This window comes from Oncorhynchus clarkii, chromosome 20, assembly GCF_045791955.1.
Source record: "Oncorhynchus clarkii lewisi isolate Uvic-CL-2024 chromosome 20, UVic_Ocla_1.0, whole genome shotgun sequence".
Lineage (NCBI taxonomy): Eukaryota > Metazoa > Chordata > Actinopteri > Salmoniformes > Salmonidae > Oncorhynchus > Oncorhynchus clarkii.
In genome coordinates, this window is record NC_092166.1 from 76,447,561 (window position 1) to 76,519,649 (window position 72,089).

Sequence of the window (72,089 nt, forward strand, 5' to 3'; positions counted from 1 at the left end):
TGACTCTATCCTCTCTCCCATCCATTCCCTGCTAGGGATGCGGTTGCCATGGCAACTGCTGAGTCACTGCCAGCTCTCTGCTTTCAGCTGTCGGCCTCTGATGTGATTCTTTCAGTGAGGGGGGCAGCAAGGGCCTCGGTCTCCACCCTGTCTGCTTCATGAGCATATTGATCAGAAAACTCCACCATGTGCATGTGTTGCAGTTGAGCGTAAAGATCCATCACTGCGGGTGTCGGAGCCAGAGGATCCTGGGGGAGCTCTACAGGCCAAACGGGAGCGTTTCGGATGGGCAACATCCCCACCTCAGTGAAGCACTGCCTGAGCTATGAACAACTCATCCAGGATTATCCGTGGCTAGGATGCCGGCAGCAGGAGGAGAAGATAAGATGGGAGGGTGCAGGTTGGGAACATGTGAAAGGACAGAGAGGGGGCATCACCCTGGGATGCAGAAACAGGCACTACACTAACTGGCGTCACACCGCAAACACTCTATTTCAAAATAAATTCAAATGTCGTGATAAGAGCACAATATATGAAAGAATTGTTATGCCTACTGTTTAACGTTGACTTGCGGTCTAAAAGCAGGATCCTGTTCCTCCCAACGATTTATATATACACTAGATGAATTATAGGGACGCCTTGTGTCTCCATCTTGGCACTCCCCCACATTGTAGAAAATATTTTGGAAGCTATAGAAATGCATTTATTAATGTATTTTATTCTATTACAGACACCTTAATACATACTTTTAAATTATATTATGTGAGCTAAAAAAAAATATTTAATCCTTAAAGTATAATTTTGAGTGATTACTAATGTTACTGTCCTCACTACAATAACAAAAATACTTAAATACATGGAATGTTGTGCTTGAAATATCTCATTTAAATATTGTAGAATTTAATTAATTCGTTCCTCCCCCACCATCTATCTTAAGTAAGTCTGCGTATTGGCAGATAGAGAGAGTACATCAAGTGAACACCCTTCTATCTTCCTCTCAACTTTTCCCACTACAACTGTTAGATTAGTTAGTCAGGTATAATATAAAAAAATATGTATTATATGTTATATAAAATATATATATTATCAACTGTAAAATCGACAGTAGATATTATTAGAAACTCTGAACTGACACATTTTACACGTGTCATGCATTATTAAAATGCCAGCAGTGATCTGAAGATCAAAGTGTTCTGCCCCTAAAAAACAACGAATCCCTTTGAAAATGGCCTATGAGGCGTCCTTGTGAATCAGAATAATTTATTCTAGTGTCAAAATTGATTACAAAGTGTAATAGCATAATTTTGGTCTTAAAGTCAGTCTCGTCTAAAATGGAGTTTGGAACCTAAGTGTGTCACAACAAATAAATGAAGTTTGGGTTTGGATTACAATTATGTCAACAAATCATGCTACCCTTTTCCAAGCTCCACAAGCAAATCGCCCCTCAGCCTCCCTTTATTGAATGGGGCTCCCGTTGTTTCATCGCCCCCAACCAACACGTTCAAAGGATCATGCTTTTCCAGAAGGCTGCACAGCCAAAAGACGATGGTTTGCATGCCCTGCCGAAGGACCCTATCATGCGCAATAGGTGGTTGGATTTCATTGCTCTCCAGTGGTGGTGAGTATACTGGTAGCTAGACCATAGACTGCTGGTTATGTATATTTTGATAATCATTATCACTATCATCGCTAGCTAGCTACCTATTTACCTAACTAGATATCTGGCTAATGTTAGCCTACCTCAATACAACTTGGACTTGGCTTGGAAACACAAACACAAATATGGTTGTCATGATTGTGATTTCACCAGATTGACTTTAGATGTAGTAAACTTTAGTCAGATAACTAAGATTAAGACACAACCATATTTTAGCTAGCTAACGTTAGCATTGCTAGCTATTTTTGACAAACTTCGCTAGTGACAGTCCTCTAGAGTAAATTTGACAACATCATAATATGGCAAAGTTGTTTCCAATGAAATATTTGCCTACTTTAGCGTTGCCATCGTATTTCCATGCCACTCTCATTTAGTTTAATGTAGACTAAATTGTCACAGCCTCCGAGGTGCAACCCATGTCTAGGGCACAAATACAGTACATTTTGGATGAAACGATGATGGTACTAGGTAACCATGTCTGTCTACAACAGTGCACTAACTAGCAGCAGCAAACTAAACCCTGGGCCATAGCAAAACATGTCACAGTTGGATGCATATTGTAACGGCGTCACCGGCCTGAATCTAATCTGGAGCCAATCAGTCTACATCTGTCAAGCATAGAATTAGCTACCAAACGAGATTGTTATTTCTCTATCTATGTTTTATAATTGAGGGATGATGACAATCGTTGACCCTTTTTTTCTGTTAGACAAAGTGCACAGTTGGTCATGAACGGATGCCAGGACCAACAAGAAAGAGCAAAGGTGGGTACCATAACATGTCCAGCAATGGGAGTGCAATGTTTTAGCGACCTCCAACAATTATTTAATTCACTGTTCTCTTGCTATTTTCACAGCTTCTCAGGAAAGACCTCAGAATAAAAGTGTCATGCGACACAAGTACTCGTGTGATAAGGAGGACCGAGCAGGTTGAGAGCTTCAAGTTCCTTGGTGTCCACATCACCAACAAACTAGAATGGTCCAAACACAACAAGACAGTCGTGAAGAGGGCACGACAAAGCCTATTCCCCCTCAGGAAACTAAAAAGATTTGGCATGGGTCCTGAGATCCTCAAAAGGTTCTACAGCTGGATCATGACTGGTTGCATCACTGCCTGGTACGGCAATTGCTCAGCCTCCGACCGCAAGGCACTACAGAGGGTAGTGCGTACGGCCCAGCACATCACTGGGGCTAAGCTGCCTGCCATCCAGGACCTCTACACCAGGCGGTGTCAGAGGAAGGCCCTAAAAATTGTCAAAGACCCCAGCCACCCCAGTCATAGACTGTTCTCTCTACTACCGCATGGCAAGCGGTACCGGAGTGCCAAGTCTAGGACAAAAAGGCTTCTCAACAGTTTTTACCCCCAAGCCATAAGACTCCTGAACAGGTAATCAAATGGCTACCTGGACTATTTGCATTCCTCTGATGACACAGATGACTTCATCAAAAAAGACAAGTAATGTGTGTTATGTAAAAAGTTGTATTCAAAAACACTTGATAAAATAGTAGGCTAATTCCCCAGCAAGCAGATACAACTAGTAGAATCATTTTGGTTGTGAAGTGCATTAGCAAATAGCTTTCATATATGTCATTTAACCTGTCACAGGTTGTCCTGTCACAGGCCATACCAGTCAACACCACCTCAACACCACCACTCAACACCATAAAATTTGATTTGATTTGACCTCATAAGACTGCCTGCTGCACTTGTTCGAGAGATGTCCAGTTTGCAGCCGGACATGGGGGCCCTCATCAGCATAATTCAGACATGCCCCTCGCTGTGAGTATTCCTATGAATGGAACAGTCAGTCACATGTTGGCAAGTATCCAACCAGCAACCTTAACCTGTCAGCGGCAACAGCTTTCACCAGCTCATAATTTGTACTAATACAGAAGGTAACACACTTCATTACTTTGATCCATCATTTGATAACCCAATTTTGAAACTAAATGTAAACTGACATTATTTGATGCTATTTTCTACTTCTTAGATGCATATAATGTCCAGGGCATAACCTAGCCTGGTGGAATCAGCCTGATCGCTGTGTTCACCATTCTATTTCACTTCACATTTTGTGAGGTTGGTTCCACCAGGCTGATCATAACCCCCATTAATAATGTAATCAGTACTCTGTGTGTGTGTGTGTGTGAGACTGACCAGTATATTTTAAGAGGGGGCAGGAGCTAATCTACGCTGCCATGTCTATCAATGGGGCTCTGGCAATGACCTTACCTCTTGCCTGCCCACCAATGGTCGTCGATGGGGAGAACAGAATTAGGTAGGTTTAGTGTGACCTCTTCAAACTTCAACATAGTACCTGTTTGTGTGTCAGACATTACCTATCCAAATTGGCATTGGTAATAGAACAGTGACTATGTGTGTATGTGTTCACAGAAACATGTATGGAGCCAGCACATGGAGACTTGCAAAATGATGTGATGAAGTCCAGACCGACAGACGCACTTGATACTGATGTCCTTGAATGTAGAGAGACCTGGAACTCATCATAAAATGTTTACTAGACACAACTTTTACTTGTATTGTCTTTTTTTATTATTGAATGGAATGGTATCAGTCAGTATGAGGAGGAAGAAACCCTGTGTATTCTGCACCAGGATCAGGGAACTCCTGTTGTAGACGGGACACCACACAGGGAGGTATGACCACTGACATGTTTACCAAGGTGGCCCCATTACCACAAGATAAAATGCCAATAGGCACAGTGTCTATCGTCTGGGAACGACAATGAAAGGTGCACATCGTTATATTAGCAGAACACTGATTCTATGGTATTGTGTAAAGGGTTGTTTATTCTACATGGACCAGTTAGTACATTTTAAAGATATCAAAACACTTTGTTTATAACATCTACATAAATTCAAGAATTGCACTCTTCTCATATTATTCTGTAGGCTGACCTATTCAAAGCTTCCTCAAGCATCTCACCCTACAGTTGTAGTTGAGTCTGTAGTTGAGTTACAGCCTGTAGTTGAGTTCAACCTGCAGGATGTTTGTTTGTTTTGTGATTAGTGGGGAGAAACAGCTGCTGGCAAAGTTCTGACAGATGGGTGTGTCTTGGTGGTGGCAAGGACACACCCGAGAAACACTCACATCAAACCACACCCCCAAGCCAACTCGCGTTCAGCTTCTGTCATGGCTGCCAGCATTTCATAAGGAGCAAGCCAAAAAACGAGGCCAAATCAGCAGGTGTAATTCCCTTTTAAGGTTGTAACACATTATTGGACAGGAGAAACCGTTAAATGGGAAAATAGCGCTTTGGAGTTTGTGACAACAGATGTAACATTTGTTTATTGTTATCAATATCTAACATGACTCTTTTCATTTTCAGTGCACTTTAACACGTGAATATCCAGAGTATGTTAAAATGATTGAAGTTGGACCAAGAGACGGACTTCAAAATGAAAAGGTATATCTTTTCATGAGTCACACATCTGAATACACACACACACACACACACACACACACACACACACACACACACACACACACACACACACACACACACACACACACCATCCATAATCATTAAATAAGTCATGTACTGTGAGGGAAAAAAGTATTTGATCCCCTGCTGATTTTGTACGTTTTCCCACTGACAAAGAAATTATCTGTCTATAATTTTAATGGTAGGTTTATTTGAACAGTGAGAGACAGAATAACAACAAAAAAAATCCAGAAAAACTTATGTCAAAAATGTTACGCATTTATTTGCATTTTAATGAGGGAAATAAGTATTTGACCCCTCTGCAAAACATGACTTAGTACTTGGTGGCAAAACCCTTGTTGGCAATCACATAGGTCAGACGTTTCTTGTAGTTGGCCACCAGGTTTGCACACATCTCAGGAGGGATTTTGTCCCACTCCTCTTTGCAGATCTTCTCCAAGTCATTAAGGTTTCGAGGCTGACGTTTGGCAACTCAAACCTTCAGCTCCCTCCACAGATTTTCTATGGGATTAAGGTCTGGAGACTGGCTAGGCCACTCCAGGACCTTAATGTGCTTCTTCTTGAGCCACTCCATTGTTGCCTTGGCTGTGTGTTTTGGGTCATTGTCATGCTGGAATACCCATCCACGACCTATTTTCAATGCCCTGGCTGAGGGAAGGAGGTTCTCACCCAAGATTTGATGGTACATGGCCCTGTCCATCGTCCCTTTGATGCGGTGAAGTTGTCCTGTCCCCTAGCAGAAAAACACCCCCAAAGCATAATGTTTCCACCTCCTGTGTTTGACGGTGGGGATGGTATTCTTGGGGTCATAGGCAGCATTCCTCCTCCTCCAAACACGGTGAGTTGAGTTGATGCCAAAGAGCTCCATTTTGGTCTCATCTGACCACAACACTTTCACCCAGTTGTCCTCTGAATCATTCAGATGTTCATTGGCAAACTTCAGACGGGCACGTATATGTGCTTTCTTGAGCAGGGGTACCTTGCGGGCGCTGCAGGATTTCAGCACTTCACGGCGTAGTGTGTTACCAATTGTTTTCTTAGTGACTATGGTCCCAGCTGCCTTGAGATCATTGACAAGATCCTCCCGTGTAGTTCTGGGCTGATTCCTCACCGTTCTCATGATCATTGCAACTCCACAAGGTGAGATCTTGCATGGAGCCCCAGGCCGAGGGAGATTGACAGTTCTTTTGTGTTTCTTCAACAATCGCACCAACTGTTGTCACCTTCTCACCAAGCTGCTTGGCGATGGTCTTGTTGCCCATTCCAGCCTTGTGTAGGTCTACAATCTTGTCCCTGACATCCTTGGAGAGCTCTTTGGTCTTGGCCATGGTGGAGAGTTTGGAATCTGATTGATTGCTTCTGTGGACAGGTGTCTTTTATACAGGTAACAAGCTGAGATTAGGAGCACTCCCTTTAAGAGTGTGCTCCTAATCTCAGCTCGTTACCTGTATAATAGACACCTGTGATCCAGAAATCTTTCTGATTGAGAGCGGGTCAAATACAGTGCCTTGCGAAAGTATTCGGCCCCCTTGAACTTTGCGACCTTTTGCCACATTTCAGGCTTCAAACATAAAGATAGAAAACTGTATTTTTTTGTGAAGAATCAACAACAAGTGGGACACAATCATGAAGTGGAACGACATTTATTGGATATTTCAAACTTTTTTAACAAATCAAAAACTGAAAAATTGGGCGTGCAAAATTATTCAGCCCCTTTACTTTCAGTGCAGCAAACTCTCTCCAGAAGTTCAGTGAGGATCTCTGAATGATCCAATGTTGACCTAAATGACTAATGATGAAAAATACAATCCACCTGTGTGTAATCAAGTCTCCGTATAAATGCACCTGCACTGTGATAGTCTCAGAGGTCCGTTAAAAGCGCAGAGAGCATCATGAAGAACAAGGAACACACCAGGCAGGTCCGAGATACTGCTGTGAAGAAGTTTAAAGCCGGATTTGGATACAAAAAGATTTCCCAAGCTTTAAACATCCCAAGGAGCACTGTGCAAGCGATAATATTGAAATGGAAGGAGTATCAGACCACTGCAAATCTACCAAGACCTGGCCGTCCCTCTAAACGTTCAGCTCATACAAGGAGAAGACTGATCAGAGATGCAGCCAAGAGGCCCATGATCACTCTGGATGAACTGCAGAGAGCTACAGCTGAGGTGGGAGACTCTGTCCATAGGACAACAATCAGTCGTATATTGCACAAATCTGGCCTTTATGGAAGAGTGGCAAGAAGAAAGCCATTTCTTAAAGATATCCATAAAAAGTGCCGTTTAAAGTTTGCCACAAGCCACCTGGGAGACGCACCAAACATGTGGAAGAAGGTGCTCTGGTCAGATGAAACCAAAATTGAACTTTTTGGCAACAATGCAAAACGTTATGTTTGGCGTAAAAGCAACACAGCTCATCACCCTGAACACACCATACCCACTGTCAAACATGGTGGTGGCAGCATCATGGTTTGGGCCTGCTTTTCTTCAGCAGGGACAGGGAAGATGGTTAAAATTGATGGGAAGATGGATGGAGCCAAATACAGGACCATTCTGGAAGAAAGCCTGATGGAGTCTGCAAAAGACCTGAGACTGGGACGAAGATTTGTCTTCCAACAAGACAATGATCCAAAACATAAAGCAAAATCTACAATGGAATGGTTCAAAAATAAACATATCCAGGTGTTAGAATGGCCAAGTCAAAGTCCAGACCTGAATCCAATCGAGAATCTGTGGAAAGAACTGAAAACTGCTGTTCACAAATGCTCTCCATCCAACCTCACTGAGCTCGAGCTGTTTTGCAAGGAGGAATGGGAAAAAATGTCAGTCTCTCGATGTGCAAAACTGATAGAGACATATCCCAAGCGACTTACAGCTGTAATCGCAGCAAAAGGTGGCGCTACAAAGTATTAACTTAAGGAGGCTGAATAATTTTGCACGGCCAATTTTTCCGTTTTTGATTTGTTAAAAAAGTTTGAAATATCCAATAAATGTCGTTCCACTTCATGATTGTGTCCCAATTGTTGTTGATTCTTCACAAAAAAATACAGTTTTATATCTTTATGTTTGAAGCCTGAAATGTGGCAAAAGGTCGCAAAGTTCAAGGGGGCCGAATACTTTTGCAAGGCACTGTACTTATTTCCCTCATTAAAATGCACATCAATTTATAACATTTTCGACATGCGTTTTTCTGGATTTTGTTGTTATTCTGTCTCTCACTGTTAAAATAAAACTTCCATTCAAATTATAGACTGATCATTTCTTTGTCAGTGGGCAAATGTACAAAATCAGCAAGGGATCGAATACTTTTGTCCCTCACTGTACAGTGCATTCGGAAAGTATTCAGACCCCTTGACTTTTCTGTATTTCGTTATGTTACAGCCTTATTCTAAAATCTATTAAATAAAATGTTTTCCTCATCAATCTACACACAATACCCCATAATGACGAAGTAAAAACAGGTTTAAAAAAATAAAAAACAGAAATAACTCATTTATGTAAGTATTCAGACTCTTTGCTATACGACTCGAAATTGAGCTCGGGTGCATCCTGTTTCCATTGATCATCCTTGAGATGTTTCTACAACTTGATTGGAGTCCACCTGTGGTTAATTCAATTGATTGGATATGATTTGAAAATGCGCACACCTGTCTATTTCAGGTTGACAGTGCACAGTTGACAGTGCATGTCAGAGCAAAAACCAAGCCATGAGGTCCAAGGAATTGTCCGTAGAGCTCCAATACAGGATTTTGTCAACTCACATTTCTGCAACATTTAAGGTCCCCGAGAACACAGTGCCCTCCATCCTTCTTAAATGGAAGACATTTGGAATCTCCAAGACTCATCCTAGAGCTGGCCGCTCGGCCAAACTGAGCAATCGGGGGAGAAGGGCCTTGGTCAGGGAGGTGACCAAGTATCCCATGGTCATTCTGACAGAGCTCCAGAGTTCCTCTGTGGAGATGGGAGAACCTTCCAGAAGGACAACCATATCTGCAGCCAGACAGAAGCCACTCCTCAGTAAATGGCACATGACAGCCCACTTGGAGTTTGCCAAAAGGTACCTGTAGGTCTCATCCTAGAAACAAGATTCTCTAGTCTGATGAAACCAAGATTGAACTCTTTGGCCTGAATGCCAAGCGTCATGCCTGGAGGAAACCTGGCACCGTCCCTACAGGGAAGGATGGTGGTGGCAGCATCATGCTGTGGGGATGTTTTTAAGTGGCAGGGACTGGGAGACTAGTCAGGATCGAGGGAAAGATAAAAGGAGCAAAGTACAGAGAGATCCTTGATGAAAACCTGCTCAGGACCTCAGACTGGGGTGAAGGTTCACCTTCCAACAGGACAATGACCCTAAGCACACAGCCAAGACGTCCCGAAGCCACTCCTGCGTTAAGTCTCTGAATGTCCTTGAGTTGCCCAGCCAGAGCCCGGACATGAAACCGATCTAACATCTCTGGAAAGACCTGAAAAAGCTGTGCAGCTATGCTCCCTATCCAACCTGACAGAGCTTGAGAGGCTCTGCAGAGGAGAATGGCAGAAACTCCCCAAATACAGGTGTGCCAAGCTTGTAGCGTCGTACCCAAGAAGACTTGAGGCTGTCATCACTGCCGAAGGTGCTTCAAAAACGTACCAAGTCGGAACCATTTCCTGGAAAACAACCAAATGGAGACCGTCTGAATACTCAGTTTTGTATTTTTTATAAAGTAGCAAAAACGTATACAAAACAGTTTTTGCTTTGACCTGGGGTATTGTGTTTAGATTGATGAGAAAAAACAACTATTGAATACATTTTAGAAAAGGTTGTAACGTAACAAAATGTGGAAAAAGTCATGCGGTCTGAATACTTTCCAAATGCACTGTACATTTTTGCAAATTATTTATGTTCACTGCACATTACACCTTTACAAACCCAATATGGTATCTAAGACCTGGAAGCTTGCTTCTTTTGTGTTAGCCCACTTTTGTATTATGTAACTATCCTTTTGATTGATTCCTGGTTGATTTGATGATCCCCTTAAACGTATGGATTATTTTTCTGTGATTACCCATGACATGTGTTTCGCATTTTCTCCTCAAAACATTTATTGATCAAATGAACACCAACTGCCCTTGAAATCTATGGAAACATGACATGACTTTACCAGATGGCTCATATGTTGTATATATTCAAGTCTGCTGTAGCTGTACAAATTGACATGATGACAAAGTCAAACTCAGGGGGTACTACACGCTGTAATTGTAGGAAGGACTGTATGTTTGGAAGAAGTGGACCCAGCAGGTGAGTGCCGTAAATTACTTTGGTTGCAAAGACATTGCAGCTGAATTGCCCAGATGTCCACTCCGCACATACCTCCAATCTTGACAAGGGATCAGAATCAGATCCAGAAAGAGACGGTCTCCATTTCATTGTTTTCCAGGAAATGGTTCCGACAAGAGTCAAAATCCAGCTGATAAACATGCTCTCGGAAACAGGCCTGCCTGTGATCGAGGCCACCAGCTTTGTGTCTTCAAAGTGGGTACCACAGGTAATAACTCTTCTCTGTGTTCCCAGAAAGCTTACTGAGTGATTTATTAGGCTCTCATTGTTCTCTTCAGGACTACTGGGGGAAACCTGCTACTCCAGTATCCCAGTTTAGACCCTGGACTCGCAGATGTTTTTGGGGAAAACCTTGAGCTATAGGCCTATTCCCGAACCTGTTTTCCAAGCACTTTATTTTGTTTGCCTGTGTAAAATGTATGACAGCTCACCTCATGAAAGAAACTACAGATGTCTGTGTCATATTCTTGAGTTGTATTGAGACAAATGATGTGGAACAGCTATCTTTGCATTTCTATATGAGCTTCTGGAAAATATGAGTTTTCGTAAAACTAGGCTACATACTAGTCTCGCTTGCCAGGTGCATGGACCTCCAACAGCAGCTGTGGGAAGAGACTATACTCTGTCGACATATTTTGTAAACATGCTTTTGTCTGTTGTCAAGATGGCAGACCACACTGAAGTGCTTCAAGCCATTCACAGATCTTCTCATGCTCGTTATCCTGTACTGACACCCAACATGCACGGCTTTCAGGATTCATTATTCATCCGAGAAATCACACTCTTTAAAAAGAACAGATATCTCCCCAGGCTCCCCTGATGTGTAGTGCTGTATAAAGGTTGAGGGAACACTATGCCTGAGATGAATGGAAACATTTTAAAGTAATGTTTGTTCCATAATGTTACATCGAAATAATGTAACTTCCCTCTGTCCTGTTGAAGGTTGCAGCTGGTGCTACTGAAGTGGCCGTGTTTGGGTCTGCCTCTGAGACCTTCAGTCAAAAAAATATCAATTGCTCTATTGATGACAGCATGCTGAGGTTCGAGGAAGTCATTTGCACTGCTAAACAACAACAGATTCCAGTCCGTGGGTTTGTATCATTCCTCACTTTGCGCTTGTTCACCAGTAAAGCCATTTTACTTGAATATGTTGCAATGATTCCATATGCTCTTTAACTGGTGTCAACCATGTACAGTTGTGGACAAATATAGTGGCACCCTTGCACTTTTCTTAAATAATTTCATATTTCTTCTAAAAAAAAATACGTTGAAATGTTTAAATACTTTTGGTCTCCACACCATGTAATTGGATTTTCAACATTTCGGAACCAATTTTATTTTTGCAAACTTAAGTTTACAATTTTGATTAAGAATATAAAGACGCATTTTATGGACATGGGTACTGGGGGGCCCTGAACGTGTACATGTCATCATGTAATCAACAGACTATCAATGTGTTTTCGAGTCCAATGATTAACTTTGTGTCCAAAAACTGGGTCTCCATCGAAGGTGAAGACGGTCATCAAGGAACTTCACTGGACCATATGCAAACTGGAACAATATATCCTGAGGCTGTATTTATTGTAGCTGGGGATTTTAACAAAGCAAATTTGAGAACAAGGCTACTTAAATTCTTCCAGCATATTGATTGTGCTACTCGCATAGGCAATACCCTCGACCACTGCTACTCTAACGTCCGCGATGCATACAAATCCCTCCCTTAGGCAAATCTGACCATGACGCCATCTTGCTCCTACCGTCTTATAAACAGAAACTCAAACAGGATGTAACAGTGACGAGAACCATTCAACACTGGTCCGACCAATCGGAAGCCACGCTTCAAGATTGTTTTGATCAGGTGGACTGGAATATGTTCCGGTCAGCCTCAGAACAACATCGACCTACACGCTGACTCGGTGAGTGTGTTTATAAAGAAGTGCATTGGAGATGTTGTACCCACTGGGACTATTCAAACCTACCCTAACCAGAAACCGTGGATGGATGGCGGCATTCGCGCAAAACTGAAAGTGCGATCCACAGCATTTAACCATGGGAAAGAGGTCTGGGAATATGACTGAATATAAACAGTGTAGTTATTCCCTCCACAAGGCAATCAAACAAGCGACCTGCCAGTACAGGGACAAGGTGGAGTCGCAATTTAACGGCTCAGACACGCGACGTATGTGGCAGGGTCTACAGGAAATCACGGACTACAAAAAGAAAACCAGCCACGTCACGGACACAGACGTCACGCTTCCAGACAAATTAAACACTATCTTTTTCCCCGCTTTGAGGAAAATAAAGTGCCACCGTCGAGGCATGCTAACAAGGACTGTTCCCCCTCCCCGCTCCCTATCCCAGTCTGTTGTCCCCACACGCACAGCACCCAATGTCACAGGAAGGCCAAAAAGATCATCAAGGACATCAGCCACCCGAGCCACTACAGGTGCATCAAAGCAGGGACCGAGAGACTGAAAAAAAAAAAGCTTCTATCTCAAGACCATCAGAATGCTAAACAGCTATCACTAACTCAGAGAGGCTGCTGCCTACATTAATATAAACTAGTCACTTTATACAATGTCTCTTTTAAATAATGCCACTTTAGTAATGTTTATACTGTATTTTATACCGTCTATTGCACCTTGCCTATGCTGCTCGGCCATCGCTCATCCATATACTTACATGTACCTATTCTCATTCACCCCTTTAGATTTGTTTGTATTAGGTAGTTGTTGGGGATTGTTAGATTACTTATTAGATATTACTGCACTGTCAGAACCAGAAGCACAAGCACTTCGCTACACTTGCATTAACATCTGCTAATGTGTATGTGACAAATAAAATTAGATTTGATTTGTTGTGGGTCTTCCAACAGGACAACGACCCCAAACACACATCAAAAGCACCCAAGAATGGTTCAAGAAGAAACACTGGACTCTTTGAATCACATCCATAGCCCACGGCGAGAACTGAAAACAGCAGTTGGTGGAGGGCAACCCTCAAACATGGAAGAATTAGAGCAGTTTGCTAATGAAGAGTGGGCCAAATTGCCAGTAGAAAGGTGCAACAAGCTCATTGAAGGCTACAAGAAGCAATTGTTGGCAGTTATCTTGGCCAAAGACTGTGGAACCAAGTAATAGCTCTGGGGTGCCAATAACTTTGTCCATGCCATTTGTCTTTATCTTCTAAATTGAAAGTTTAAGTTTACAAAAATAAAATTGGTTCTGTAATGTTGAAACTACAATAAGGTGTGGAGACTTTATTGTTGTGGTTGCAATTTTAGCTTATTTTTTATGAAATAGGGAAATATTTAAGAAAAGTGAAAGGGTTCCAATATATTTGACCACAACTGTATGTTTATGTTGACTTTGGGAAAAAATGCACTACCGTAAAATGTTTCAAAGGCCTAATGTTACTCTCTCTCTGTTAGCAAAGGTACACTCAGACAGTGATAAATGACTCCAGAAATAATAGGTTAACAAGCAAATTTCCAGATGTGCACTGAATCGTTCTATGTGTTGCTTCAACTACAAGTCCAGATGGACAGTATAGAACCGCTGACATGAAGCATGTTTAAATTTTGTGGTACAGTAGCCCCCTTTCATCCAAACAACGCAGCAATGCCATGGCAACGCATCAGTTTGACACAGGCATTCTGGCAGATCTCCCGCTGTTGGAGATGGCTTGGGCAGCACTCCCTTCCCTCGAGTCCTGCTAGAACTTGCTGGATATCCCGGTGACAAACTGAGGTATCGTCTAACGACTGCGAGCCCAAGAGAAACATTTTCTACTTTTCACATGTCCGCTATTTCAAGCAGTGAACGTTTCCTACACATATGGAATAGGCATATTGTTTGACTTCACCCCCCTGCATAATTTCTCATTGCTACTGTCAACAACATAACCACTACATATAACAAAATATTCAACACCAATTGGTTATAAGATTTGAAGTCTATATTGCACTGGCAGTTAGCGGTTAGTGAATCCAAAAAACAGAGTTATGATCTACCTTAATTCTAATGACAGATAGCATAAATTATGACTTTTTGACCAGAGAGAGTTAACCTTTTAGTGCCATTCACTGTGTAACATGTGGCCAAGTTGGCATGTTTATGACCCATGTATTAATATATTCTATGTGTGTTTATGACCCATGTATTAATATATAGTACCAGTCAAAAGTTTGGACACACTTTTCATTTTCACTATTTTCTACATTGTAGAATATTAGTGAAGACATCAACACTGTGAAATAGCACACATGGAATCATTTAGTAACCAAAAAGGTGTTAAACAAATCAAAATATATTTTACATTTGAGATTCTTCAAAGTAGCCACCTTTTGCCTTGATGTTAGCTTTGCACACTCTTGGCATTCTCTCAACCAGCTTCACCTGGAATGCTTTCCAACAGTCTTGAAGGAATTCCCACAAATGCTGAGCACTTGTTGACTGCTTTTCCTTCACTCTGCGGTCCAACTCATCCCAAACCATCTCAATAGGGTTGAGGTCAGGTGATTGTGGAGGCCAGGTCATCTGATGCAGCACTTCATCACTCTCCTTCTTGGTAAAATAGCCCTTACACTTACTGTTGTAGCCATGCTGGTTAAGTGTGCCTTGAATTCTAAATACATCACAGACAGTGTCACCAGCAAAGCATCCCCACACAATCACAGCTCCTCTTCCATGCTTCACGGTGGGAACCACACATGCGGAGATCATCCCTTCACCTACTCTGCGTCTCACAAAGACACAGCGTTTGGAACCAAATATCTCAAATTTGGACTCATTAGACCAAAGGACAGAATTCCACCGGTCTTATGTCCATTGCTCATGTTGCTTGTCCCAAGCAAGTCTCTTATTATTATTATTGGTGTCCTTCAGTAGTTGTTTCTTTGCAGTAATTCAACCATGAAGTTCTGATACACACAGTCTCAAATCAAATAAAAAAGATGTGTCACATGCGCCGAATACAACAGGCCTTAGAGTGTGAAATGCTTACTTACAAGCCTTTAATCAACAATTCAGTTTTAAGAAAAAAAGTGTTAAGAAAGTATCTACTAAAATTAACTGAAATAAAAATTGTAAAAAGTTCTAAAATACAAAACAAAAGAGAAATAGAAAACATATAAATAACAGTAGCGAGGCTATATACAGAGAGTACCGGTACAGAGTCAATGTGCCGGTTTGTCATACACCTTAGCCAATTACATTTAAACTCGGTTTTTCACAATTCCTGACATTTAATCCTAGTAAAAATTCTCTGTCTTAGGACAGTTAGGACCACCACTTTATTTTAAGGATGTGAAATGTCAGAATAATAGCAGAGAGAATTATTTATTTCAGCTTTTCTTTCATCATATTCCCAGTGGGTCAGAAGTTTACATACATTCAATTAGTAATTGGTAGCATTGCCTTTAAATTTTTTAACTTGGGTCAAACGTTTCGGGTAGCCTTCCACAAGCTTCCAACAACAAGTTGGGTGAATTTTGGCCCATTTCTCCTGACAGAGCTGGTGTAACTGAGTCAGATTTGTAGGCCTCCTTGCTCGCACATGCTTTTTCAGTTCTGCACACAAATGTTCTATGGGATTGAGGTCAGGGCTTTGTGATGGCCATTACTATAACTTGACTTTGTTGTCCTCAAGCCATTTTGCCACAACTTTGGAATTATGCTTTGGGTCATTGTCCATTTGGAAGACCCATTTGTGACCAAGCTTTAACTTCCTGACTGATGTTTTGAGATGTTACTTCAATATATCCACATAATTTTCCTACCTCATGATGCCATCTATTTTGTGAAGTGCACCAGTCCCTCTTGCAGCAAAGAACCCCCAAAACATGATGCGGCCACCCCCGTGTTTCATGGATGGGATGGTGTTCTCCGGCTTGCTTGTCTCCCCCTTTTTCCTCCAAACATAACGATGGTCATTAAACAGTTCTATTTTTGTTTCATCAGAATGTCATCAGAGGACATTTCTCCAAAAAGTACAATCGTTGTCCCCATGTGCAGTTGCAAACCGTAGTCTGTCTTTTTTATGGCGGTTTTGGAGCAGTGGCTTCTTCCTTGCTGAGCGGCCTTTCAGGTTATGTCGACATAGGACTCGTTTTAATGTGGATATAGGCAGGGTAGCCTAGTAACCGGAAGGTTGCAAGTTCAAACCCCTGAGCTGACAAGGTACAAATCTGTCGTTCTGCCCCTGAACAGGCAGTTAACCCACTGTTCCTAGGCCGTCATTGAAAATAAGAATTTGTTCTTAACTGACTTGCCTAGTTAAATAAAATAAAAATAAATCTTCACAAGGTCCTTTGTTCTGGGATTGATCTGCACTTTTCGCACCAAAGTACGTTCATCTCTAGGAGACAGAACGTGTCTCCTTCCTGAGCGGTATGATGGCTGCGTGGTCCCATGGTGTTTATACTTGCATACTATTGTTTGTACAGATGAACGTGGTACCTTCAGGCATTTGGAAATTGCTCCCAAGGATGAACCAGACTTGTGGAGGTCTTCAATTGTTTTCTGAGGTCTCGGCTGATTTCTTTTGATTTTCCCATGATGTCAAGCAAGGAGGCACTGAGTTTGAAGGTAGGCCTTGAAATACGTCCACAGGTACACCTCCAATTTATTCAAATGATGTCAATTAGCCTATCAGAAGCTTCCAAAGCCATGACATCCTTTTCTGTAATTTTCCAAGCTGTTTAAAGGCACAGTCAACTTAGTGTATGTAAACTTCTGACCCACTGGAATTGTGATACAGTGAATTATAAGTGAAATAATCTGTCTGTTAACAATTGTTGGAAAAATTACTTGTGTCATGCACAAAGTAAATGTCCTAACCGACTTGCCAAAACTGTAGTTTATTAACAAGAAATTTGTGGAGTGGTTGAAAAACGAGTTTTAATGACTCCAACCTAAGTGTATGTAAACTTCTGACTTCAACTGTACATGTAGATAGGGGTAAAGTGCTTTGCATGGATGATAAACAGACTTTAGCAGCAGCATAAAAATGGGGGCGTTGGTGACATTGGAATTAGTCCGGTTAGCCATTTGATTAGCTGTTCAGGAGTCTTATGGCTTGGGGGTAGAAGCTGTCTAGAAGCCTTTTGGACCGAGACTGCTTGTCGTGCGGTAGCAGCGAGAACAGTCTATGACTAGAGTAGCTGGAGTCTTTGGCAATTTTTTGGGCCTTCCTCTGACACTGCATGGTATAGAGGTCCTGGGTGGCAGGAGGCTTGGCCCCAGTGATGTACTGGGCCGTACGTACTGCCCTCTGTGATGTTGAGATGTGTCTGTTATTTGAACTCTGTAAAGTATTTATTTTGGCTGCAATTTCTGAGGCTGGTAACTCTAATGAATTTGTCCTCTGGTAACTCTGGGTCTTCCTTTCCTGTGGCGGTCCTCATGAGAGCCAGTTTCATCATAACCCTTGATGGTTTTTGCGACTGCACTTAAAGTAACTTTCAAAGTTCTTGAAATTTTCCAGATTGACTGAACTTCATGTCTTAAAGTAATGATGGACTTGCCATAATATGGACTTGGTATTTTAACAAATAGAACTATCTTCTGTAAACCTCCCTTACATTGTCACAACACAACTGATTGGCTCAAACACATTAAGAGGGAACGAAATTCCACAAATGTACTTTTAACAAGGCACACCTGTTATTTGAAATGTATTCCATGTGACTACCCCATGAAGCTGGTTGAGAGAATGCCAAGAGTGTGCAAAGCTATCATCAAGGCAAATGGTGGTTACTTTGAAGAATCTCAAATGTAAAATATCAAAATATATTTTGATTTGTTGAACACTTTTTGGTTACTACATGATTCCCTATGTGTTCTTTCATAGTTTTTATGTCTTCAGTATTATTCTACAATGTAGAAAATAGTCCAAATAAGGAAAAATCCTTGAATGAGTAGGTGTGTCCAAACTTTTGACTGGTACTATATGTGTGTTTATGACCCATGTATTAATATATGCCAAGTGTGTTTATTTTACCATGTATGTTTGTTTTCTTTTAGATATGTTTCTTGTGCACTAGGATGTCCATATGAGGGACCCATTGAACCCACTAAAGTTGCAGAGGTAAGACAACACTTCTGCGTTGCCGCCTTGTGTCAATAATGGACATACTCTATACATTATACGTGGGTCGTTCCACGATATTAGTACCTTTTGGCTCGTGTAACTTGTTGAAAAAATCTTGTTTTATTTCACCTAATTTTAACATTCTGTCACAAAGAGCACATGTTAAAAAAAAATGTTTTTAAATCCTATCTCAAAAATTACTGTAGTAAGTGCCTATTAAGTAACAGTTTTGACCGTAACAGGGTTGACCGTAACGATTTAGTCTTACATCAGCCATAAATCCCTTGTGACAGGGGAAATGGAAGCTTGTTGTGTGCAACAGGGAGATGCAATTTAAAGCAAGCTTCACAAAGAAAATGCAATTTTTCAAAGATTTCTATTCAAATCAACACTGGAGTTGCTTACCAAGAAGACATTGAATGTTCCTCAGTGGCCTATTTACAGTTTGTTTTTACGGTTTGAAAATCTATGAATCTAAGACTTGAAGATTGCTGTCTAGCAATGATCAACCATCAACTTGACGACACCTACGGCCAGGCTCTGGCCAACATCCTAACTGCACTGCAGGTAATGAGCTAAGTGCTAACATTTAAGCACAATATGGGCACTACGGTTGTTTCAAACACATATTTTTTAGATCCCCTGACAGTCTAGGGTATGAGTAATGTGTAAACGTTACTGAAAGGATGCATGGTAAATGTTCATGACACAATACATAACAATGTGGTAGAGGGCCATTATGAAGTGGTCCAAGATGGTACATATGTTGGATATTCATTTGAGCCAGTTTGCTACAGCAGGAAAATAATCCTGCAGCAATAGGAAATGTGTATTATAATTAATGGACATTTTTGTAGGGGCTTATACACTTTTCGTAAGGGAAAATCAAGTCTGAAATTTCAAAGTGGATATTTCACTCAACTACACTACAGGTTTTACATTTCCTACATTGCAGGAAAGTTTTCACCAAATAAAGGTCCTACATCTGTATTATGAAGGCTTTTGTGACCAAAAGTCTTGTGTGCTCGGATTGTTTTGTGAGAATTGAGGAGACATTGTTTGCTTGACTGAAAATATATGAATAAACAACAAAAACAAAGGTATATGTCACAATAGGCCATACTGTACAGAAATAGGAGAACACACATCTCAATTGGGAACATGATCTGGAAGTCCCCCACAAAGGAAAATAACACAAAAACTGCCCACCAATAAAATCCCAGAATCATAATGAACACAAGATATGCTCTCCTATTACCAGCACCTACATTTAAGATAATAAAATAGTATTTCACAGATCATCAATAAAGCTCTCTTTAAACCACAATGTCGAATTAAGTTGTACAAAGCTTCCTGGAACACCACTCTTCTATTGTGTTTTTCACCACCCCTCCGGAGTGAACCTATGACCCGGGAGTCAGTCAGGTCATAAACCAGAGGTAAGGTAGAATTGGCTGTATCAGTTCTCTGGGGAACCTCATTGTGCTCTGTCTCCCAGTTTGTCATCCTTGGCAGCGGAGGGATGATCTTTTGGTGCTGGGCGGGGGGGTCAGAAGATGTGAAGGGGGTTCACACAAAGGCTCACCTATTCAGTGTCTGTTTCACATGACAGTGCCCTGGCCTTGACAATGGTACTGAGTGTGAGCGGAGGAAACAGCCAGCCCTGAGGGGTTCCCAACTCATGTGCTGCTTGGCTGTTGAACTATTTGACAATGCTGCACTTAAAGGGCATGTGGAAAATGATCCTATCATTGGCCCGCATGAAACACATGGAAAATGGAGAAGACGAAAGAAACCGGTCCAGACCAGTAACTATGTAACTGAGACAGCGAGAATGCAGTGACTATCGCTGGATTCATTGAGAAATCGAGAGCTTGGGACTAATAAGGTTCTATCTGCAAAAATATGATTCTGAGATAATTAGCTTTAAAGTTTCGCAACCCTCATTGTGTCAGCAATTTTAATCTCGTATTCTTTTGAACTTAACAACATGGATTTGGGTATTTAAAGTACTATATAGGTAGAGAACATTGAACAGAACAAGGCTATGTCAATAACAACATTTTGACAAAAATGCAGATAGAAAGTTATAGTCCCAATCTCCCAAAAAGTGACTCATGGGAAGACACTTAGAAAAACAGAACAATTCAGAATGAAAAAGGCATCATTCGCTTAAGAAAAGCATTTGTTGTGCTGCAATCCCACTTACCCTAAATAACCCAAAGTCTGCATAACTTTTAGCACTGATTCATGGCTTTACTTATGAATTTATCTACTCAGAAAATACACCAGTGTTAAATCCACACTGGCAGTGTTACATTTAACACTGATCCAGTGTTTCTGCAGTTCCACACTTTTTAGTGTTAAATTAACATAGTGCTTAGTCTATAATAACTTATTTGCATAAAAACATTAATATTGAAACAAACAATTCTAAAAATCGACCTGCAATAGAGCATGCTGGAAATATGATAATGATGGCTCTGGTTTTGGTTTAACATGGGTTATTAACACCAACACTGGGGTTCTTTTACACCCATTAGTGTTAATTTATCACTTACAGAGTTCATTTAACTCCTGAATTAACACTATAAAAGTTACACTGAAAGATCAACACTAGGTAACACTGGCCGATTTGCTGTGTATTTCCATGCTCAAGGAATTGTACACATGTTCATAAAACAGCTTTCTGTTTTGTATTTTTTTTTAAACAACCTTTCAACACATCCTGATGTTGGGCACTTTTGACAAGGGGTGAGAAGACCCAGAGGGTGGGTAAAATTCCTTTCTGTGAATCACATAGAAATTGATTTATCACAGCTGCCCCGTGACCATTGAAAATAATAACAGGCGTGGATATTTAGCCAACCATTTGTTCTCCTCCCATCTCAACAACCTCAGTGGAAATGAAAGATTTTATCATAGACTTTTCATTACTGAGTGCCAGTAGTCCATGCCACCAACTGGGATAGAAATGAATTCCACTAACCCCTGTCAACCCCGTGTCAACTCTGCTTTTGTTCATGATAATGACATTCCATGCTCTTTGTACCTTTATTTTGGGAAGTTCGGGGGTCCTTTGTTACAAACCCACCTTGGCGGGTCACACAATGACAAAGTATGTACTTCGTTTTTCAGACTTGGCTGGGAAATAGATTTGATCTGACCCAACGTTTCCATGTAAACTGCAGCTGACTTGCTGAGCTATTGATAGAACTCAGTGTAGCCAGACGCTCTTGACTGAGAATTCAGACCTGTTCTTAATCATGCTTATCTCCTCTACATTAAGCAAAGCAAGACCGAGCCAAAGCTTATCGACAGTGCTTTAAACTTGTGAATCTTGCTAAATACACCACATACAAAAGTATATGAACATCCCTTCAAATTAGTGGATTCGGATATTTCAGCCAAACCCATTGCTGACAGGTTTATAAAATATAAACCGCCTCTGGAAGCAATGTCAGCTCACAGAACTATTCATCGTGAGCTTCATGAAATGAGTTTCCATGCTCTATTACTAGCCGAAGATCACCATGCGCAATGCCAAGCGTCGGCTGGAGTGGTGTAAATCTCGCCACCATTGGACACTGGAGCAGTGGAAATACGTTCTTTAGAATGATGAATCACTCTTCACCATCTGGCAGTCCAATGGACAAATCTGGGATTGGCGGTTGCCAGGAGAACGCTACCTGCTCAAATACATAGCGCCAAATGTAAAGTTTGGTGGGAGGAATAATGGTCTGGGGCTGTTTTTCGTGGTTTGGGCTAGGCCCCTTAGTTTCAGTGAAGGGAAATCTTAACGCTACAGCATACAATGACATTCTACATGGTTCTGTGATTCCAACTTTGTGGCAACAGTTTGGGGAAGGCCCTTTCCAGTTTTCAGCATGACAATGCCCTCGTGCACAAAGTGAGGTCCATACAGAAATGGTTTGTTGAGATCGGTGTGGCGGAACACAGATCCCTGAACTCAACCACATCGAACACCTTTGGGATGAATTGGAACGCTGACTGCGAGCCAGGCCTGATTGTCCAACATCAGTACTCCACCTCACTAATGCTCTTGTGGCTGAATGGAAGCAAATCCCTGCAGCAATGTTCCAACATCTAGTGGAAAGCCTTCCCAGAAGAGTGGAGACTGTTATAGTAGCAAAGGGGGACCAACTCCAAATTAATGTCCATGATCTTGGAGTGAGATGTCCGAAGAGCAGTTGTCCACATACTTTTGGTCATGTAGTGTATTTACAGAGTGGAAAGTATGAATGTTATTCTGATAATGGGTGGAAGTGTGTCAGTAAGGGTCACTATTCCATTTTGTCCAATATATCTAAATACTCTGATGAGTGTTTTCCCAGTGGTGGCTTGAGAGACCCACGAATGGGTTGTACTGTAGCTAATATCTGCTGGGTAGTGGATCTCTATCTTGAATAGAGATGTTTATGTTTACTTGTGGTGTACAAGAAACCTCCCAAAGCTTTAGATGGTCCTAGAACCAAAACGTTTGGGAAGCACTTGTGACAGAGACAAAGTTGTAAATAGGATGAGGATGTTTCATAACCACGGTGATGACAAATCAAACAGGCATGTTGTCCAATAAACCTATGGTTATGAGTTAACCCATGCAATCCAGAGGACATTACATTTGAGCTGTGTAGGTGTATTGTTGAGTGTCATTAAAGTGAAGTGAGATGGGTGTAAAGACCTGTCAGTGGTAAACAACTCTGCCTATTTTCAAAAAGTGACTAAACATTTAGACAGCTTCATCCATGTGGTTTGATGGTTGATTACTAAACCCTCACTCCAAGGTCAAGGAGCAAAGTCTCTAGAATAATGAGTGTTAACATTAGTTTAATGTTAATGACTCTTCAAACGCAAAGTTGTTGACATATCAACAAAGGGAGTCATGCCCAAAGGGAGTCTCTTTTCTAAAGAATTTGGAATGCTCACGTTGTGCAGTCTTAGCAAGTTTATCTTCGGTAAGCATGTTTAGTGCTCTAGCTAGCTAGCTAGCCTACAGCACCGCCTATGACAATATTTAAACTTTTCCCTAAAAATGACTTCTGGAAATTTGGCAACATTGCCAACATGACAGGCTACAAGGAACTCCCATTTAATTGCCTGCTGAGGATATTAGCTTATTAGAAAAGGCCTGTGCCCCAGAGCGTGGTGCAGGAGTCAGTGTATGTGCCAGGTAACCATAGTGATGAAAGCCAGTAACTTGGTGGAAAATATACCTCTCCGTGTGCGCATAAGATCAAGACAATGCTGCCCTGGGCATGGTCCCGTTAGTACACGAACACACAAAGATATGGTGCCTTATTAGAGAGTAAAACACTATCAATTAATCAACCTTAGGTCGACCTGAGGTGTCTGCTGTGTCTCAAGATGGAAAATATAGTTTAATATACTAAAAACCATGCATCTCAAAGTTAACTATACAAACAACAAAGGTTAGATTGGCGCAAGAGTTGGTGCAACCAATGACTTACTTCTTCAGCTTACTGTACAAAACATGGTAGTCAAATGCTTTGAGTGGTTTGCACTGTAACTGAGGCTACTTTCTTTAAGAGTGAGGACTCTACTTGGCCAATGAGCGCCATGGTCCGACTAGACAATAGCAGGTTTTCATGCTTTAAGTTAGAAATTTCCCTCTTTTAATTTCTGATTAATCCATATACTGTATGTTTTTGTGTCTACCTCCCTATTACCTACAAATATCAAGGAAGATGGTGTGGCTTTACAATGACAAGACAGTTTATTTATTGCTGGAAAGGGCTGTCCCAGGTTAGACATTTGTCAGCCTTGTGAGTTACCATGGAATACAATCTCCTTCAGTTCCACATTCTATGTAGAGAAATGTCAAGGCTGCGTTGGTGAAACGTTGCTGCCTCAAACACTTCAATGAATATACCCTTTCTGCCCCAACTGACACACTGCCGCACTTCAAACAAACAATACTGGACAAGAGTGTGGCAATCTCTCAAATTGTTCACTTACAGTATATTAGCCGCCTTCCGTAATCCCATATCATGTGAACAGCCCGAGTAAACTAAAGTGTATTTAGCCAGGAATGTATTGTTTTTTTTACCTCCACTGCTCACTGAATGTAGCTCTTTAACAGCCAGGCCACATCTGGTTTCTGGGCTACGAGAGGCTAATTGAACACTGGCAATTTGGACTTTCTGACCACCAGTCTCTGTGCATATTACGTCCCATAGAGCAACAGGAGTCAGACGTGTTGTTGAAAAGGATCGCTGTGCTCTTGCATTTTGTTCCACTCGGAAATGGTCCTCCGGAGACCCTTTGACCCTCTCGCAGTTAGCGGCAGAATGCGAGAGGTTTGGCACTGTAAATTACAACTCTGTGTTTACACAACAAAAAAGTCTGCCCAGTACAATATCCTGCCCTGGAGTTAACTAAGGTCTGGGAATCTTGTGCGCAGTGCACATCGGAGTAGATCCCTAGGCCTTTGCCAACACAAACAGCAATTACAGGCTGCTCAGACAGCCCCTGGATAAAATAGACCCTTGTCTCGAAGAAAAGGCACCAATTAGGACCATTGTTTAAAGCGCAAACCGTACTTCCATTATTATTGTTTGCTTGGGTCTGTCCCCCAGGGAGAGACGTCCTTCATGGTTTAATTCTGATGTGTCCCCGTGCCACACCGGGGTCATAAGTGAGTTCATTTTATATCACCGTGTGATCCTCTGACATCTGGTTCTGCCACGGGAAGCAGGAAAACGTTAATATTCTCCTGACGGTCGCTGAGATACGTGGAAAACATTGTGAATATCTTAATCTGCGATGCCTCTGAGAAGTAGACGCTTGGCTTCAGGGCCGGCCCACGCCTTTTGGGGTCCCACCTCTCGGGTAAAACATTTTCGTGGCTCCCCTCTTGACGGCGGAAAGAACTTTTAAAATATATTTCCTGCAATGCACATTTTGCCATGGGGCGTAGAGAAAATATTGCAGTTTTAAAGCAAGTTTTCTGCCATTTTACACATTTTGCCATGGGCCGGAAAGACATTTTAAAAAATGTAGAATAAATGTAATGCCATTCTACAAACATGACTTACAGTTTCTTCAGAAAGTACATAAAGCTTTGTATTCAGGACCTTCCATTTATTTATTAGCCATATTTTGCAGTTTTACTTCATTGCCTTATTGCAAAAAGGATGCATTTTTTTGAATATTTTTTATTTTGTACAGGTTTCCTTCTTTTCACTCTTAATTAGGTTATAATTGTGGAGTAACTACAATGTTGTTGATCCATCCTCATCCAATCGCAGCCATTGAACTCTGTAACTGTTTTAAAGTCACTGAGCGGTTTCCTTCCTCTCCGGCGACTGAGTCAGGAAGGACGTCTGTATCTTTGTAGTGACTGGGTGTACTGATACACCATCCAAAGTGTAATTAATTACTTCAACATGCTCAAAGGGATATTCAATGTCTGCTCTTTCAAAAACGTATGCCCATCTACCAATAGGTGCCCTTCTAGGCGTGAGGCGTTGGAAAACCTCCTTAATCTTTATGGTTGAATCTGTGTTTGAAATGCACTGCTCAAATGAGAGACCTTACAGATAATTGTGTGTGTGGGGTACAGAGATGAGAGAGTCATTCACAAATCATGTTAAACACTACTATTGCACGCAGGGAGTTCATGCAACTTATTATGTGACTTGTTAAGCAGAGTTTTACTCCTGAATTTATTTAGGCTTGAATTAACAAAGGGGTTGAATACCGTACCTCTCTTTCCTTTACTGACATTTCAGCTTTTCATTTTGTATACATTTCTTATACAAAAAAATGAAAACATAATTCCATTTTGACATTATGGAGCATTGTGTATTATGGAGCATTAGGCCAGAGACACAAAATCTTTATTTAATCCATTTTAAATGCAGTTTATAACACAACAAAAAAAAGTTGTAGGGTGTGAATACTTTCTAAAGGCACTGTATTCCAATGATCTGAGTGAAAGTGACTAACAAATTCTTCGTGGGCCGCTTTGAGGTTAGGGCCCCTGGGCACGTGCGCTGCATGCCTGGTCGGTATTCGGACATGATTACTACAAGTTTAGATAGCTGGCTAGACAAACTTACCAATCTAAAAATTGTTAGCTGACATGGCTAATTTAATGACTGTCAGTGACTGACATAACAAGATAAAAAACTGCTGATATATAACCAGATTTCAAACTTGCACCTTGTGTATTCTACTATTCTACCTCTCAAGTTGAGATCCCGACTGATTTCCTAGAAAGTAATGTTTTTTGGGGTCATGGGCCACCTAATGGCTGGGGGCCCTAAGCTACCGCTTATGTCTCTTATGCATGGAACCGGCCCTGCTTGATTTCATCATTTGTCCCAATGAAGACAAAACGTTCCAAGGCTATTGTAAATAACCTGATGGCTTTGAGGCCTGAGGTCCTCAGAGGCATATTATATAGTAATTTCCCCCCCATCCTGAAAGTAAGTGAAGCTGTGTACAAGGTTTTAACATGTGGCAGTTGATAAACTGTGTAAAACTCAGGTTCTCTGTTGGAGCATATAAATCATGTTTAAAACCCAACATAACAACAACAGCATATCCCATGATTTGAGAGTTAACATCTGGGAAAACTTCTCTATGCTTCATATTGTCTTTAATGAAACGTAAATGTATTCGACAAGAATAATTAAACTTGTCTGGCGGACTGAAGATGTTTTTATGACATCCACATTTTGGACGAAACAAGCTCATGATTTTTTTCTGAAAGGTTAAAGTTTAATGGAAGACAAATTAGCGAGGTGGGTTTAAGGCAAATGGTTATGCGTTCATGTGTTTTTGAGGTCTTCATAACTTGGAATTGAACTGTCACTTTCAGCTGTACTTCCTGTCTCCTTTGCTTAAAGTCTGAAGGGACAACAAAGGACAACAACAAATCTTTATGCTTTTCTGCATTCTTTATACAGTGATGTTGCATTCCATATGAAAGATAAAAACATTCTTATCATGATAAAGTGGATTATTCTCCCCAAGATCACATGAGGTGGATGTTTTGGGAATGTTTAACTACGATAAGGCATTTCTTTCCTGCAACACTAGTTAGAACCAAAAATCAGTGAGCCTATCTCTTGCTAAGCAACATGTTCTGGCTGTTTGGTACCGTGGTCCAACAATAAGCTCAACAATGCATCATTCATTCTCATGTGGAGGCCAGACAGTTGGTGTCGTAGGCAGTAAAAAGCATTTTCCCACAGAAAGTAGAACTCTCTCTGACAATTACTTTTATTGTGGACATTGCATGAACCAATTTGAACTCAGAGACATTAAACAAAACAAGACGTACATTTTATATGTAATTATTTCTACATATGGATACATCCTATTTTTTCAGGACATGGAAAATACTGAGACATTATACTCAAAGACAGCAGAGGGTGTCTTGATGTCATTGAAATTGAGTTATTGCCCTGAATTTAAACAACCCCAGCGCTTAGTAACACCCCCCTTTTTAAATAACCATTTACAAATGGACTGTAGGTAGAATAATAATTATTCAATGAATGTATAAGGTTATAAGTATTTGAGTTATAGACAAAAGACCCAAGAAAATATATGTGGAGAACAGTCTTGTTAAAAGTGAGTAACAATTGAGTAAAAAGTCAACAGAAATGTGTATTTTGAGACTAAGAGGTCACAAGAGGTGGTGTAGTTTAACACACGTTACCATGAGGATCAGAAAACATGGTAAAACAATATGGAACTTTCTGCATTTACAGAGTCTGATATTACCAAAAACAAATGATGTGCCACTGGTTTAGTATGGCAAAGAGGATGAGAAAGCTGAACTGTGGGGGACACCAGGCTGTTGCGCCCACTCATCTCAGAGAAATGAAGACCACAGTTATCCTAACTGTCTGTAAAACATCACCACAGCCCTGGCAGGGCACGCTGTACCAACACATACAATATAGGAGAACAGGGGACATTGTTCTACATGGGATTTTGCCATCTGCTTGCTCTGTGCGTGTGGTTGCTGAGTGTCTCTCCTGTGTGTGTGTGTGTGTGTGTATACCTCAGATGGGGATTTGTGCGGTGGACTCATCTGTAGCAGGTCTGGGCGGGTGCCCATATGCCCAGGGAGCCTCTGGTAACGTGTCAACAGAAGATGTTCTCTATATGCTCCATGGCATGGGCATTAAAACTGTGAGTGTTGCCTCACACATAACCTGAAAACAGCACTTTAAGACAGCTTTGTAATCGCTAGGGAAAATACAGCTCACTCTCATTAATTTGAGAAAGCTTCAGATAGAGGATCGGCCTTGTTTACATTAGTCAAGTTTTTTTTGTTGCATAACTGTCATGTGTATTGGTAGGCCTTCTGTTTCTATTTTCACAACAGTTTATTCTGCAATGGCTCCCCCTGCTGGCAGGGTACCATTCCTGCTTCTTTGATCCCTTGTTTTTTTCATTCCAGGGAGTCGATCTCTCCAAGGTAATAGAGGCAGGTGATTTCATCTGCAAAGCCTTAAATCGCAAGACCAACTCCAAGGTAGCCCAAGCAAGAAGCAAGTCCTCGTGATTAATCTGTGCATTGATACAAGAAGAAGATAAAGACCTTTCCCTTTAGCACAGTGTTTTGTCGTGTTGATGCTGCATATAGATAGCCCATGATTCTATACAAAGTGCAATATACATACTTTTTTTAAACCACAATTGATGGCCATTTAGCAGAGGCACTTTATTAAAACGTTGTTGGATAAGGCCTACTTAAATTCAAGAAATAACTGAACTTTTTTAACCAAAAAACCTCTTCCAGTTATCACGTATAGTCTGTCTGGTAGGAGGTGAAAGATAGAGATGACTCCTCACTAAGTTGTGAAAGTTATTCATGGTGTTTCTGTGGGGGTCTCTTCCTATTATTTTCCAGCTCAGCAGGAGAGTCCTGCTGGATTTTAAACCAGTGAGTGTCGATCATTGTCTCCCTCGAAATGTATTTGTCTCCCTCAAAACGTATTTTCAAGTCCTTTGCTCTAGTTACATGGAAGTCTGCCTGTCTCCACATGTAAAATATTGATTTGTTTTTTCTCTCTTCAAAGCAAATGTTATTTGTCAGGTGCCAAATAAAACCGATATAGACTTTACAGTGAAATGCTTGCTTACGAGCCCTTCACAACGATGCAGAGTAAAACAAATAATAGCAACACAATTCATCCTCACCAGTGCATGACCCCATTCGAAACCATATAGATGGTTGAGACTATTCATTTTATTCTGTAGAGTTAAAAGCACAGTAGGCGGCAGCTTTATGTTGACCTATTGTATGTGCAATAGTCAGAGGGGCCAAATGTATTTTACCTGGAGAAGCCTCTTAACCATTTATTTGTGTTGAAGTAGACGTTCTGAACATACATCTCTAAGAACACCAAACAATATCATGAACTTTGTTGTCTAACCTCCCTTCCACTAGACGGTACTCCTTTTTAAACGCCTTACCAAATGTCAATATACACAAGTAAATTATTTTATTAATTTGCATTTCAATAGTAATGAATGCAGTTCAATGTGAAGTATTATGTGACAAAGTTCCATAATAATAAGAAATACATTCAATGTATATGTAGTGACGTTATTCTATGGGTTTTTTCTTGCAATAGGAAGCGACATTTATATTATACATTAAATATATAGTTATTTAAAGAAGGGTGGTTGAGTAAGTCTGATTTGTTAGAAAGCCAAGATAACATAAATAATAGTATCCCTTTTTATATTGTAGTTGGATTGGAGGAAATATAAACAGAAAAAAACTGAAGTGTTCTGGCAAACCACTGTGAATCCAACATGTTTACTACATAAAGATAATAAAGGTTGATTAAACAAAATTGTTTACAGTTAAAGAGCTAGATTACTGTAGGTTTCAGATTACACATGACATTCTAAGCTTTCAATGTTTGCCTACAGTGCTGCCTGCATATCTAATATTTATCTAATCATCTACTGGCCCCTTCAGTCCAACCTTTCCCAAAAATCAAGGCCTAGCTTTGTTATTATCTTGTGACAATATTGTATTACTTAAATTATTATTTTACTTGAGATAAATCCAAACAGTTGTTAACCTTTAAATATCTTACTGGGAGAGTATCACAGGATTAAACGCACAATCATCTTTTTGACACACATTACCAATATATTTTATGAATGTTAAAAAATACAAAATTCCCATTGTCATAAACACATCATCAATTTTGTAGACATCTGGATTAAGGTGTTGAGGTTCCAAGAAAAGGGGGACATGGCAAAGCAATGCATCTTATCAGACTTGAGACAGGTCATAGATGTGACCTTAAACATGAACATCTGCTACATAGCAACGTTAGCCATCATATATCAACCTAATTATGCAATTCTCTAACACGTTCTGTATAGCCAGCTAGCATATTGCTAATATAATTAACTCATGTTGGTTACTGGTAATACATTGCACATGTTAACATACAACAAAGATCTTGTTGTCTTTGCTCCCTTAGGGAAACAGGATGGTTACAAGGCTGTAGAAATATATATAGATATGTTTTTCTTATAAGAAGGCTGAATCAGCTCTACAGCATTGGAGTGACAATAGAGACAAGAAAGAAAATCACTTAAAAGGGATGAGTCAATATTTGACCATCATTGCCTTGTTGACATAACCAGTTGTATAATGTCCCTTACTGACTGTGTTGTGTACCAGTTACTAGAGCGCTATCAGCTTTTTCCAGGAGTTATCACATAAACCACGCCGCTGTGTTCTGACACTCAAGCTAACAAGGATGGCAGAAATTGCTTATGGCCGTACATTTGTTTTAATTGCACAAAATTATGTTAAAACAGAGTCATGTTTTGACATATTAGTATAAGTAGCTAAGGAAATGTTGATCAAATAGTATTTTCAAAAAGCTGTTAGATACCAATAAATCTAAATTAGATCAGAAAATGCAGGTTCTGCATTATCAGACATATACCATTGCATACTGTACCATAATCATATGCATAATATATACACAGATACACGCGTTTGAGTGTCAAGGTCAGAAAATTACAACACAATTTTTATCAGGAGGGTGAAATTGAGGCTTTTTGTTCCCTTTGTGCTTCCTATGAGAAAAAAAGCAATATATCAAACAATTGTATTGTTTACACATTCTACCCTGCATCTATTATTAATGTATACTTACTTACCGTATGTGAAAAACAATCATGACTCCCAACAGTACTACTGCAACAAGCAGTATGTATGCAAAAACATTCAACAGCTGATCTGAAAAAGCAAAACACACTTTAATGTGAAGCTCTCATGGTGGATGTCAATAGATTTGACTGTCTCAATACCATTTTGAATAGACACAACAACCATTACAGTGGTGACATTTAGCATTACAGTTGAAGGAGAACTTAAAACATTACCACTCAACCATTCATATCCTGATTCTGATTCACTCATTGGAGGTGGCACATAAGGAGTACTTTCTTGCTTCACTGGTGACACTGAAATACATTTTAAAAACAGTTAGGTTTTCAGCCACTTAAAAAAAAAAATCTGAAACACAAACTATTTGCCCCACTCCCCCCACTGACTTTGCTGATAACTAAGTACATTTTCTCTCAACAATGAAGTTATCTTAAGATGAATACACTAATGTGAGTGGCTCTGCATAAGAGTGTCTGCTAAATGACTAAAATGTCAAATGTAAATGTAATAAACACATCCATTGGGGAAAAAACTTCACCGTATAAATGATCCAATAAGTAGTGTTGTAGTTAATGACTGTGGACGTCACTCACTAAAATGCGTTCGGTTGTGAAGTACTTCACGCATCATGTTGCACTTGTATAGGTCTTTGCTGTGAAGTCCACCACATGTACAGGGATGCTGAAGTGTTGTTCCCATGGTAGCAATCAAAGCCATTCTGCACTTTGCATCTCCTCCAAGAATAAGAGCAGGATCCAGAAGACTAGTGCATTCATCCATAGCAAAATCACTGCATGGTGTGTCTTCAGTATCCCAGCAGTTTGATAGGAGAGCTTCTAAACGGTTCCTGTTCATTTATATTTATATAATAAATCATACAGCAAAAATACCCAGGCAGGCACTACAATGTCTACATGAAAACATCAGCAAAATCCCCTGTAGACTTATAGAAATGTTGTATCACGATTGTCCAATACAAACCTGCAGAGCGCCTCCCCCAGGCAGTTGTCAAAGATTTCCAGACAGATTTGGGTCCTGGCCTCCTCCAAATGTTCTCCACATGTGCCACTGTGCAGACCCTCCTTCATATTCAGACAGTCTGGATCGCCTGGGTCACATTCACAGAGGACGAACATCTCTGCGATGTTGTATGGCAGACCAGCGTAGAGCTGTTGAGTGACCTGTTGACAGTGAGTGCTGTTGCATTGCTTTGCCAAACACGTCTGCACAAGAGGAACCATCTGCCTGTTGCAGACATCATCATGGAGGCAGATTGTCATCTGTTGCAAACAGGACCCATCAATGTCATGAACTGAAAAATAAGGTTCCGGAGTCAATTATACTGTTTATAGCCCAAACTACAATATTTCCAGTAACATAAATAGTTATAATCGTCTAACTGTGTTCTAAATGTATGAACACGAGGACAACATTCATTACCGTATTCTTTCAGACTGCTACTTTTCCAATCCACAGTTGAACTCTTCTTCTGTTGTGCTATATGGACTTAGATCATCAAAGAGAATAATGCATTACACACAGACTTATACACAACGCCCACAGACCACAATACCTTGCTATGTGCGGATAGTATGCATCCTCTTCCCATCAAGAATGGTCTACCATATAGCCAGTTATGCAGGGTTAAATTAATCTGTGGCAACCAGACAGATTTTGACAGCAATGCTAAAAACAAAAGACAGATAAATTCAAAATGAGAGGCTACAAGGACAAAACTCTTGATGCTGCAATGATGAAAATATCTCAAAAACCAAGAGAGGAATTACTAAAAACAACCAAAGAAGAAAAACAACGCAACCGTCTTTTGCACCAAGTACACCAAGAGTTCAGAGAAAATGAACGCAATCCTGAAAAAGCACGGGCATATTCTGCAATTAGACAAAAACAAAATCGCACACCTCTTCAAGGAACCCCCAATGGTGGTCTATAAGTGTGGTCGCAATATTGGAGATAGTTTGGTGAGATCTGACATACCCCCTGAGCCCACTCAGATACTCTTGACACCCATTCCATGCGCACAGTGTAATAGCACTATAAAAACATCCTTCTTCAGACACCCACATACAGGTTGAAAAATCCCTGTTAGGGGTATCATCTCATGCAAGACCAAGGGAGTAATCTATCTCATCACCTGTTCATGTGGAAAAGCCTACGTAGGACAAACGAAAAGACAATTAAAACAACGCATAGCTGAACACCGCAACTCAATCAGGTGTAAGAACAATGACTATCCAGTAGCAGCTCACTTTGTTGAAGCTAACCATCCAATCTCCTCCCTCAAATACACAGGCATTGAGCATGTTGCTCTACCAAGGAGAGGTAGTAACATTGAGATTCTACTACTACAAAGGGAGGCTTACCAGATATCCTATCTAAAATATTGACCCCTAGTGGTCTGAATATTGACTTTGATCTCAGGCCCTTCTTATGAACAATTAATTATTGTATGAACAAGTCTTATAAATGTATATATTCTTTCTACGGCTTATTAGCGTAACCTAATATGTTCCCCCTGTTGATGATGCTTATCATTCATTATGGTTCAACCAAAAGATTACATGTAACAAATATGAAATGAAATATGAAACAATTAAATATGTGAAATTGAATTAAACAATCATTTATGTTGATGCTAACATTATGTAAAATATTTAATGATGTTTCTATATGAGAACAATAGCCTAATATATTTAATATGCCATAATATATTGTTTTTGAACAGTTTCAGTAGTTCATTCTAATTAACTTAATCACTATGACACACCCCTCACTATTGTCATTGGTTGCACTAATTGCACTGTTTGACTACATAACCTGGTGCAAGTATTCATGCCATTACTCTGAAGAAGGCACAGTGATGCTGAAACGTTGGTAAATACCCAATACATTACTGCTAGTTTATATATGGAGTGTGAGACTTTATTTTGAGAGTTTATAGTTTATTCGCCGTTAGTCAGGACCTCCATACAAACACATTTTTCTGGGTGTGCGCCAGCTCATGTTTTTAATTGTGCTATGTGGGTGGGACAAAGATTAAAAAACAATATAAATCCAGACACTTATACAGTACCAGTCAAAAGTTTGGACTCACATTCCAGGGTTTTTCTTTATTTGTACTATTTTCTACATAGTAGAATAATAGTGAAGACATCAGTTAATGGTGAAAACATCAGTTGTGTTGTGACATGGTAGGGTTGGTATACAGAAGATAGCTCTATTTGGTAAAATACCAAGTCCATATTTTGGCAAGAACAGCTCAAATAAGCAAAGCGAAACGACAGTCCATCATTACTTTAAGACATGAAGGTCAGTCAACTTTCAAGAACTTTGAAAGTTTCTTCAAGTGCAGTCGCAAAAACGATCAAGCGCTATGATGAAACTGACTCTCGTGAAGCCCGCCACAGGAAAGGAAGACCCAGAGTTACCTCTGCTGCAGAAGATAAGTTCATTAGAGGTAACTGCACCTCAGATTGCAGCCCAAATAAATGCTTCACAGACACATGTCAACATCAACTGTTCAGAGGAGACTGTGTGAATCAAGCCTTCATGGTCAAATTGCTGCAAAGAAACCACTACTAAAGGACACCAATAAGAATAAGAGACTTGCTTGGGCCAAGAAAAAGATGAGCAATGGACAATTTGAGATTTTTGGTTCCAACCCCAGTGTGCAGAGTAAGTGAACGGATGATCTCCGCATGTGTAGTTCCCCCCATGAAGCATGGAGGAGGAGATGTGATAGTGTGGGAGTGCTTTGCTGGTGACACTGTCAGTGATTTATTTAGAATTCAAGGCACACTTAACCAGCATGGCAATCACTTCTTTCTGCCGCGATACGCCATCCCATCTGGTTTGCGCTTATTGGGACAATCATTTGTTTTCAACAGGACAATGACCCAACACACCTCCAGGCTGTGTAAGGGCAATTTGACCAAGAAGGAGAGTGATGGAGTGCTGCATAAGGTGGCTTCCACAATCGCCTGATCTCAACCCAATTGAGATGGTTTGGGATGAGTTGGATTGCAGAGTGAAGGAAAAGCAGCCAACGAGTGCTCAGCAAATGTGGGAACTCCTTCAAGACTGTTGGAAAAGCATTAAACATGAAACTGGTTGAGAGAATGCCTAGAGTGTGCAAAGCGGTAATCAAGGCAAAGGGTGGCTACTTTGAAGAATCTCAAATATATTTTGATTTGTTTAGCACTTTTTTGGTTACTACATGATTCCATATGTGTTATGTCATATTTTTTTGATGTCTTCACTATTATTCTACAATGTAGAAAATACTAAAGAAAAACCCTTGAATGAGTAGATATGTCAAACTTTTGACTGGTACTGTACCTATGTCCATTTTAAAAGTAAATAAAAGTTGATAAATACCCTGTAAATTACAGGAGATAAAATGAGTCTTACCAGTTAACTTCTTTCTTGTATTTGACCTGTCCTTTAAATCATGTAGACCCGTTGAAGCCAATGCCTCCAGTGCATTCTGAATGCAGGAGTTGTTGTTCACGACACTCCATATCCCTTGGCACTTTCTTCTGCTCAGGGCGCATGTACAATTAGACAGAGAGGTGCTCTGGAGTTCCATCCACAATGACAGACAGTGGCGCTGAGAGCTTGGAGAGTTGCACTGTTTTTTTCCTTTCTGGCATGAGTCCTTCAACTTCTTATACACTAATGCACAGTGGTGGGACTTCTGGCAACTATGAAGAGCAGAGAGACAGCTATCTCTGGTTGGTTGTTCCTTCATAGGATTCCAGCGGGGTCTAACAGAGCTGCTCAGGGCTTGACCATCTACAAATACAGATGCATTGCAATGCAAAAAGGACATGTAATGTACAGTTGAAGTCGGAAGTTTACATACACTTAGGTTGAAGTCATTAAAACTTGTTTTTCAACCACAAGTCAGTTAGAACATCTACTTTGTGCATGACACAAGTAATTTTTCCAACAATTGCTTACAGACAGATTATTTAACTTATAATTCACTGTATCACAATTCCAGTGGGTCAGAAGTTTATATACACTAAGTTGACTGTGCCTTTACACAGCTTGGAAAATTCCAGAAAATGATGTCAGCAAGGAAGAAGCCACTGCTCCAAAACTGTCAAAAAAAGCCAGACGACGGGTTGCAACTGCACATGGGGACAAAGATCATACTTTCTGAAGAAATGTCCTCTGGTCTGATGAAACAAAAATAGAACTGTTTGGCCATAACGACCATCGTTCTGTTCGGGGTAAAAAGGGGGATGCTTGCAAGCCGAAGAACACCATCCCAACCGTGAAGAACGTGGGTGGCAGTATCATGTTGTGGGGGTGCTTTGCTGCAGGTGGGACTGGTGCACTTCACAAAATAGATGGCTTCATGAGGTAGGAAAATTATGTGGATATATTGAAGTAACATCTCAAGACATCAGTCAGGAAGTTAAAGCTTGGTCGCAAATGGGTCTTCCAAATGGACAATGACCCAAAGCATAATTCCAAAGTTGTGGCAAAATGGCTTAAGGACAACAAAGTCAAGTTATAGTAATGGCCATCACAAATCCCTGACCTCAATCCCATAGAACATTTGTGGGCAGAACTGAAAAAGCGTGTGTGAGCAAGGAGGCCTACAAACCTGACTCAGTTACACCAGCTCTGTCAGGAGGAATGGGACAAAATTCACCCAATTTATTGTGGGAAACTTGTGGAAGGCTACCCGAAACGTTTGACCCAATTTAAACAATTTAAAGGCAATGCTACCAAATACTAATTGAGTGTATGTAAACTTCTGACCCACTGAGAAATTGATTTAAGAAATAAAAGCTGAAATGAATCAGTGTCTCTATTATTCTGACATTTCACATTCTTAAAATAAAGTGGTGATCCTAACTGACCTAAGGCAGGGAATTTTACTAGGATTAAATGTCAGAAATGATGAAAAACTGAGTTTAAATGTATTTGGCTAAGGTGTATGTAAACTTCCGACTTAAAGTGTTTGTGTGTGCAGTACCAGTCAAAAGTTTGGAGTACCAGTCAACTGTATGCATCACCAAAGGAGAGTTACATTTACTGTACTAGGTTTGCTTCATTTTGTTCTTAATTGATTCCTTACTAAGAATACTAATGTTGATAGGACAACTAAAAACTACATGTACAGATAGATGTAGGATGTTCATTTGAGCCAGTTTGCTACAGCAGGAAAATAATCCAGCAGCAACAGGAAATGTTAATTATTATGTGGATTAAAATTAAGGGAGTTTTTTGTTGGGGGTTGATAAATGTATCTTATGGGAAATTAAGTCTGAAATTTTAAAGTGGAAATAATCAACTTAAGAAGCCTTTTTAAACCTCAAATAGACTACACGTTTTTAATTTCCTGCATTGCAGGAAAGTTCTTCGGCAACAGGGTAAACAAATGAAGATCCTACATCTGTACTATGTATGAGAGAATGGGTGCACCTGTCTCAGGGAAGCATTGTGAAGTGAGTAGTTCCAGAGAGGTACAGGGCTCCTCCCATGCACACAGACACCCTCTCACTGTAGGATATTGGTCAAGAATGGAGTGGATGGTCATGTTACAGACCTTTGAGACTTTTATTTGGCAACTTCCATCTGGATTCGAGCACAAAGGAGAAGAGGTAGAAAAACAGGATTTTCAAAGGCAGTTAAATAGATGCACATTGGCACTGATATGTATTCTGTTCAACAGGTGTTTTTTTCAAGGCTGGGCTACCCCCTACCATGTAATTGGCCAAATGAATTGTTTGATTATCTCAGAATAAACACAAAGAATTTCAGGGCAGGTTTGTTGTAGCTTTGTGGGACTCCAAAGACAGACATGTAAATATCCAATCCATTTCCCACAATAATGTAGCCTACAGCTCCCAGAATTACAGTCATTGAGGTTCTATTTGTCCTCTCGTTGAGACAACAACATCATCTGCTCTAGGCAATAGCAGGTGTGAAATCCATTTTCCACACAAGACTATAGGCTTGAGGCTATTGCTTTAGTAGTTTTATGTTTCCTCAATATCACACAGGGGTGGAATCGAACATTATCTCTACTGTAATTGAATTGATGTTCCATGGCTCTTGATAGTATTTTATGCACTCAAAGAATGGCAATATGGTTACGTCCCAGTAATTAAATAAAACAGATTACATCTCTTGCAGCAAAAAAAATGTTTACCTTTAGGATGACATATGTTTCTGAGAGAGGATTTCTCACAGAAAGCTGACTCTGATATGCATGCCTCCATAAAGGCAAAACAGCCCGTGGATCTGGATGAAATCTTGATGCTGGTCATCTGGTAAACAAGAACTACTGGAAGATATTTACAAAAAAAAGTTTGAATACAACAACTTTAAAGTAATTGAACTCTTCTCCAATGTTTTGGTAGATAGAACACCTTCCCCATCCTTCTCTTATGAGTGGATTTCACACTGAGTAAACTGCAAAGTAGGCTACTGCTTGAAATTGAATACAAAACGTTAGTCCTTATGTTTCCCTTTAAACTACCCACTGGGCACAGACCTCAGTTCAAGGTCCAGTTTTGATTTACATTTTGTTGAGTTGTTAATTCAATGCAAAATCAACAAACTAACAAAATCACAAGTTCATTGGATTTAGGTTAAAAGTTGGGTAAAAACATTTTTTAAATGACTTTTGCAAATTCAATCAGCATCGTCACATAGATGTTTTTGGTTGAAGTGACGTGGAAACAGCGTTGATTTAACCAGTAGATCAGTAGTTCATTTAGGCTGCCAATTCACTCATTTATTTGGCAAATGAAAATACTAAACATATGGATATTATCATAACTCTATTTAACTTGACCACTTTTGCTACTTACTCTACATTGGGGAGCTACGTTCTATCTTTATAGGTCAGGTATCACAGCAGTGGTAGTAAAGGAAAGCTTTCCTTTAATCACATGCTTGAGGCTCGATAAAAAGAAGCTAAACATACACCAAATTACCGGTAGACTTTATATACTCACCAATTACCGTCGCGGTTTTCACACCTGTCGTTCGCTGCATGGTAACACCTTCCCTTTCGGTTAGTACCTCTTCAAGTGGACAGTTCCGATCTTTGCAGCTGCGATTGCCCCGGTGCGTATCAATCGCTATGACGTCAGTTGAAAGGTAACCAGATTTGCAGGTGGGATCTAGGCTAAGTACTTACACCTCTGAGACTACGATTAGCTAAACAGATAAGTGAATACAAGTTTAAGGTGCGGCTGATTGCATGCTCATAAAGTAAACATTTCATGCCCTTGTTATTCATGCAGCACTGGGTTATCAAATAAAATAACTTGGTAACTTTTATCTTGAATCTTCAGGGAGTAATGCAAATTCATTCTAATGAAATATGTTACAAGTTGTCAAACTCATGGTGATTGACAGTCAATGAAAGATGTTAAGGACAGGGTGGAATACATACACCACTAATAAATTAGTTGTATAACTAAACACATAGCAATGTCTCCAGGTTGCTTTTATCAATGTTATGATTAGTGGATAAGGACAGTGATGGTCAGTAAGAGGTGGGTGTATTCAGCCATTTAAATAATAACCTATACAACCTGGTTAGTCAATCATGGTAAAGTTCATGCTTAACCACAGGAGGTTGGTGGCACCGGGCTCGTGTTGTGGAAAACGGACTCGTGTTAATGACTGGTTAATAACTGGCGTTAATGAAGTAATTGAAATACCCTAAATAGTGTTTGAACCCAGGTCTGATGAATACAAGGTCAAAGTTGATACATAATATGTTGTTTTACATGAAGCACAGCAAACAAACAATGATAAATGTTTAAAATGTTTACCTTCAAACAGATCAAAAACAACAATCACTTACATGAACAGATACATTTTTAGAACAGATACATTTTTAGGGGAGACTGCTTAACATACTTTTAAAAAAGTACATGAAATAACAAGAAACACCAATAAGAAATCATCACAACAAACACCCGAGAAGAAATCAAAACAAACAAAAGCGATTGTAGAAACTGCTTTTCAAGGGTTCACATCAAATAAGACGTTAATTTTTTAAAATCAGAATTCAATGTCTTGTAGGGTTATTTCATTCTGATTGCTTGTTGGTTGATCCAGCAATGAATTAGAAACAAAGCCGTCTTTATGATGTAAGGTTGTGAGAATTTAACCTTCCACCTTGTCATGAAAACCTCTGTAGATGTATTCATCCGTGGAGATTTTCGAACTTTGGCTGGATTGTTAATGTACAATACCATATCTGTAAACATATAACCTGATATTACACATAGAATAGGAAGGTAATAACAATAACAATAAAAAATAATAAACAACAGCATCAACAACAACAATAATACAAATATTAATAACAGCAATAATAATAATTATTATTATTATGATGATAAGTAGTCATCATAAGACATAAGTAAACATCACCACAAATACACACTATTGTGGCTAATTAACAAACAAATTGTTATTTTGTAATCCATCTTCAGATTTAAGAAGCTTTGATAATAAACGTTGATAGGGTTTAATCTTTGCATTGTGATTCATCCTTCAGTCTGTCCTTTCTGGTGAGGTGTACAACACCATGGGGTGCTAATTCCTGCCTCTGGTGGGATGAGAACCAAAGACTGGAGCCAATAGAACGGTTATCCATCTGTAACAGACACGACTCATTCAAATCACTTCTCTTCTCCTGGGTAGAGGTTCCAGCAGGGGAGGGATTTGCTTTCACACAGGTTGGTGGATATTGAGTGCTTTCAGTCCATTCAGAGTATGTGGTCTGTTATTAAAAGCTTGACGTTACAATGTGTTCTATTCGTGACCTTTGTATCATGGAGACAGTGAATGCCAGTGTGTCCTGGGTGGCATGGTGCAATTCTAAGATCTCCCAGCATGCCCCAGTATAGGATTAAACCACATGGTCAGATATCCGTGAGACATTGTCCATGTTGTTGACTTGAGTGGACAAGGATTTACGGCTGTCAGTGTTCATTCTTCTCCTTATGCCCTCTGTTTGGTTCTGACATCGGCCAAAAGAGCGACAGGAAAATGCTGCTTTGAATTCCGCTCGAAACTTCCCTGTGGAAAAAAGCTAAACTTTGTTAAACACATAACATTTTGGTAATTTAGCAGAAGCTGTTATCCAGAGCAACTTACAGGAGCAATTAGGGTTAAGGGCCTTTCTCTAGGGCACATAGACAAACAAAAAAAATGTAACCACCAACCTTTCGGTTACTGGCCCAACACTCTTAACCGCTAATCAAACCTCATGGCCCAACACTCTTAACCGCTAATCAAACCTCATATGAAAGGGGTATTCTGTTGAAATTCTACCACTTAAGTATTACGTTTCTTTACCATTAAAATTGATTGAACAAGTTACGCACATCAAATCCCTCTTCCAAAGCTCCACTCTAGGTGTGTTGTGATATACTATACTGTCCAGCAGATGGGGCAATAAAATCATGAACAAAGCATTTTGAGACAAACTCACCACTTAAAAAGTTATAGATGATTGGATTTGCAGCACTGTTGGCATATATTAGCCAATGTGAGAACGTGAACCAGGCGTATACAGTCTCTCTGCTGTTTGTGTACTTAAACGTCCCAAACACTCTGCAATGACAAGGTAACATCAGTGAGACCTCATCTGTAATGACACCAAGTGTGTTGAAACTGTAAATGGAGCTATAGCTTATTGACATGTGTTTGCAGGGGGTGGGGGAGTATTAAAGAGATAGTTTAGCCTAATTTCTATTTTACCTCAAGAAATGGCAAGTGGTACATCGTCGCTGTCTGATAAAAACCTCGTAACTAAATGTTTTGCCAATTTTCATAATTATTTTACATTTATTGAAAGCAGTAACTCCCCTCAATGTACTCTGAACATTTCATGACTCTACGACCAAGAAAATATATTCAAAATAGCTTCTGAAGTTTCATAATTGTATATTAATGGGAAATTACGGTCATTCTTTCAAATTCCAGAAAAGCTTCTGTTTTGGAGAAAATAGGTTTTCATCAGACAGCAACGATATGCACCCTGAGAGACAGAAATCACAAATATGTTTGCTTACCGCACTGATATAGATCAGAATATATGTGATCTAGGTATGCTAAAGTAATGCTTTCAGATTACTACATTTTCAGAATGTGATCACCTTTTTCTGTAAACACAATGTTTACCAGGGACTACTGTGAATGCCAACCGTTATTTGAGGCAAATGACTCATTTCCAAATCGAAACTTCTGACTCATTGAAACATCTCTATGTTGAATCCTAGAGTGTAATGGCTATTGATCCTGAAGACAGAGAGACAGAGCAGCAAAGAGGCTGCTACCTTTTCATGATGTTGAGTACGCTGATGGGCAGGTAGCAGAGGGCAAAGACAAAGAGGACCACCATCAGCATGCGGGCTGTCTTCCTGCGGGCCCGGACCTGTTTGATCTCAGCGGACACTGTGCTGGTCCGGACCCTGGCTGACTCCCCAGGACCTGGAGAATAAGTGGAACCCTGGAGGGGCGTCCGCTTCCTCTGTAGCACAGAGGACGTTCCAGGAATCTGTTTACAGAACCCACAACCCACAGCCGATCACACTGTGGTCTTTGAACAGCTTTTGCTTGACAAGCTCAATAAAACTCAAAACGTTCAAAAAGCTCAATGGAATGGATCTGAATAGTGGAGTGCATAATCTGAGAGTGCATTGTCAACTAATTGCAAGGATAATGGACACTGATAAATTGGTGACTGCATGATCTAGAAATAAATGTGGAGAATCAACAAACAGCCAGATTGCTAAGAAACAGTGCAAATGTTGTCTGTTATTGTTCACAAACATGAATTTACATAGATACCTGTTGACACCACAGTTTATGACATATCTGTATGTATGCCAGAACCATCAGACAGAGGGGAGCGAAGTATGTGACGATGAAGAAACAGGTGTGATACACCTTGGGGTAGACATCAGCTGTTGAGAGAATGAAATGTGACTTAGCTAAATTATTGTGACATAGATGTAAATTAGAGGCGCTACTAGAAAAACCACATGATTTCAGATGTGGAAAACCACATGATTTCACATGTGGAAAATCACATGATTTCATGTGAAATGTTGCATGTTACATCATGTGAAAAAAAATGTTTTTGTAACCCCTCACATTGTTTCACAGGTTTTCACACGTGTAGTTTCATGTTATCCCATGTTGCTTTACATGTTGTCACATTATCTTCACGTAAGATCACAGATCACATGAAAACATGTGTTTTTGGAATACTTCCACTTGATCACATGTGAGATGATGTACTTTTTTCAAAAGGGTACTGTAGGAATTGTGGTGGTAATTGGTCAAATCCAAAGGGGAAACAAACATGTCTACATTTATATACATATTTATCAGTAACATGCATGAGCTTGTAGTTACTGTGCAGGAATATAAATTGAGTGGCAAGACAGAACTCTCCATCAAAAAGAGACATTTTTTTAAAGGGAATCATCAGATTGTGCTGAATATGGTTCCTATCACAGAAAGGTTCAGCAGAACAAATAAAACATTGTACACTTTAAGAAATAGCAATTGAATAAGTAGGCACGTTTCCATTGACCCAGGTTTATTCAACAAACTCTATGTCACAATAGAAAACATTGCGACATGTGTAATGTAAAAGGCAGTTAAAGGAGATTTGTTCTAAACATCTACTATGTTTATATCTATTCAACAGGGGCGGATTTTTATTTTGTCAAACTTTCTTTATTGTGACAAACGATTATGGAAACGGTATTTTTCAAATAAATAATGATTGCCAAATATTTTTGAAGGAAACGTTGGGCATGTGATGTCATTACATTACTATAAAGCTCCACTCCACTCCACATTGAGCCACATTGAGCCTAACTCTAAATGCCTAGTGCTTGCTCCATTTTTTCAAGTATAAAAATTATGTTTTTTTGCAGGACAAGTATTGTCCTGTCTATCAAGAATGAATGAATTGCTTAACTTTGCTTTTCTGGTTGGCTGGATGCAAGTTCCAAGATCCAATTATTTCAGGTCTACAGGTCTACAGGTTTCACCATGGCACGGTTGGACGATACACTGGCACATGAGAATTATTACAATATTGCAAATATTACTAAATTCTTGCATTCTATCCATGTTAACTTTTGCGGATAACCTAAGACATGAAACAGATAGGTGGGAGCGGGGATACCAATTTACTAATGCACTCTGCCCTACGTGGAAAGAGTTAGACATCCCTGATTTAAACAAACTGCTGAGCAAAAATTGCATCCTGGCAATGTAACTGTCCCCATACAACTTAAATTATAACTTTTGCATTTTAGAGATGTGAGTCTTGAGTAATACCGCGTTCACATGTTCAACAAGTTAGAAAGTCTAACATTTCCGAGTTCTGAATAGCATGCGAACGTGGCATAAGTCTGAGATGCAGGTACTGTACATATACTACATGTGGACACCATCTCATTTCAATATCATGGACGGTGATATGGAGTTGGTCCCCCCTTTCAGATATAGCCTCCACTCTTCTGGGAAGACTTTCCACTGGATGTTGGATCATTGCTACGGGCTTCCATTCAGCCCTTGCTTTGTGCATGGGAGTATTATCATGCTGAAAAAATAAAGTGCCTTCCCCAAACTGTTGCCTTAAAGTTCGAAGCACAGAATTATCTAGAATGTCATTGTATGCTGTAGCGTTAAAATTTCCCTTAACTGGAACTACGGGGCCTAGCCCGAACCATGAAAAATAGCCTCAAACCATTATTCCTCCTCCACCAAACATTACAGTTGGCACTATGCATTCGGGCAGGTAGTGTTCTCCTGGCATCCGCCAAACTCAGATTCATCCATCAGACTGCCAGATGGTGAAACATGATTAATCACTTCAGAGAACGCCTTTCCACTGCTCCAGAGTCCAATGGCGGTGAGCTTTACACCACTCCAGCCGACGCTTGGCATTGCGCATGGTGATCTTAGGCTTGTTACATGTTTTATGTTTGACCTGCTTTTGAAAGCAAAAGTCGGATTGAAAACATTATTGACATCGGTGAATTTAATTTTCATAACAGCAAGCTAAGACTGATGGTTTGGTCAGCTAAATTAGCAAATCTATTTGTTTGGTTACCACGGCAACTACTGTTGCTATCTAGTAAACTTCAGTGGATGTTGAGCACATTTCTTATGGCAAATTAAAACATTTCTAGTGGCAAATGTGTTAAATTATAGCCATGGTATACTGTAAAAGGGACAATCAACCGGGGCTCTATGCGTTCTCTGGAAAAGAATGCCTTCCACGTCGTCCATTATTTTCCAAAGAACTCATATGCCGCTCCCCGATTATCCCTTACATAATGCATGGATATTTTTAAACTTCAAATACACCGCAAGTTTTAAATGTCCTGCATCAAATTAAGATCCTACAGCAAATTAAGATCCTACATCTGTAGATATCAACCTTAAATGTTGAGAGTTTGCATGAGGACACCCCAGTCATAGACTGTTCTCTCTACTACCGCATGGCAAGCGGTATCAGAGTGCCAAATCTAGGACAAAAAGGCTTCTCAACAGTTTTTACCCCCAAGCCATAAGACTCCCGGACTATTTGCATTGTGTGAGACCCCCCCCAAACCCCTCTTTTACTCTGCTGCTAGTCTCTGTTTATCTTATATGCTAGTCACTTTAACTATACATTCATGTACATACTACCTCAATTGGCCCGAAGAACCAGTGCTCCCGCACATTGGCTAACCTGGCTATATGCATTGTGTCCCACCACCCGCCAACCCCTCCTTTTACGCTTCTGCTACTCTCTGTTCATCATATATGCACAGTCACTTTAATGATACCTACATGTACATATTACCTCAATAAGCCTGACTAACAGGTGTCTGTAAATAGCCTTGCTACTCTTTTTTCAAATGTCTTTCTACTGTTGTTTTATTTCTTTATTTGCCTACACACACACACACACACACACACACACACACACACACACACACACACACACACACACACACACACACACCGTTTTTTTGGCACCATTGGTTAGAGCCTGTAAGTAAGCATTTCACTGTAAGGTTTACACCTGTTGTATTCGGCACACGTGACAAATAAACTTGGATTTGATTTGACATTCCTGCAAAGGTTTTCCACCCAAAAACGAATTTGAGAGATGGAGAACTTTGATCTCGCTCATTTAATCGATAGCCTTGACACATTCATTTATTTTCTATCCAAACAATTGTGCTGCCAATAGTTGTATGGTCTTCTGTGAGAGAATATTTGTCTGTAGCAATCAAGAGGCATCCAAGCCTATTTTATCGGAGAACCTGCAAAGTCATCCCTCAATGCATTCCAAGTATTTTTCAACAGTCTGACCCTGAAGCATTCAGTAGGACAGATAAATGGGAGGCTGTTGATGGGAGGACAGCTCATAATAATGAATGGAATGGAAAACCAGGTCTTTGATGTGTTCGATATTTTTACATTTATTCCATTCCAGCCATTACTATGAGCCTGTCCTCCCCATTTAAAGTGTTACCATCCACCACTGCCTTAAACATACAGTCTGGTTAGATAGTAGTTTTTCCTATCAAAGGAAGACAGTGACTTGTTTTCAATATTGTGTCAACATGGATGTTACATTTGTATAACTCAGTGAGTAGAATTCAAAAGGTACCCGCCCATGTAGAAAACATGTAGGAGGCTGGGATAGAACACTCAACCATGTAGAAAGAACTTGCAAGAGGCCCAAATAGAAAACATATTGTTGCTATGTAATTACATGCTTGACAGTAGATGACGGTACAGTATGAAGCTGAAACCTGTGCTTTCTGTTTGCACCTTAGATTTGAACCTTTTTGTGTTCACTGTCAATTATGTAATTAAACACCAATAGTATTTTATCTCTGCCTCCTGCATGTTTTTTTTCTGCATGGTTTGAGTGTGAGTACCTTCTCAATTCTACTTAGTTATTCCCTAGTTATCCCCACACTTAGTATATGATTAGAATACTATACAGCAGTGGATTGATAACATTTGGATACTGGTCTCACACAGCTTCAGAATCCCTTCAAGGAAAACCCCACCACCTTTTGGTATTTGTTTCGTTAGTCCATTATTGATTTAGTCCCAAAATGTTTTTCATGTCAGCAATCAAGTTTTCAAGATGCAGTTCAATTCAGAAATAAAGCTGGTATGATGCATTTTGCATCGTGTGATGCTGCGCTCTTCTGTATTTTGAAAGTTATATATCTTGAAAACTTGATTGCTGACATGAAAAACATTTTGGGACGATATGAACATTGGATTAATTAAACAAATACCAATAGATAGTATTTCGGTGGAATTGTTCTTTAAGAGTGATGTCAACACAGCAGACACTACAGTATATAACATTACAGATGTTTTTTTCTAATGCTCCTATGAAATATTGATTCCATCAGAAAAGAACGAGCACATTTGTGTAGCTGGTGTAGTGTAACACAAATTATAAACCGGGTGGTTCGAGCCCTGAATGCTGATTGCCTGAAAGCCGTGGTATATCAGACCGTATACCACGGGTATGACAAAAAAATGATTATCATTGTTCTAATTACGTTGGTAACCAGTTTATAATAGCAATAAGGCACCTTGGGGGTTTGTGGTATATGGCCAATATACCACGGCTAAGGGCTGTATCCAGGCACTCCGCGTTGCGTTATATGAAAGAACAGCCCTTAGCCGTAGTATATTGTCCATATACCACACCCCCTCCAAACGTATTGCTTAATTATTCCCCATCTGACAACAGCTCCGGGGGGTTTAGTCACAAGAACTGAAATATGCCTGTCGCCTTTGGTCCAGACCTTGGTTCAAACAGTGACTGTTTACTAGAGGCTGTCTGGAATGCTAAATGGCTTAATACTTAATACTTTTGGGACTACTCCAGTGGAGTACTCAATTGTTTCAGGCATTCTCAATCAAGCTCAATCCAGCAGAGTTAGAGTATTAGAAATTGGTCTGGTCTGGGGTAACAGTGCCTTGGCGAGTTCCTGTGGCATTGAGAGGAGGGATTTTGTGGATGCCCGCCTACCTCCCCAGCGCTCTTCACACACAGTGAAAAGGCTGGTTTTGTTGGTGAGCTCAGGGAGCAGGCTGCTGCACTCCATCACGATGGCCTGGGGGATCATGATGATACAGGAAACCCCCCAGATGAGGAGGATACTCTTGCGGGCACGCCTGGCCGTGCTTTTGAACATCAGCGGGTGGCAGATTGCGTACCAGCGGTCGAGAGCAATGCAGCTCAGAGTCAAGACTGACACAGATACGGAGATTGTCTGGGAGATTGAAAAAGAGGATGTGCAGTTAATTAAAGCACAAAGTGAAGCAGTACAAAAAGTACTACACTTAATATATACCTGCTGAGAGAGAATCTGTGATTTCCCTTGGGCAAACAAAATAATACTTTCTCTTCATTATTGTGAAGAAGAGAAGAAGAAAATCACTGTTCTGTTTATCTATTTTAGAATTTAAAAGACTTCTCAATATGAATATGAAAAAGGATAGCACTTTTTCCCCGTGTCACTGCCAGCAGAAAAACATTGATGGACAGGGAAAATTGGCTGATCTAGACGTTGACAGGGGCAACCGTTTTCTCCCAGGACGATTACACCCAACCTCCCCCAAGGCATCAACTATTTATATGGACTAAATGGAATTTGTATGATGTAAAGCAGGATGGTAAGACAACCCTTAGAGACCACAATGTTGATCTGCCATTCGTTCGGCGCAGTATTTTTTTAGGGGCCACCCACTGGGGGACGTCTGACTGCTGACATTTTCACACGATTCTGTAGAATGTAGAATCGACTTGCACTTGGTTTGAAAATGACGGCCGGCACTCTGTTCAGAGGTGCTAAGTGCTCTCAACCTTTGTTAGAAGCGCAGAGATAATTGACTGTCGGGTATTAGAATTATATATTATATATATATGTATAGTACATATGATGAAGTCTGACTAACTACCATAGCCAAAGGATGATTACAATATAAACATTTATAGGATGAATCTGAGTTTACACAATACAGACAACAACAACAAAATCGGCATTACTGTTGATATGGCGAAATACTGTCAAATTATGGGGGCCCTAGTCTATATTCAACAGGTCTATACTCCCTTAATAGTCAACATTCTCATCATTTTTATTTTATTTTACTAGGTAAGTCATGTAAGAACAAATTCTTATTTACAATGAAAATAAAATAACCGTCACAACTGTTTTTGTTTTTGTGGAGTGAACAGCTAGACGTGACGACCGGGCATTCGTGCGGTTGAGTTTGTTTCTACGGTATTGATACAATACTTTCCATGGTAATTTAGAATGTTCATTCAAATGATGTTAACTGATGTGGCACATGCAATCAAATTAAATTCTTTGTGATGTCAGTTGAGTTGAATCAACAAATCACAGCGTTCGTCACTAGTTATCATAGCCACAAAGTCATAAACACTGCCTATTTCTTCAATTTATCTTCTTAAAATGTATGTTGCATTTTAGCAGATGCACTTATCCAGAGCAACCTACAGTAGTGAGTGCATACATTTTTGTACTGCTCCCCCATGGGAATTAAACCTACAACCCTGAGTATGGAAGCGCAATGCTCTACCAAGTGAGCCAGCCACACAAAACCTAACCATCTCCTTAACCTCACTGTTAACCTTATGCCTATCCCTAACCTTAAATGAAGACCAACCCAACGGCCAACAGTCCACTTATTATGCCGTCATTGACTTGAATGGGGACGCCCGTTATATTCAGTCTATTTCTATGGCAGCACATGCAGACAGGAGCGGAGGAGAGGAGAAAATGTGCATTTAAAAAAATTTAATGTGTTTTGGTTGTTATGTTTTTAGCTATTCAAACGGTTATGAAGTGACTCCAGTCATTCGGCTGACGAACAACCGTCATCCGAAATTCCATGACCCTCACAGCCCAAAATGTTGATATTTACTCATCACAGTGATATGAATCTACCAGCCATTTTCTGTTATCCTTGTTTCCTCTGTCAGTTTAGAGTGGCAGGATTTATGATTATATTAACCATAACACTTCCAAGAGATAATTTGGCAACCTCATATCAATAAAAAGAAAGACATCACAAATCTGGAAATGATATGGGGCTTGTGTATTCTTTAAAGTCATTTTAGATTGTGTCATATAGCTGGATCTGCAAAACAAACAGCCGGGGCCTTTTACATTTCAGACTAGCTTATCCAGAGTGACTTACAGAAGTAGTAAGTGCATACAGCTTAATGGTTCTTTAATACTGGTCCCCTGTGGGAATCAAACCCAAAACCCTGGCACTGCGAGCACTATGCTCTACCAAATGAGCTACACAGGACTGTTCTTGACATTAGACTACGTTTGAAGGTTTAAAACAGCTGACACACTTTGATCTTAGAGTGTTATGTTATTTTCATATCTGCAGCCATCACTCAAATATCAATTAGAGCCTGTAGACAGTAGAGGAGCTGTGAGAATTACAATTGAGGCCATCTGATTGACGATGGGGGACATTTTCAGCTCTCTCATTAACATCCTATAGCCAATGGACACATCAAATTGGCCCTACAGCTGCTACAGCTATTCCAATTTACCTCAGACATGCTTCACACAGCCATTAGGAGAAGCAGGATGTCCACACAGTAACTAATGAAATGTCAACGAAGTTTGTGCAGCAGTTACAGATGTCCTTCCTTGGGAAAGCACTTTTGACACACTGCAAGTAGGCCAGGGGAGAAAACCAGTTTAATATTCTGCTTCTTCAGCTCATCAGGTAAAGGTTTTATGAATGGTTTTAATGGATCTCTTGATGGTGTGAGGTAGACCACCAGCTGCCTCTCCTCTGTTGGTAATTGTAGTCCTCTTAACACTGTCTTTCAGGCAGACATGAATGATAACACAGTAATTCAGTCCAGGACCTTACTGATAGGGCTCCAGGCGTTTGTCTGTGGGTTTTGGATACAGTCCAGTGTTAAGGAAATCCAAAGATCAGCTAACCTGATAAACCCTTTCTCAATCTCCTGACCACCTATTATATTTGTAAACAGGCAGCATTGCAAAAAAAATGTAAGGGCACTATGCACTGTATTTGTCCCCAGCATGAATGCAAAATAATATGAGTCAGAAATGTATTGAGAGGCTGTCTTTAGATCATTTCAATGTTATTTTCTCAACGGTTAGGCAATCAGATGTTTTTTCAAAAGGCAAATTGATAAAGTATGCCCCCATTTAACATGAAAATAAACTGAGACTGAAGAAAGGTCATTTTGTTTAGACTTTAGAGCTTTTCATAAAGTTTTTTAAAAAGACTAACATTTTAGACAATATTCTCATATCCTTGGACTATCCAGAATCCAACATTCATTAATTTCTTCTCTGTATTCGGAACGGTGCAGTGCCAGAACGTGGACAGTCAGAGCCCAGTGCAGGCTGGGAACACATTCCTCAGTCCAGGGATGGAATATGTCAATGTACTCATAATTCTCCTGAAATGATGAATGGTGAATTGAGAAGATTGGAAAACTGCTAGTTTTTTTAAAATTAAACTGCATGCTAGGCTAGCTAATGCTATAGCAGTCAATTGGATTCCTTGAAAATGCATTGGGGTGAGTAGTTAACAGAAGTGTTGTGGAATCCAATGGGTTGCTTTCATAGCCATGGGAAGTAAGGGTTCTGAGGGTGCTGCTGTACCCCTGAAAAATCTGTGCAAAACAAAATAATAATAATAATATTTGTTTTTTTAAATTACAAACATTTATTCACAAAAGTAGTGCACTGGGCCTTAACTAGTCCTGTATTAGCAGAATTGTATAAATTATTAAATCATATAATAATCTGACATACCCAAATCTAACTGCCTGAAGCTCAAATCTAACTGCCTGTAGCTAATGACATACCCAAATCTAACTGCCTATAGCTCAGGACCTGATGCAAGGATATGCATATTCTTGATACCATTTGAAAGGAAACACTTTCAGGTTTTTGTAAATGTTAAATGAATGTAGGAGAATATAAACCATTAGATTTGGTAACAGATAACACAAACAAAAAAACATGTGTTTTCTATTTTTTTTTTATCCATCATCTTTGAAATGCAAGAGAAAGGCCATAACACAATATTGCAGTTAGGCGCAATTTAGATTTTGGCCACTAGATGGCAGCAGTGTGTGTGCAAAGTTTCAGATTGATCCAGTGAAACATAGCCATACTGGCCAATATTTTGAATCAAGTCTGCCCAAATGTGCCGAATTGGTCAATTGATACATAACTAATTGGTCAAAGTCCATAACTATAGAGAAAATACAAAAATGATATGGTAATACAATATTTACGTTTACACACTCCCAGGAATGTCATACTTGACGGATCATTAGCTTATAACTTTCACATATCTAGATGGCCGGGCGGGGTGGGTGTGGAGCCAGAGACAGCAGGGGTTCAAAACTGTACATTTTAATATAAAAATTGATTTTATCAAACAAAACTATGCTACATTTTTATCTCTGAGACCCTCAGGATGACTAATCAGAGCAAGACTACAGAATGTTAGCTCAACTGTCCCGGTGTAGGGACACCTATCCCATAGAGGTTTTAATAAAAGAATAGCAGTATTTCAATCTTAATGTATCATTTTGGGTAATGGGATAATTAGGTGTACAGCACCTTATCTCGCGTCGGCTCCGCGGTGTCCTTATCATGGCAGCCTGCCGTTCAGACCATACAGGGAAGATGTAATTACAGTGGCCGTAAGGTCTGAATCTTTAGGCTAATCCTCTGACACACAGATTGGCTTGGGATTCTGCCCCATATGGCTGAGTGGAGGTTCCATCACACTGGATCAAAAGAGAATTATGATGTTGATCCATTGAAGGCTAAGCCCATGGCAGTTGAGCTGGGAAAGCAAAACACTTTCCCGTGGCACAAGCATCACCATGGGGTCCCTTCAAAGGTGTTTCAAAGAATACTGTTCAGTACCCTGGAGTTCCGTTCCAACTATCAAGCTTGAAGTTGCAAGCGGTACGAGTACCGGAGCTCTAAGTCTGGGACCAGAAGGTTCCTTGACAGCTTCTACCCAAAGCCATAAGACTGCAGAGCAGTTCATCAGATGGCTACCCTGACTATTTGCATTGACATTCTTGCACTGGCTCTATGCACACTCACTTGACTTTACCCACACACTCACACATACTACACTGACACTCCAACACACACACACACACACACACACACACACACAACTTCAACATTTCAACATCATCAAATCACCTATGCTTAGTCTAATACAGTGACAACTAAAAGATACAAAAAACAATTTAGTCCAATCAACTTAAGCTAAATATGATGTCCCTGTCCATGGTCTGATTTGTGTGTATGTGTGCGTTCCTGCAAGTAGAAAAAACATGTTGACTCACCCTACTTGCAGAGAAACGCCAATGCCATGTTGATGAAATGGTCTATGACTCTCTCATACAGTACACACTTTTATTTTTTGTTGTCCTACAGTACATACGCTCACACACACAAAACACACACACACACATGCATATTGACGCCACACACTCACACATTGGCACACATTGGCACACGCTTCACATACGCTGCTGCTACTCTGTTTATTAATGTATCCTGATTGCCTAGTCACTTTTGCCCGTACCTACCTACATATTACCTCAATAACCTCAACTACCTCGTAACCCTGCACAATGACTCGGTACTGGTACTCCTTGTATGTAGCCTCGTTATTGTTATTTTATTGTGTTACTATTTCCTTTATTTTGTAAACTTTTATTACTTTTTAACTTTGTGTTGTTGGTAAAGGGCTCGTAACTAAGCTTTTCACAGTAAAGTCTACACATTTGGCAGTTATGTGTAACTCAATTAGTAGAGCATTGTGCTTACAACGCCAGGGTTGTGAGTTTGATTCCTGCAGTGGACAAGTACAAAAATGTATGCAGTCATCTGGATAAGAGCATCTTTTAAAATGTAAATGTATTTAGCATATGTGACAAATGAAATATTATTTGATTTGAATATAAAGTGAAAGTTGAGAAATGTGAAAATAAAAACGTTGGGACATCATCTTACCTGTAAGTAAGGCAGTATTTTACAAAGAGTGTTTCCAAAGAACCATGTTTCTGTAATGTCTACCACAAGACTTGCCGGGAGACAGGTGATGGTGACCAGGATATCAGCAAAGGAGAGATTCACAATGAAACAGTTGGTCACTGTGCGCATGTGATGGTTTTTCCACACTGCAAAACAAACTGACAACAAGACACAACCAAGGACTGCTGCTGTTAGGAATACAGGGAGACATCAATGACTTTAATTGGTTTAAATCAAATGCAATACACAGCACACACCTGAATAATAGAATCTGAATAACACCTGAATAGCAGCACCTGAATAACAACTATCAATTGCATAATCAATATGAAGGTATTACAAATTAACCAGTTGTCCTGTTATGTCACTTAAATGTCAGTTGGTGATTATGAAAAGGGCAGTCAAACAAAAACGTATAATAGTGACTAATTTAATTTACAATAAGCCTACATCTGTAACAAGACTGTCATAAACACATTTCTTATTTACTGCAAAATAATGTGGAAGGTAAAAATAAGGGATATGAATACAGTAAACATAGCCAACTCTCAGTATCCACAGGGTATGACATCAAGACAGGTTTTAAAAACTCAGGAGAGTTAAACATATTGAACAGGTTTCTCGTTTTCAAAGGTTCCCCAGCCTGCAGTGAACCATTCCATTCTCCAACGCTGCTCTTCCAAAGGCACAGAACGCTCCTCCTGCCTTAAATACACAATGTACCCTCACTACAGACACATGTATTATAATTGGCAAATAAACCAGTCTCATTCACAAACAGCTCATGAAGAATGAATAAAATCGTGCCCTAAACGTTGGGTAAGGGCTGTTGAACACTGCCTTTCAGTCCAATGTGCACGATTTTACTCATTCTTCATGAGCTGTTTGTAAAAGAGACTGGTTTATTTGCCATTTATAATACATGTGTTTCAGTCCAAAACAAAATGTCTTGCCCTATTTTGTATTTAACTAGGCAAGTTAGATAAGAACAAATTCTTAACTACAATGACAGCCTACACCGGCCAAACCCAGACAAGACTGGGACAATTGTGCACCACCCTATGGAATCCCAATCACATGTGACAGAGTCTGGATTCAAACCAGCATTGAGACGCAGTGCCTTAGACCGCTGCGCCAATCGGGAGCCCGATCAACACAAGCGAACAGCACTGCCATAGTAACAAGAGAAACTGCACGCAGAGAAAATGAGACGGATTGTAAACTACTTGAAAACATTGTCAAATTATGACAGTATTGTCGGCACCGAAAACATTATTTAGAATCAATTAAGACATTTAATTAAGACCATTAACAATATTTTAATTAGCAAATAGTTGCACAATAGCAGTTATTAAGGGCTAGATTCAATTGTATTCAAATATGCCATGTTTAAGCAGTATCTTAAGTGTCTTTATAAGATACTGCCCGAGAATCGTATTCTGAAAACTGGAAGCATCTACTTGTGAAGGGATTATGTTAATACAGTAGACTTGATTTATTCCACAGGCATCTTATTCTGAACTAGAAGCATGGGCCTAATAAGGATGCTCCAAAAATATTTTATTAACAATTTATATTACGCAGTCAACTATATTTGTCAAGTGTTATTAACAGCTAAAACAGAAAACGACCGTTTAAAGAGAATGCCTGGTACAGCACTTTGATTCGGGTTTATCACTTTACAGGTCGCATGGCTTATCATTTTCCCTGTCGAGTGTCGCATACACATCCAAACAAGACAGATGCCCATGCATGTCCGCGCTCGGGATAATGTCTTTATTTTGCGCTTCCCAAATACATTCGATTGTCAGTAACCTCTTGTTTAGAAGGTAGTCTACTGATACTGAATTAGTGAACACCAAATTAATATAATAATAATATATGTAATAGCCTACATTCGACTCACCAGTAGCCTAACTTCTATAAAACTACCATCATGGTCAATGAAGCCCAAATAACTTTGAGGACTTGATCTAATGCCATGCACTTTAAAATGAGGATGACATTTTAAAATGATACTGGCTCAATTAATCCAACCTGCGCAAAAACCTTTACCAAAACTTACCTAGTGTGTTTCCAATGAGAGAAACAAAAAAAACAATTATGTATCCTACAATAAGAACCCATTCATATTGCTTAGGATGCAAATATTCCCTCCAGATATACTTCAGAAGTTCATCATCGTCATCGATGCTAGAGTATGGGTGTAATTCCGTGGTGCAAGGCTCATGCGAAGGGGGTGAACATTCTACACAATCCGAATTTACTGTGATCCCCGACATCATTCAATAGTTGGAAGTGTTTACGGTCTTTTTAGTGTCCATTCAGCGCGCCTGGAACGAGCAACAGACTACCGGATTTAACGTCTGCTAATAGAATGGCTATGCACCAGATCTGAATCGCTTTGGCATCGTCAACGTGACCATCTCTCCAAAGCAGGGATCATGCAAGGCAAGGATCATGCAAGGCAAGAAACCAATCAGAAAATTCCTTGTTGACAAAAAAAAGAGGGGGAGGGTTAATTCCACAACTATCAGAAGCCCTGTCATAAAACACAAATATCAGAAGCCCTGTCATAAAACACAACTATCAGAAGCCCTGTCATAAAACACAAATATCAGAAGCCCTGTCATAAAACACAAATATCAGAAGCCCTGTCATAAAACACAACTATCAGAAGCCCTGTCATAAAACACAAATATCAGAAGCCCTGTCATAAAACACAAATATCAGAAGCCCTGTCATAAAACACAAATATCAGAAGCCCTGTCATAAAACACAAATATCAGAAGCCCTGTCATAAAACACAAATATCAGAAGCCCTGTCATAAAACACAAATATCAGAAGCCCTGTCATAAAACACAAATATCAGAAGCCCTGTCATAAAACACAACTATCAGAAGCCCTGTCATAAAACATAAATATCAGAAGCCCTGTCATAAAACACAACTATCAGAAGCCCTGTCATAAAACACAACTATCAGAAGCCCTGTCATAAAACACAACTATCAGAAGCCCTGTCATAAAACACAAATATCAGAAGCCCTGTCATAAAACACAAATATCAGAAGCCCTGTCATAAAACACAAATATCAGAAGCCCTGTCATAAAACACAAATATCAGAAGCCCTGTCATAAAACACAAATATCAGAAGCCCTGTCATAAAACACAAATGATTGCATGAGGAATCGAGGAGACCAGATTTGATAACTTCATCAAATAACATTATTTTTAATAGAAAGATGTGATATACAAATGTGTAACAATCAACTGAAAAAGGTCTTAGCGGAGGGTCCTGATCGTTACCTTATTGAAGCAAAGTAAGACCAGAGTTGAAGTCAGATCTTTGTCTTGGGAAAAAGTTAGAAAAGTTCACCAGGAAGCAGAAGTGGACAATTAACCACTCCGACAGGGATGTCTATCACATTTGTTTATAAACCAATATAAATGTAGTGCAGGGGTAGACACCCTGTTCCCAAAGTGCCACAGGATAATGGAGGATTTTGTCCCAACTCGGCACCACACCAGACCAACTAATTGATCAGTTCAGTGATCAACATTTTAAATTCAACACACCTGGTCTTCCATGTTGGTTAAAACAAAAACATGAATCCAGGAGTAGGGTTGCCTGGCCTTGGACAAGTGGTTCCCTACACATTTAATTCACTGGTACGCTACAGCATATTGACGGCATTGTCTGACAGCATGTGGTTTCCAAGTTGGGGGTTTTCCATTATATTGAAAGATAATGGGCCAGGACCGAGTTTGGGAAACCCTGAGCTAGCTGTTCATTAATCACAAAAATTGTCTACAGCGGTTAATTGAGGTCACATACCCTAGCGGTTTGACATTGGTTTGGCACCTATCATTAAACTTGGCCATAGCCTCATGCACTCCTCCATGTTTACTGGCGGTGAGGGACTGGCACTCCCTCTTAAAAGCCTCTGAGCACAGCAATTCGATGCTGAGGTGCTCTAAAGGAAGAGCATCCTGTGCTTAAAACTGTATCTTCCTGTTTCCATACAGACAAGTATAGTTTGTGTGTGAGTTCAACCCAGTATCACAGATGATTGTGAAATAGACACGACTGCATTATGAAGAAAGAAAGAAAAATCATACGCAAGAAATGTGTGCTTTTTCTTGTGGCTGTCACGAATTTCGAATACGTAATTAATGTTTATTTCACAATAAGCTGTGATAGTTTTGGTGAGTTCTGGTGGGCCTTCGTGCTTCAGCAAACAAAATAAAAGGAGGGGTGCTTGACAACAATGATAACTAGAAAAGGAAGTTTCAGTAGAAACTTTGTGTGCTTGCTTAGCTGCCTGAAAGTAATATTGTTAATGGTAGTGGAAGAAGTTTACACAGTGAAATAGTTAGGCCTATATCTTTCAGATATCTTTCAGCAAAACCAATACCTTTAAATGCTTACAGTTTAAAATGCATAGCCTTTGCCTCTTTTGATTTGCAGAGGGAAACCTATAATCTTCCCAGAAATAACTTTTGCAGATACAGATCAACTCAAATGTTATTGGTCACATACACATGGTTAGCAGATGTCATTGCGAGAGTAGCGAAATGCTTGTGCTTCTAGTTCTGACAGTGCAGTAATATCTAACAAGTAATCTAACAATTCCACAACAACTACCTAATTACACACAAATCTAAGTAAAGGGATGGAATAAGAATATATACATATAAATATATGGATGAGCGATGACCGAGCGGCATAGGCAAGATGCAATAGATGGCATAAAAATACAGTATATACAGTACATACAGGATGAGTAATGCAAGATATGTAAACATTATTAAAGTGGCATTATTAAAGTGACTAGTGATCTAGGCCCACCTGGAAGAGAGACAGATTGACGCAGTAGAGAATCAGGGGAGATGCCGCCGACAGAGATGGTTGCCTCGCTAAGAGTTCTGAGGCAACTATGCAGTATTTTGTTTTTTCTGTATTATTTCTTACATTGTTACCCCATGAAAGTTTTTAAAGTTTTTTTTATTAAGTTTTATTACATACAGCCGGGAAGAACGATTGGCTGTAAGAGCAATGTCAACTTACCAACATTACGACCAGGAATAAGACTTTCCCGAAACAGATCCTCTGTTCGGTCCACCACCCAGGACAATGGATCTAATTCCAGTAGTCGACCCAAAACAAAGGCGCCACAGAAGGGGCAGACGAAGTGGCCTCCTGGTCAGGCTCCGTAGACGTGCACATCGCCCACCGCTCCCGAGTATACTACCAGCCAATGTCCAGTCTCTTGACAACAAGGTAGACATCGCATCGCACCAACAGAGATAAACACCTCTCTGGGAAGAGGAAGGGCGGAGGTGTTTGCTTCATGATTAATGACTCATGGTGTAATCATAACAACATACAGCTACTCAAGTCCTTCTGCTCACCTGACCTAGAAATCCTTTGAATCAAATGCCGGCCATTTTACCTACCAAGAGAATTCTCGTCAGTTATAGTCACAGCTGCGGACATTCCCCCTCAAGCAGACATCAAGATGGCCATCAAGAAACTTGGTCATCAAGGACTATATGCAAACTGGAAACCATATATCCTGAGGCTGCATTTATTGTAGCTGGGGATTTTAACAAAGCAAATTTGAGAACATGGCTACCTAGATTCTACCAGCATATTGATTTTGCTACGTGCATGGGCAATATCCTCGACCACTGCTACTCTAACTTACGCAATGCATGCAAAGCCCTACCCCGCCCTTCATTCAGCAAATCCGTCCACAATGCCATCTTGCTAACTACCGTCTTATAGGCAGAAACTCAAACAGGATGTACCAGTGATGAGAACCATACAACACTGGTCCGACCAATCGGAAGCCACGCTTCAAGATTGTCTTGATCATGCGGACTGGAATATGTTCCGATTGTACCCACTGTGACTATTAATACCTACCCTAATCAGAAACCGTGGATGGGATGACGGCATTCGCAGAAAACTGAAAGTGCGATCCACAGCATTTAACCATGGGAAAGAGGTCTGGGAATATGACTGAATATAAACAGTGTAGTTATTCCCTCCACAAGACAATCAAACAAGCGACCTGCCAGTACAGGGACAAGGTGGAGTCGCAATTCAACGGCTCACCTTTTGCACCTTTTTTATTCTACTATTCTAACTCTCTAGCGGCTGGGGGCCCTAGCGGCTGGGGGCAAACAAGCGACCTGCCAGTACAGGGACAAGGTGGAGTCGCAATTCAACGGCTCAGACACGCAACGTATGTGGCAGGGTCTACAGGAAATCACGGACCACAAAAAGAAAATCAGCCACATCACGGACACCGACGTCATGCTTCCAAACAAACTAAACACCTTCTTTACCAACTTTGAGGAAAATACAGTGCCATCGTCGCGACCCTCTAACAAGGACTGCACACCCCCCTTTCCATCTCCGTGGCTGGCGTGAGTAAAACATTAGAAGGCCAGCATTCCGGAGTCGCCTCTTCACTGTTGACATTGAGACTGGTGTTTTGCCGGTACAATTTAATGAAGCTGCCAGTTTAGGACTTGTGAGGCGTCTCTTTCTCAAACTAGACACTTTAATGTACTTGTCCTCTTGCTCAGTTGTGCACCGGGGCCTCCCAGTCCTCTTTCTGTTCTCAGTTTGCGCTGTTCTGTGAAAGGAGTAGTAGAAAGCGTTGTACAAGATCTTTCTTGCATGGAATAGCCTTCAGTTCTCAGTACAAGAATAGACTGATGAGTTTAAGAAGAAAGTTCTTTGTTTCTGGCCATTTTGAGCCTGTAATCAAACCCACAATTGCTGATGCTTCAGATACTCAACTTGTCTAAAGAAAGCCAGTTGTATTGCTTCTTTAATCGGAACAACAGTTTTCAGCTGTGCTAATGTAGCAGTGTGATGTTGTTCCCCTAGATTATGCAAATTGCACATAAGGACCAGTTCAAAAAGGCCAGGTCAAAAGGGGATGTTAATAATTTGATGATAATAACAATAATAATTCAGTGTGTTTTTAATTTAATTACAGCTGCATAGCTAATGTTATTTTTTTGTGTGAAAACACTTTTTCATATCTATGTTGTAAATACACTTGATTGTTAAAGTTTTGTATATTTTGGTTTGGTCCATCGTATCTGTGTTACTGTACCCTCCTATTGTTCTCTTTTGCATGACCTTCAGCTAGCGAGGTATGTTGTCCTTGGCACCGCTATTTTTCAATATAAAACCATGGTAATGTTACACTATGTGCTGTTATGCAACCATACGTTTTGTTACAATATGTACAATATTAATATTTATGTCAACAAGTTTTACCGAGCTCGCTAGCTAGGGTACCTAGGGTATCTGTCATTTGTGGGTACTTGGGACAGTGTTTAAGTGAGTTTCCTTGTGCTCGTGCAGGTGCCTGAGAACTGTGACTGCGCCAAGGGCTTATATTGTGCCTTGTCTCTTCGTGCGCAGAGCAAATAAAAATCCAACAAGCAGACCTCCAGTTGTGGCAGTGTCCTCATTAAATGACACAATGCAGAACGAACCACACTACAAACTGGTGCCGCGACCTGCCGACTATCAGAGCTGTGCATGTGGATGAGGTGCGCGATCTGCGCCTGCGCACTTGTTGATGGTTTGCTATAAGTTAATATATACTGTAAATAGTGAAGGTGAATGTAGCGTATTCACAAGATAAGGGTATTTGTGTTTATTTGTATGTTTTGGAGGAATTTGTTTATTGCATTTTTTTTTTTGTATTTAAATGCAGTAAATTACATTATATTTTAGTGTTCTGTTGAGCCATGGAAGACTCTCAAGTCCATAAAATTAGTTATGCTGAGGATTTTAGTGTGGGTAGAGGGAGGGGTGCCCTTGCATTTCCACCATTTGTACAGTCGGCTCCTGGGATTAGAGTGTTTCCTAGTCCTGAGTTTACAAGCACTGGGAGGGGTAGGCTGTTTACTACACATGACCAGGGTATCCCACCTCTATCTTTTGATGTACCATCATCCCCAGTCCTCAGTAATAATGGGACACCTCCGAGTCAGCTTAGGGACCTTATTAAGCATATAGATTCTCCTATCTCTTAACCAATCAGCGCAAGTTTACTGCAGCCTAGGGCTTCAAGTCTTTCTCCTGCCCATCCCCCTCACCAACCCCAGCAGTTTCCCCTGTCTGATCAATGTGGGTCAACTTTTATTGATCGTCCAAGCTGAATCTGGTTGTGGAGTCAGATGTTAGTGCTCCACCTTTCTTTAGGGGCGATGGTACACTGTCCTGGACAGGTGTAAATATTAGACCTTTGCTAAATAATCTAGCATTTGACATGATAGTTATTTATTTTAATATACACATGAGGTGACTCAGGCTTTGACTTGTTGTTGTCAAAGTGTTAGTGTGATCATATGGCTTGGAGAAGGATGGCTGGTGCTCCAGGACAGAGCTGCTGCTTAACATTCACCAAACAAGCTGTTCTCAAATCTGACAACATTCTGTCCTACACTAACATAATTGCAAAAGGGTTTTCTAATGACCAATTAGCCTTTTAAAATGATTAACTTGGATTAGCTAACACAACGTGCCATTGGAACACAGGAGTGATGGTTGCTGATAATGGGCCTCTGTACGCCAATGTAGATATTCCATAGAAAATAATCAGTTTCCAGCTACAATAGTAATTTACAACATTAACAATGTCTACACTGTATTTTTGATCAATTTGATGTTATTTTAATTGACAGAAAATGACCTTTTCTTTCAAAAACAAGGACACTTCTAAGTGACCCCAAACTTTTGAACAGTAGTGTACATTATTGCAAAAACACAATAATTCAAACAACATAGGGCCACTGTTGGTGAAGCCACTGTTAAGAATGGTGTCCAATTGAAAAGTGTTTCAATTTTGTTTTTTCAACTGGGTCTTTAAGAATAGTCATGCCTGTTTTTCATATTATTGGACACTTTGTTGCTTTATCCCACTACAGGTTTGGGGTCAATTCCATTTAAATTCCAGTCAATTCAGAAAGTTAAAACATTCCAATTACACGTTTTCTTCATTGAAAAGCATTGAAGAGAATTGGAATTTCAGTGTACTTCCTGAATTGTCCCCAACCCTGTCCCACTGTCCTGCAGCAACTAGTTTGACATTAAGTAGAAAATAAAAATTTTCTTCCCTCATCATTCGCTATGCGAGCTCCAAGGCTAATGAAATATTTACAATAAATAGATCAGCAAACACAGGTCTCATGGGGTGTGGTGGCATAGCTGTCCTTGCATGCTTGACTGTAAGTTGCTTTCAGGGCTGGCTCCAGGCTTAAGCGCCATAAGCTGTCGCTTAGGGCCCCCAGCTGCTAGAGAGTTAGAATAGTAGAATAAAAAAGGTGCAAGTTCGAAATTTGGTTGTGCATCAGCAGTTTTGATCTTTTGTTCTCTACTCACCATGGCAAAATGTATAGACAAGCAGAAAACTTGCTTTAAAACTTTAACATTTTCTCTGCACCCTATGGCAAAATGTTTAGAATTGCAGGAAATTAACTTTAAAACAAAAAAAAGGCTTTCTCCACTGTCAAGGGGGTTCACACATTTTTTTGGGGCCCGTTCGTTGGGGCCCCCCCAACCAATTCTCGCTTAGGGCCCCCTAAAGATTAGAGCCGGCCCTGGTCGCTTTGGATAAAAGTGGCTACTAAATGGCACATATTATTATTATTACATATAAAATATAGCCAAGAGACTCTATACTTTTGTAATTCTCATAAACACTCTAATCTGCTGATTTATAAATAATTATTTTGATCAGACTAGTGACCACATGTATTTGTACAGTAACTCCTATTTGTTCTGGTCTTAATGGCACGTAATGGCGCATAATGGTCTTAGTGGAACATAACAATATAAATGTATTACTTATGAGAGGCTTTTGGAAGCAGTTTATTCCATTGCATATTTATTACATATTGCACAAATTAGAAACCCAGTGGGAAAAACTGATTGCAATGACACATCTTCCTAGCGACATTCCAAAATGATGCTTCTGACTTGATGGTCATAATGCTGACCTCCATACAACCTCTTGTAAGCTACAATCTCATAATTCAGACCTCATAGCTCTAAATTATAACAGATCCATTGGACAATATCTATTCTCATCATTACTAAAGACGGAAAACACAACGCAACAACAGGTAATTCAATTCAAATTATAAAAGGGCCAAGTGTTCACTTGTGCTTATCGAGAGCAAATACCAACATCCTATTTTCAAACACAGATTTAAAAAAAGTTTCTATAGAACAATTCCCAACCTTCCATACATCATATGCCCCCACCATTTTATTATGAATGTGATTTCTTGAAAAACCTGATGCAATGACAATTATTCCCATATCAATTACAAGCAGCTGAATGCCTGCATGCATACACTCTGTGAACTTCACATTGAATTATACACTTCCTATGTGATGTGAAAGATTGAGGTGTTGAAGTACTTAGTGACAGTAGGAGCCCTGTCTAATGAAAAGGCATGGTTCAAAAAAGTGTGGTTCAAATAGTCCAGAATCAGTGGAATGCAAAACACAAAAATAATGCTGTGCTCTATTCAAGTCATGCTTATATATCACGTTGACTGTGAAATTGTCTTTAGCTTGTCAGAGGAATGGGTTGAATACTAACACATACAACCTGGCCCAAAAATGATTTCGTAGCTTAAACAGACTGAAATAAATACTTCACCTCATGGTGGTACTGTAGGATGCACTTCCCTGTAGCTCATACAACAAAGGATCAAAGGTAACAAAAACACAATGTCACATTTGTTTGGAAAAAGCAACTATATTTTTCAACCAACTTTGTCAGTGTTTGTACAGGTCAAATATTTGACAAACAATGTACATTTCCCTAAATTAGTCCCTCATAATACCACTGCATTTCCCACAACACCTGTAAAATCCAAGCATATTTTGCCAAGACATTGTTCCAAGAAAAATACTCCAGACACTGCAATGATGACAAAAGCGGCATTAGGTTTTGACAAACAAACTCATTCACCCAATCATGCAATTTACGCACTGTAAATCCTGTACTCTGGATATGTTTTTCTGATATTGTGGCTAACAAATAGATTGTTTTCACTCTTTTGATCAGAGTTGTTATTGTGAAGACATCTTTAAAATGAAATGATTTAATGTGTTTTATATGGAAATGAAGCTACTGCATTATGAATTCCTCCTATTGTAGTTAACTTTTAGTCTCTCGTCACAGCCATCGAGCAGCTGATTGGTTCTGGGTTTTTAAAAAATGCTAATGGATTTGATATATTATGAAGAATATAGATCTTTGATGTATTAAAGACCAAAAAGCATAACATATTAAAGCACTCTTAGACTTGAAGAGCAAATAAGATGTAACAAATTTGTGTTCAGTGTTTCCCCACACTAAAGTGTACAAACACACTCACACACAAACACACACTTTTATCTTACATCTTTTAGTCTTGGACTGAAGACTTATCAACGTCAAGGTACTGGAGTGACGAGCCACCCTTTCGGTCTCTGCTTGGCCGGCTCCCCACTCGGATTCCCTGCCGCTGACCACTAATTCCCTTCTAGTTCTGTCTCCCCTACCACAAGGACCTTGGACTGTGCCTCAGGACAACCTGGCCTGCCAATTCCTGGCTGTCCCTGTCATTGGAGGCTGCTGAAGGGAGGACGGTTCATAATAATGTCTGGAACGGAGCAAATGGAATGGCATCAAACATGTGTTTGATGTATTTTATACCATTCCACTAAATCTGCTCCAGCCATTACCATGAGCCCTGCCTCTCAAATTAAGCTGCCACCAACCTCCTGTGGTCCCTGTTCACTTGGCCATGCTGCAGATCCGGTTCTGCTGTTCCGACTGACACTGTGGGCCCCTGACTTGATTTCACAGTTTGTGATACTTTGTCCTGGACCGTGCTGATCCCCCCCTTTAATTCAAGTAAAAACTGGTTTGCCATTGCCTTAAAGAGTCCTAAAAGGATGTAATCTCTTCATGTAACCAGTTTTCAAGTTAAATAGTGCAGTACACTGTTTCCACTCTGCCTGCCATTTGAATGGGCCCTTGAACGCTTTTGTAAATTTGACCAGTAATCCATGTTGTATTATGTTAACTTTCTTTTCTACTACTTATTTTTGTGAATGAAATGCCCCACTCTTTGTATGAATTTGCCCAGTTTGTTTTCATGGTGGCTATGTGTCTGCTGGCCAGTGTGGTTGTGTTGTTCATTGGTGGGGCTACTTTTAGCAGAGTACATGCTCTTGGTCCTCTCTGGGGAGTGTATGGGGCCAGGGCCTGTTGCAGATTGTGAGGAATGGGGTCGCTCCTTCTCCAATGAACAGAAAGGCTCAAATCTGCTATACAAACGACTATCTCCACCCCGATCGCTACGCCAATTTCCTGACGCAAGCCTTGCCCTTTCTTGCGTTTTATCAATGGACGTATGCTGCCCCTGTGTCCCCATGGATGTAGTTCTGTCAGGAAGGTTTTGGTGCAGATCTTCAGTGCTAAAACGAGGGGTTGAGGATAACCCTATATCATCTGCACAGTGGTTCTTGTCCATCTGAAGCATGCTACTCTGTGATGCAACCTTCCTCTCTCTCTCTGGTATTTGTCCCTCTTCGTCTGTGACTATGGTGTCAGAGCTACCACCCCTTTTAGGGGAACCCCCTTTAGGGGAACCCTCTTTTTTCTCCGGTATTTTGAGCAATGATCTGATTTGCTTGGTGCTCTTCTTAAGGAAATGTGGTGAACCCAATGCTGTGCTGGTGGACTTGTAAGTGGGCTCTTTGCTGTTCATATCAAGGGCTGCTGCAGACACAGTTCTGTAGGGAGGCTCTTTGCTGTTCATATCCAGGGCTGCTGCAGACACAGTTCTGGAGGGAGGCTCTTTGCTGTTCATATCAAGGGTTGCTGCAGACACAGTTCTGTAGGGAGGCTCTTGCCAATTAGAAACAGGGGGGCTCTTTGTGTCCACAACGTTTTTGACGTCATAATGAGAGATAGATCTCTGATCCTTGTTCAAATTTGAAGAATATCCTCCATTCTGTGCACCCAATGTTATTCCACCACCATCTGGCTGACTCCTCCCAAAGGCCCTACCGTACATGTGACTGGAGGACTCTTTATTGACTCTGTAGTCACTGTTGGTCTTTGAGTCTGCCACACTGTGTCTTTTGTGCCAGTTGTCTTGAAGGAGCTCAGGGGCTTTCGTTACCAGTCCCTCTTTGGTTCTTCCCAAGCAGGCATAGACCGACTGATATGGGTCTCTTCCTGGGCCATAGCCAATGTTATTCCTAGGATCATCCAAAATCTGCAGACTCCGCCTTTTCATTATGTATTCATCTTGTCTCATTCTGTTTTCCATCGATGTTGCTGGATTCCATTGCAATTGCATTGAAGAGTAATACGGTGCATTGTTTGGCTTTGCAGAGTGGTCGACCTGACGTATGGAAGAGGAAGAGTTGTTTGAGTGACTGTTTGTCTCCGGTTTTTCTGGAATAGTGGACTTGAAAACAAGGGATGACCTAAGTCTGGAAGGAATCAATGAGCTAGTTTTGTTTTCCTGTGCTTCATACTGGTCCAGATAGTCACAGGATTCCCCAATATGATCATCAGTGTTATTGAGGTAAGACTCTATCCTATACGTGCGCAAGAAGGACTTAGCCGTGTTCTTCAAAGTTGGCATGTTCCGCTGCATAGAGCGGACTTGTTTGTCATTCCCGTGGTAGGACTGGCGAAAATTGCGACCTCTGATTATCTGTGCCCCCTGAGAATGGTCTTCCAAAGCATTGGTAAAGTGGCTTCTTCCAGGAGCGCAGTGATTACCTCCATCTCCAGCCACGTTCCAGTTGCTTGCCCCATACCTTGTGTTGTGTGGAACATATGGGACCTCTTGTCTCTCCCCAGCATAACTGTGCCTTTTCAGGAAGTTCACAGTCTCTGCAGACTGGAACTGATGGATGCGGTTTTGAACACTCTCGCCATGGTTGATCATGGGTCTGTGTTCAAATGGCTCCTTGTCATAAAGTCTCTCCTCCATCTCTCCCATATGGCTCGTCATGCCCGTCTGTCTCTCACAGGCTTTCCTGTACACTGTGTCCAGGGTATGTCTCAACTGGTCCTTCCTCTCAAAGGCTTGTCTGGATTCAGAAGCATACTTTGCCCGAGCATGTCTTCCATTCCGTTCTAGTAGCACAGTCTCGGGAGGGGTGAGAACTGCTGGCACGAAAGAACGGGCGAAGAGCGTTCTAAACTCCTCGTCATAGGACTCCACCAGCTGGCCTGTTATGACCTGCACCATACTCAGGTTGATTTTCTCATAGGACCACATGAAGCTAGGCAGAGAATAATAAACAGAGAGCAGCAATTACATCAGTGAAAATGAAATAACAGCCATTTTTATCTCAGTCAACTGCACACGGTCAACTGAGGTAGACAGTTTCACAATATCAGTAAATTGTTGAAGATGTATCGAAGATAAGCCTTCAGGCTGTCTAAAGTTTAAAAAATTAATAAAAAAGTAATATTGCCTTATCTGTTACCCATAGGTATTCTAGGAATTTATCAGCCCCTACCTCATAAAAATGCAATTTTTGAAAAGTTAACCCTTTTCGATTTTTTATCCCAATCTTAAATGTTTTCTTATTTCGAAAGAGGTTCTGTGTTCCATATAGAATTGAAATACAGGATCTGCAGACAGCCCTGTCATGTAACATTTTGGAACAGAACTTTTACATTCTCATTTTCCATTCATTGTGTTTACTTCACAGATAATAAATATGAAAATAGAAAATAATTATGATTGGGGTAAATATTCAGAAAACCATCCCTTTAAGCCTTACCCTTATCGTGTTCAAATAGTCACTGTTAAAATACAAAGAAAGAACATGATAATGACTCAATAAAGTGCCTTTCATTTATATCTAAAGAACATTTTAATCAATATTTTTCTGAGCTGCTAGATTATCATACAGTAACGATAGTGTACTTGCTATCCGGATTCCTTGGGACGTCCCAGCTCTGACGTCACCCCCATTGAAGTTGATATGGTTAAGGTTAGGGTAAGAGTAGGGGTTAAGGTTAGGCTTTAGGGTAGGGAGTTCCCAAGGAACCTGGATTGCATTAACAGTAACAATAGGATCTGGTTATTGGACATTTCTTCTCCCTGAGCTCCTAGCTCCATTTACCTGTATGATCCGTACACCACTGTTTGGCAGTCCACCAACAGAAACCTCTGCTCCATTGCTCCATGAAATGTAGCTCCTGAACGACAGAGGTAATCCTGACCCTTCACTATGCGTACTCTCATGTTCTGTAGACCAAGAGAGTCAGTGGAATGTTACCAAGACCATTCTATGGTAACATATCGCTTTATGCAAAGCCTGAATATATATATATATATATATATATATGTATATATAAAGAAAAGGTTTATTGTCACATACACCAGATAGGGGCAGTGTAATGTGTTGTTTTATAGGGTCAGCCATAGTAGTACGGCACCCCTGGAGCAAATTAGGATTAAGTGCCTCGCTCAAGGGCACATCGACAGATTTTTCACTTTGTCTGCTCGGGTATTCAAACCAGCAACCTTTCGGTTACTGGCCCAACACTCTAAATGCTAGACTAACTGTCGCCCTTTTGTGAATATACTTAAAGGGTGTGGTTGCTGCGTGCTAAATACCTCATCCCTCAGGTAATAAATACAGTTAACTGCCAAAATAAAGGAAACACCAACATAAAGTGTCTTAATAGGGCGTTGGGCCACTGCGAGCCAGAACAGCTTCAATGCACCTTTGCATAGATTCATACCTCTGGTAATAACTACCTCGCCCTTTAAACTGCCTCACCCTGCAAAAACAGGAGGAGTGAGACTTTGACTTCTTCACTCTGTCATTTTGAGGGCCTACTGTCAGTGGTTGAATCAATACTGTTTATACGATGAGAGGATGATCAGTCGATGCATGTAGATCCCTACCTGCATATGTTACCATTGTAGCAGAGGATCTGAACTTACCCTAAGTTTTGGGATTTGGATGTCTTGATTCTCAACCATTAAGAGAAAGCTTTGCAGATGAAATTCATCCAGAAGCACATAAACTGGAATTCCTCTGGTGGAGGCATCAACCACCTCTTTGAATATATCCACATCTGTAAAAATGTCCATTACAATTGCAATAACCTGTAGGGAATGAAGGGACATTAACAACACAAATTAGAACCAGAAGTACAGAAAAACATGATGATTTCTGAAAATAATTTGTATACCATTACACACTAAACTCAGCAACAACAAAAAACTGTCCTCTCACTGTCAACTGCGTTTATATTCAGTTTATTGGCCCTGAACAAAGGGGGGTGTCACGTCTGCTCCCGCTCTTCCCCCATGGCGCTGGAGGGCGCCAGGCTGACCTGCATTACGCACTCCTGCCACCATCATTTACGCACACCTGCCTTCCCTCGTCATGCGCATCAGCGATATTGGACTCACCTGGACTCACTCAATCACCTATTTATTACCTCCCCTATATTTGTCAGTTCCCCAGCTCTGTTTGTCATATGTCTGTGTTACCCGTGTGCTGACGCTGTTCCTGTATTTTTCTATGTCTGTTCCCGAATAAATGTCTGACTGCCCGTACCTGCTCCTCCTGTCCAGCGTCGGTCCTTACAGGGGGGTCAAAATCAAAATTAACAGTCAGTATCTGGTGTGGCCACCAATGCATTAAGTACATTAAGCACCAGATTTGCCAGTTCTTGGTGTGAGATGTTATCCCACTCTTCCACCAAGGCACTTGCAAGTTCTTGGACATTTCTGGGGGGAATGGCCCTAGCCCTCACCCTCCGATCCAACAGGTCCCAGACGTGCTCAATGGGATTGAGATCCGGGCTCTTCACTGGCCATGGCAGAACACTGACATTCCTATCCCGCAGGAAATCACGTACAGAACGAGCACTATGGCTGGTGGCATTGTCATTTTGGAACAGTACCACATGAGGGAGGAGGATGTCTTCCTCGTAACGCACAGCATTGAGATTGCCTGCAAGGACAACAAGCTCAGTCCGATGATGCTATGACACATCGCCCCAGACCATGACGGACCCTCCACCTACAAATCGATCCCGCTTCAGAGTACAGGGCTCGGTGTAAAGCACAT

General features: G+C 40.4%; 4 protein-coding genes across 4 annotated transcripts in view; 1 reads left to right on the plus strand and 3 right to left on the minus strand.

The window, feature by feature from the left end:
- Window positions 1–285: 285 nt before the first annotated feature.
- Window positions 286–29,766, plus strand: LOC139377166 (3-hydroxymethyl-3-methylglutaryl-CoA lyase like 1). The gene is made up of 9 exons (XM_071120172.1): window positions 286–379; window positions 5,005–5,084; window positions 10,540–10,647; window positions 11,104–11,198; window positions 11,381–11,530; window positions 18,464–18,558; window positions 19,030–19,097; window positions 28,596–28,721; window positions 28,993–29,766. Exons 1-9 carry the CDS (start codon window positions 286–288, stop codon window positions 29,095–29,097), a joined length of 921 nt encoding a protein of 306 aa, XP_070976273.1. The 3' UTR covers window positions 29,098–29,766.
- Window positions 29,767–32,328: 2,562 nt separating this feature from the next.
- Window positions 32,329–39,050, minus strand: LOC139377167 (GDNF family receptor alpha like). The gene is made up of 5 exons (XM_071120173.1): window positions 38,972–39,050; window positions 38,203–38,355; window positions 33,184–33,249; window positions 32,725–33,055; window positions 32,329–32,590 (listed from the first exon to the last, which is right to left on the minus strand). Exons 1-5 carry the CDS (start codon window positions 39,048–39,050, stop codon window positions 32,329–32,331), a joined length of 891 nt encoding a protein of 296 aa, XP_070976274.1.
- A 2,609-nt stretch (window positions 39,051–41,659) lies between these two features.
- LOC139375695 (hypocretin (orexin) receptor 2) lies at window positions 41,660–57,202 on the minus strand. The gene is made up of 7 exons (XM_071117503.1): window positions 56,986–57,202; window positions 54,900–55,078; window positions 48,842–49,085; window positions 43,606–43,721; window positions 43,092–43,312; window positions 42,245–42,366; window positions 41,660–41,829 (listed from the first exon to the last, which is right to left on the minus strand). The coding sequence occupies exons 1-7, from the start codon at window positions 57,200–57,202 to the stop codon at window positions 41,660–41,662; spliced, it is 1,269 nt and encodes a 422-aa protein (XP_070973604.1).
- A 7,606-nt stretch (window positions 57,203–64,808) lies between these two features.
- LOC139376918 (family with sequence similarity 83 member B) overlaps window positions 64,809–72,089 on the minus strand; it is a 17,046-nt gene continuing 9,765 nt past the window's right edge. Inside the window, exons 3-5 of the mRNA XM_071119914.1 lie at window positions 70,952–71,116; window positions 70,122–70,246; window positions 64,809–69,269 (exon numbers count right to left, since the gene is read on the minus strand). Coding sequence (XP_070976015.1) covers window positions 67,058–69,269; window positions 70,122–70,246; window positions 70,952–71,116 — 2,502 coding nt within the window. The 3' untranslated portion in view covers window positions 64,809–67,057. The remainder of the gene's footprint in view (window positions 69,270–70,121; window positions 70,247–70,951; window positions 71,117–72,089) is intronic.

Bases quoted from the DNA above. Each gene is read 5' to 3' on its own strand.
- LOC139377166 (XM_071120172.1), top strand. From the start codon at position 286: ATGGGCAACATCCCCACCTCAGTGAAGCACTGCCTGAGCTATGAACAA. The intron at 380-5,004 runs AGATAAGATGGG...CTTTTCATTTTC, and splicing joins ATGCCGGCAGCAGGAGGAGA to AGTGCACTTTAACACGTGAA. The intron at 5,085-10,539 runs GTATATCTTTTC...ATTGTTTTCCAG, and splicing joins ACGGACTTCAAAATGAAAAG to GAAATGGTTCCGACAAGAGT.
- LOC139377167 (XM_071120173.1), bottom strand. From the start codon at position 39,050: ATGACCAGCATCAAGATTTCATCCAGATCCACGGGCTGTTTTGCCTTT. The intron at 33,250-38,202 runs GTGCACCCATTC...TGATGATCTAAG, and splicing joins ACAATGCTTCCCTGAGACAG to TCCATATAGCACAACAGAAG. The intron at 33,056-33,183 runs GTAATGAATGTT...CTTATTTTTCAG, and splicing joins TAGCAGTCTGAAAGAATACG to TTCATGACATTGATGGGTCC.
- LOC139375695 (XM_071117503.1), bottom strand. From the start codon at position 57,202: ATGTCGGGGATCACAGTAAATTCGGATTGTGTAGAATGTTCACCCCCT. The intron at 55,079-56,985 runs GTAAGTTTTGGT...TCTTGTTGTCAG, and splicing joins TCTCATTGGAAACACACTAG to TTTGTTTTGCAGTGTGGAAA. The intron at 41,830-42,244 runs GTGAGTTTGTCT...TTTTTTCCACAG, and splicing joins CATCTATAACTTTTTAAGTG to GGAAGTTTCGAGCGGAATTC.